Source organism: Pelodiscus sinensis, chromosome 30 (assembly GCF_049634645.1).
Source record: "Pelodiscus sinensis isolate JC-2024 chromosome 30, ASM4963464v1, whole genome shotgun sequence".
Taxonomy (NCBI): domain Eukaryota; kingdom Metazoa; phylum Chordata; order Testudines; family Trionychidae; genus Pelodiscus; species Pelodiscus sinensis.
Genome location: NC_134740.1, coordinates 10994867 through 11065168, shown reverse-complemented (window position 1 = coordinate 11065168; position 70302 = coordinate 10994867). Strand labels below are relative to the sequence as shown.

General features: G+C 49.7%; 6 protein-coding genes across 6 annotated transcripts; 2 read left to right on the top strand and 4 right to left on the bottom strand.

Annotated features, from left to right (window-relative positions):
* Positions 1 to 9620: 9620 nt before the first annotated feature.
* Positions 9621 to 10556, bottom strand: LOC142821212 (olfactory receptor 14C36-like). Its single transcript, XM_075912058.1, has one exon. The coding sequence runs from the start codon at positions 10554 to 10556 to the stop codon at positions 9621 to 9623; it is 936 nt and encodes a 311-aa protein (XP_075768173.1).
* A 15203-nt stretch (positions 10557 to 25759) lies between these two features.
* LOC142821297 (olfactory receptor 14A16-like) lies at positions 25760 to 26716 on the top strand. Its single transcript, XM_075912151.1, has one exon. The coding sequence runs from the start codon at positions 25760 to 25762 to the stop codon at positions 26714 to 26716; it is 957 nt and encodes a 318-aa protein (XP_075768266.1).
* Positions 26717 to 29897: 3181 nt separating this feature from the next.
* Positions 29898 to 30833, bottom strand: LOC142821222 (olfactory receptor 14J1-like). The gene has a single exon (XM_075912071.1). It carries the CDS (start codon positions 30831 to 30833, stop codon positions 29898 to 29900), a length of 936 nt encoding a protein of 311 aa, XP_075768186.1.
* Positions 30834 to 38579: 7746 nt separating this feature from the next.
* Positions 38580 to 39515, bottom strand: LOC102447243 (olfactory receptor 14C36-like). The gene has a single exon (XM_075912041.1). It carries the CDS (start codon positions 39513 to 39515, stop codon positions 38580 to 38582), a length of 936 nt encoding a protein of 311 aa, XP_075768156.1.
* Positions 39516 to 47659: 8144 nt separating this feature from the next.
* On the bottom strand, positions 47660 to 48595 carry LOC106731756 (olfactory receptor 14A16-like). Its single transcript, XM_014571883.2, has one exon. It carries the CDS (start codon positions 48593 to 48595, stop codon positions 47660 to 47662), a length of 936 nt encoding a protein of 311 aa, XP_014427369.2.
* A 15375-nt stretch (positions 48596 to 63970) lies between these two features.
* LOC102444633 (olfactory receptor 14J1-like) lies at positions 63971 to 64906 on the top strand. The gene has a single exon (XM_075912217.1). It carries the CDS (start codon positions 63971 to 63973, stop codon positions 64904 to 64906), a length of 936 nt encoding a protein of 311 aa, XP_075768332.1.
* Positions 64907 to 70302: the final 5396 nt, after the last annotated feature.

The following is a 70302-nucleotide window of genomic DNA, read 5'->3' as shown; positions in this document are numbered from 1 at the left end:
TATCATGTCCCCCCTTAATCTTCTTTTTTCCAAACTAAACAAGCCCAGTTCATGAAGCCTGGCTTCATAGGTCATGTTCTCTAGACCTTTAATTATTCTTGTTGCTTTAATCATTCTAGACGCAGCCCGAATGTTTTGAAGCAGATAATACAGGTCCTTTTAAAGAAGTAGAAGCATTTAAAACAAAGGTGTCAGAGCTCATAAATCTGAAATCTCCTGCTTGATCTCCCCCTGCAATCTTCTCCATATATCCAACTTTCTGGTCTCCTCAGCCTCTGACTTATGATGTGCCCACAGAAGCTGTGTCTACATGCCAACAGAGGCATGTAAAATAGGCTACCTGACATGGTCAATAAAGTGGGAATTTAAATATCCCCGGCTTCATTAAAATAAAAATGGCCACCGTGCTGTGCCGGATCAGCTGATGGTTGGCACAGCGCATGAGTCAAAGCGCGGATCAGTCGACAAGGGAAGTCTTTGTCGACCGCTCCTGTCAACCTCGTTTCATGAGGCATAAGGGAGTAGTTGACAAAGACTTCCCTTGTCAACTGTTACCCCTCCCACCACGTACAAAGGGCTGTCTCCCTACCCCAACGTCCCCCCCGAGAAAGGAACAAGAGCATGGTGTGGAAGGGGTGCTACCAAAGAAGGGATACCACCGATTTAATTATGTTTGCTAAAAGAAGGAAGGGCGAAGAGAGAGCTCTGGCAGAATGCAAAGGATGCTGCACCCCAGCTGACAATAGCCTTCAAGTCTCAGGCTACGTCTACACTCCAAAAAAGAAGTCGGAAAAAGATATGCAAATTGCCAACTGCAATTTGCATATCTTTTTCAGCTTTTCTTTCGAGCCATCTCTTCTTCCCCCTAAAACAAAGTTTACAGGGACGGGAAGAGAACTTGCCCACTCTCCATCTTTTTTTCCCATGGATACTGGATGTATCCCAGAAAACAGCTGGTCTGTGTCTAGACTGGCCAGTTTTTCCGGAAAATCAGCCACTTTTCCAGAAAAACTTGCCAGCTGTCTACACTGGCCGCTTGAATTTCCACAAAAGCACTGACTTCCTACTGTAAGAAATCAGTGCTTCTTGCAGAAATACTATGCTGCTCCCGTTCAGGCAAAAGTAGAGATTTCTTTTCCGCAAAAAAGCCCCGATCGCGAAAATGGTGATCGGGGCTTTTTTGTGGAAAAGCGCGTCTAGATTGGCCACGGACACATTTCCGCAAAAATTGCTTTTGTGGGAAAGCGCCCTGCCAATCTAGACGCTCTTCCGAAAATGCTTTTAACTGAAAACTTTTCTGTTAAAAGCATTTCCGGAAAATCATGCCAGTCTAGATGTAGCCCTGCAGTCTAGAAGTAGCCACACAATAAACAGAGCTTTGACTTGCCCTGGCAGAATCCCTGTTGACTATTCCTGATGACTTTCCTCTCTTCCATGTGATTCAAAATGAATTCCTTGTGGAACCTCTCCATGATTTTTCCAGATACTGAGGTGAGGCTGGCTGATCTCTAGTGCCCTGGATTCTTCTTTCCTTTTTTAAAGTTGGGCACTACATTTGCCTTTTTCCAATCGTCCGGGACCTCCCCCGATGGGTATGAGTTGTCAAAGGTGGTAGCTAATGGCTCTGCAGTGACATCTGCCAACTCCCTCAGAACCCTCAGAGGCATTAAATCCTGCCCCATGTGTGTCTGGCTTTTCTACATTTGGTAAACTGTCTTTTAACTAGTTACCAACCCATGAAAGGACTTTGCCTCTTATCCCATGACAACTTACTTTACTTAAGAGCCTTTGGTGAGGGACCTTGTCAAAGGCTTTCTGGAAATCTAAGTACACTATATCCACTGGATCCCCTTGTGCACATGTTTGTTGACCTCCTCAAAGAACTCTAGCAGATTAGTAAAGCATGATTACCCTTTACAGAAACCATGATGACTTTCCCCCAACAAATTATGTTAATCTATGTGTCTGACAATTTTATTCTTTACTATAGTTTCAACTAATTTGTCTGGAACTGACATTAGACTTACCGGTCTGTAATAGCCAGGAATACCTCTAGAGCTCTTTTTAAATATTAGTGTCACATTAGCTATCTTCCAGTCATTAGGTACAGAAGCCAATTTAAAGGGTAGGTTACAAAGCACGGTTAATAGGTCCACAATTTCCCATTTGAGTTCTTTCAGAACTCTTGGGTGAATATCATCTGGTCCAGGTGACTTGTTACTATTAAGTTTATCAATTTGTTCCAAAACTTCCTGTAATGACACCTCAGTCTGGGACAATTCCTCAGATTTGTCACCTAAAAAGAATGGTTCAGGTTTGGGAATATCCCCAATATCCTCAGCGATGAAGACGGAATCAAATAATTAATTTAGTTTCTCTGCAATGACTTTATCATCTTTGAGTGCTCCTTTAGCATCTCGATCATCCATGGGCCTCACTGGTTGTTTAGCTGGCTTCCTGCTTCTGATGTACTTAAAAACACATTTTGCTATTCCTTTTCAAGTTTGTGGCTAGCTACTCTTCAAACTCTTCTTTTGGCTTTCCTTATTACATTTTTACACTTATTTTGACAAAGTTTATGGTCTTTCCTCTATTCTGCACTAAGATTTGACATCGACTTTTTAAAAGATGCCTTTTTATCTCTCACTTCTTCTTTTACTTCATTGCTAAGCCATGGGGGCACTTTTATGGTTCTCTTACTGTGTTTTTTAATTTGGAGTATACATTTAAGTTGGGCCTCTATTATGGTGTCGTTGAAAAGTTTCCATGCAGCTTGCAGAGCTTTTACTTTTCTCACTGTACCTTTAATTACTGTTTAACTAAATTCCTGAATTTTGTGTAGTTTCCCTTTCTGAAATTAAATGCTACAGTGTTGGGCTGCTGCGGTGTTTTTCCTACCACAGGGATGTTAAATTTTATTGCATTTTGGTCACTATCTCTAAGTTATATTTACCTCTTGAATCAGATCCTGTGCTTCATTTAGGACTAAATCAGGAATATCCTCTCCTGCCGTGGGTTCCAGAATCAGCTGCTCCAAGAAGCAGTCATTTAAGGTACCAAGAAATGTTATTTCTGCATCTGGTCCTGAGGTGACATGTACCCAGTCAATATGGGGATAGTTGAAATCCCCCACTAATATCGAGTTTTTTATTTTGATTGCCTCTCTAATCCCCCTTAGCATTCCTTAGTCACTGTCACTGTCCTGATCAGTATATCTGTCCTCATAATATATCCCTACTGCTATATACCTATTATATGACCATAGGGATTCTATGGAACATTTTGGCTCATTTAAGTTTTTTACTTCATTTGAGTCTACATTTTCTTTCACGTACAGTGCCTGTCCCCCACCAGCACGACCTGTTCTGTCCTTCCGATAGATTGTGTACCCTGGTATGACTGTGTCCCATTGATTGTCCTCATTCCACCAAGTTTCTGTGATGCCTATTATATCAATATCCTCTTTTAAAATGAGGTGCTCAAGTTCACCCATTTTATTATTTAGATTTCTAGCATTTGTGTATAAGCACTTTAATAATTTGTCACTATTTATCTGTCTGCTGTTTCCTGATGTGTTAGACTCTTTTGCATTTGATTGTGTCTCATCTGATCTGACCCGTAGTTCCATCCTCTCCTCCTGACTAGAACATAGAGCATCTCTATGAATAGACCCTCCTTTAAGAGATGTCTCTGTCCGATCCATGTGCTCCTCCGCACCCAGCTTTCCCCCCAGCCCTTCGTTAAAAAACTGCTCTACTTCTAAGCTTCCTTTTTGAGTTTAAGCTCACCAAGGATTTCACTGTCAAGCCAAGCTGGACACCTGCCATATTTGCTTTTCTTACTGCACACCATGATGATTTGTTCCTGTGCTTTCAACAAGGCTTCTTCAAACTATAGCCAGCTCTCCTGGACTCCTTTCCCTTTCATGTTAGCGCCCTTGTTTTAGACTCATAGACTCATAGAATACTAGGACTGGAAGGGACCTCGAGAGGTCATCGAGTCCAGTCCCCTGCCCCCATTGCAGGACCAAATACTGTCTAGACCATCCCTGATAGACATTTATCTAACCTACTCTTAAATATCTTCACAGATGGGGATTCCACAACCTCCCTGGGCAATTTATTCCAGTGTTTCGCCACCCTGACAGTTAGGAACTTTTTCCTAACGTCCAACCGAAACCTCCCTTGCTGCAGTTTAAGCCCATTTTGATTCCTTCTATGATACATTCAAGAGACCACACGACCAAATGAGAGTCAAGATTATTGAGTAGGACCCAGGCATACTACAGGACAAGAAAAAGCGAGTGGGTCACTCAATAATTACGTGTTCACTTCACTTTATTCACGTCACTCCCTCTGAAGCGCCTTGTACCTGCCAAAGCTGGAGGAGAGGAGACTGCCCTAGAAGCACTTTGGGTCTGACTCACGATGGCTGTTTCTATGGGCTAAATCTGAGAGCTACTCACTGCTCTCCCATAGGCATGTTTTGCTATAACCCATCTGTGATGGGTCCCCCCAGGGTTCTCCCTGCAACTGGGGCTTCACTGAGTCCTCCAGCCCCCCAGACTGGGCTCCCTCTCACACCGGGCTGCTGGGGCCGGTCCCATTCACATGGGCAGGGACACACCTAGTTCTGGTGACATGGGAGCTCTTTGACTGAGCAGCACTAGAGAAGAGACAGTCCAGATCCCCACCGGCTCTCCAGCCTAGAATGCCAGTGGAGCAGAGGGGACAGCAGCCATGCATACTGGGACGTGGCTTGCTTTTCTTCCTGTTCCATTAACGATAAGTGAGCGAGTGGAAATACTTGGATTTCTTGCCTGCCTCCCACTCCTGGCTGGTGAAGGGATGGGGTGGAGGAGAAATTCATAGAATACTTTCCTCTTTCTCCCTGATAGTCAGGGGAGTGGAAGGACAAACAAGACATGTCCCGATACAGACGGATGCTGCCTCCCCCGCTCTACTGAAATGGCAGCCATGTAAGAACCCACAGGAGTAGCATCCCGCCCTGGTCCAAACAACCACTAGGTGTTTGCTTCCCAATCTGACTCTCCCAGTCTGAATGTGGAGGAAAATATGCTCATCTCTGGTTCCCCGGCTGAGAGATTTTCCTGCATAGAGTTCACTTAGTGTCACCCTGGTTAAAGTCAAACTGCACTTTTATTAACTACAGAGGTAGCTGGTAAGAGACAAGAGATAGCAAACCGGCCAAAGCCGCTCATCTAGCAAGCAAGCAAACACACACATGAAGCCACAAGCAAGCAAACACGCTGGTCAGACTGGCTGTGAATGAGTCACATCTCACCTGCACTGATGACACCAGCCCTCCGGTAGATTCTCAAGGCACACGCTGCATTTACTTTGGAGCTTGCATTTCCCAGGCTCAATTACAAAGGCTGGAAATCCCGTTAGCCCCGATCCAGCACTTCCCTCAGGTCTGTCTTTGATCCCCGGGTCTTTCTAGGAGCTCTCTTCTGTGGTGAATGAAGAGAACCGATGAGCTCGCTCTCTGCTATATGGAGAGTCAGTTGGGGCAGGAACCCTTTGTTTCAAAAGTTAATTCCCAGATTAGTTAGCAGACAAATAAAAACTTTCTTTGAGGGAGTCTAGAGTCATGTGGCTTGGACACTCTCCCCTCCCTTTATAGAGTCCTAGCAAGCGTGACTGACGGGGTCTCTGGAGAGGTTGCAGAATGGCTCAGCAGTTGAGAGATGAGGTTCCCCTAATGTTTATCGGTTTCCTAATGCCTAATTACCCCGACAGGCCCATCCCAACCTCCTACCTAGATTGGCAGCATGTTTCCTGATGGGCATTACACAAGTGTAACTATGTTTCAAAAACAGACACAGAGTCGATATTCATAACTTCAGAAACAAAACCAAATCAGAATGGCATATTCCACCAATTACAAGCTATCCACAAATATGCCTAGTAATCCATCATGCCCAAAATCCTTTTTGCTATTCACGCTAATAACATTACTATGGAGAATGTCGTTCCCTCTCCTGGATTGAATAAGCAACCCTATTGTCTCAGATATGGGGGTGAGCAATCTGATTTCATTTCTAAATCAAATTATTGCATTTTCACTGTGAGGCATCACTATACATACTATAGCCAGCCACTAGGTACCCTGGAGGGGATGGACCGAAGACAATGACCAAGCCATTTGTCTCATGCATCCATCTCCAGCCTTCCACGAACAGAGGCCAGGGACACCATTTCTACCCCCTGGCTAATACCACTCCATGGACCCAACCTCCATGACTTTATCAAACTTCTCTTTAAACTCTGTTCTAGTTCTAGCCTTCACAGCCTCCTGCAGCAAGGAGTTCCACAGGTTGACTATTTGCTTTGTGAAGAAGAACTTTCTGTTGTTAGTTTGAAGCCTGCTACCCATTCATTTCATTTGGTGTCCTTTAGTCCTTCTATTATGGGAACTAATGAAGAACTTTTCTTTATGCACCCTCTCCACATCACTCATGCTTTTATAGACCTCTATCATATCCCCCCTCCGTCTCCTCTTTTCTAAGCTGAACAGTCCCAGTCTCTTTAGCCTCTCTTCATTTGGGACCTGTTCCCAACCCCTGATCATTTTAGTTGCCCTCCCCTCTCCCAGCCTCTGTCTTCCCCTCTCCCACCTCCTTTTCAATAAAGACAGTTCCTATTTTTGAACACACGTGTCCTTTATTTTGTACATCAGGAAGTGGGGCTAGGGAGGGGTAAGTGGAAGGAGGTGAGGGAGGAATGGGGTACGAGCCCCCGATGGGGAGGACTGGGCTGGCTCTGTGGGCTCCTCGGGGTGGAAGCTCTCCTGAAGCCCCTTGATTGACTCCCCCCCGGATGGCAGCCTGCGGCAAGTGCAGCCGGGCTGATGGCCGAGTGCTGTGATGTGCCCAGTGTGGGCACTCAGGGCTCTCCAAGCCAGGACTGCTTTGCAAGAGGGGCACCCCTGAGAACTGTCTGTCCAGGGTGGGGGTTGGGTCCCTTTAAGCACAGCCCTCAGCTAGCCTGAGACAGCAGCTCCACGCTCTAAGTCCTAACCTGATGCCCTGCCGGCACTGCTTCCGGCCATCCTTAACCTCGTTTCAGGGTCCACTCAATGTGGACATGCTAGTTCGAATTAGCAAAACGCTAATTCGAACTAGTTTTTAGGTCTAGATGCTCTAGTTCGAATTAGCTTAGTTCGCATTAACTAATGCGAACTAAGTTAGTTCGAATTAGCGCGGTAGTGTAGACGTACCCTAAGTTAGTTCGAATTAGCGCTGTAGTGTAGACGTACCCTAAGTTAGTTCGAATTAGCGCTGTAGTGTAGACGTACCCTAAGTTAGTTCGAATTAGCGCTGTAGTGTAGACGTACCCTAAGTTAGTTCGAATTAGCGCTGTAGTGTAGACGTACCCTAAGTTAGTTCGAATTAGCGCTGTAGTGTAGACATACCCTCCATGACTGTGCCACTTGCTCTTCACCACAGAAAGGTTCCCCAGGAATCCACAGGGTTCCTGTGGATTTGAGGTTCTGTACGAGAGAAGAGTGAGGGGACCCCGGACTTGCTAAGAGCTGAGAGGGAGGAGAAGGCCTCCCCCGTGGGGAATTGGTGGTGGACTATGTCCTGGCTTCCTAAGAAAAATTTGCTGAGCTCCTAGGCCTTGGGGACCAGAGTTGCCCCTTGTTGGAACGTATTCCCCTGAGCAGCTAACACCAGCCCAGGACAGGGAGTTCAGAGAGGTACTGCATTCCCACTCACCTAGCACTCAAGCAGAGGGATGGGAGCCCATCCCGCTCTGGCTCCACCCTGAGCCCTCGCCCTGAACCCACCCCCAGACCTCGTGCCAGGGCCCGGAAGAAGGCCCGGCCTTGGCCACAGCTGGACCTCATGCTGGGATCGGGGAAAGTATCCATCACCCTCCCCCGCCAAAGATAGGTGGTGAAACCAGGAGCTGTGGCCTGACCAACCCCCACCCCACACAGGACAGGGAGAGGGTCCAGGAACTACGCCTTGGTCTGGCCACCCTCCCAGGACAATTGGGGGGGGGCACCGGGAGCCATGGCCTGCCCCCTCTTAGGACAGAAGGTGGACTGAGTGTCACAGCCCTTCCTGCTCCCCCTGTTGGACCGGCTCCACATGGAACATTGGCGGGACCACGAATCATGGCTCCCCACCCCCAAAGCACATGCCAGGGTCTGGCTCAGTGCCCCTCCCCCCAAAGAAGACCCCCGCAGGACTAGGAATTGCAGATCCACCCTTCCTGGGGAAGATGTCAGGAATAGGAACGGTGCCACGGCCTAACCCCCTCCCACACATGGAGGAGACAACCGGCCCAGAGAAGACTTCAAGGCTGAGCACTTCAGCCTGGCCCTCTCCCTGGACCAGTGACATCTTGGCCACCCCAGGAAGCCATGGTGGCGCCCCCCCCATGGCTCCCTGCCTCCTGCCCTGAGCCTCCTGCCCAGATCCCCCATCCTTGCCCTAAGGCTCATCTCATACCAACCAAAAAACAGGACAATGTAGCACTTGAAAGACTAACAAGATGGTTTATTAGGTGATGAGCTTTCGTGGGCCAGACCCACTTCCTCAGATCAAATAGTGGAAGAAAATTGTCACAACCATATATACCAAAGGATACAATTTAAAAAACGAACACATATGAAACGGACAAATCACATTTCAGAACAGAAGGGAGATTGGGGCGGGGGCTGGTGGCCGAGTGCTGTGATGTGCCGAGTTCAGGCACTCAGGGTACTCCAAGCCAGGACTGCTTTGCTGTCCCTCATCGAGTGAGACAAGCGAGCGGGGAACTCCTGAGAGCTTTCTGGCCAGTGTAGGGGTTGGGTCCCTTTAAGCACAGCCCTTGGCTAGCCTGAGACAGCAGCTCCATGCTCCAAGTCCTCATCTGATGCCCTGCCGGCACTGCTTCCGGCCAGCCTTAACCTCGGTTCAGGGTCCACTCAATGTGGACATGCTGGTTCAAATTAGCAAAACGCTAATTTTCTAGGTATTTGTCTGGCTCTTTCAATTTATTTTTTTATTTCTAAAGGTGAAACCTCAACTACCCACCTCAGGCAGCAGCCACGCACACTAAGAATTAAACTGATGCCCTGTCAGCACTGGTTTCATCCAGCCTTAACTTCGGTTCAGGGTCCACTCAGTGTGGACGCACTATTTCAAAATAGCAAAATGCTATAGTTTTTGTGTGTAGATGCGCTATTTCAAATTAAGTTAATTCGAAATAGCAGTGTAGTGTAGACATACCTCAAAGGGCGTGACAAGGAGGAGGGAGAAACATTATTCTTCCTGGCCTCTGAGGATAGAACAAGAAGCAATGGGCTTAAACTGCATCTATGGAGGATTCGGTTGGACATCAGGAAAAGCTTCCTCCCTGTCTGGGTGGTTAAACACTGGAAAATTGCCTAAGGTGGTTGTGGAATCTCCATCTTGAAAGATATTTAAGAGCAGATTAGACAGACCTCTATCAGGAATGATCTAGAAGGTGCTTGGTCCTGCCATGAGGGCAGGAGACCGGACTCGGTGACCTCTCGAGGGCCCTTCCAGTCCTAGCATTGTATGACTCTATGATTCAATAAAGAAGCCAAGGATGCAATCACAAGCACTGAAGGACATTTCAATTCTTGGAAAATAACCTCCACCCAGTCAAGTTTTTCATTGCAGCTTTAATCTCCTTGTTCCTCAGGCTGTAGATGACCGGATTCATTATGGGAGGCACCACGGCGTAGAGAACACCCACCACCAGATCCAGACTTGATGCTGAGCTGGAGGTGGGTTTCAAGTACGCAAATAAAGCAGTGCAAAGTAACAAGGAGATCACAGCTAGGTGGGGGAGGCAGGTGGAGAAGGCTTTGTGCCGGCCCTGCTCCGAGGGGATTCTCAGCACCGCTCTGAAGATCTGAACATACGACACAATGATGAAAACAAAACAGTTTAAAGCTAGAATCACACCACAGGCAAGAAGTCCAACCTCACTCAGGTAGGAGTCGGAGCAGGCCAGTTTGAGGAGCTGGGGGATTTCACAGAAGAACTGGTCGATGACGTTGGACTGGCAGAAGGGTAAAGTGAAGGTGTTCCCGGTGTGCAGGGCAGAGTAGACAATACCTGCAAACCAGGCACTAGCTGCCATTTGGACACAAGCTCCCTTGTTCATCACTCTCTCGTAGTGCAGCGGGAGGCAGATGGCGACGTGTCGGTCGTAGGCCATGACAATGAGTAAGGCAAAATCAGTTGTAGCGAAAAAAAAAAAGAGAAAGACTTGGGCGACACAGGCAGGGTAGGAAATCGACCTAGAGTTCAGGAGGGAGTTGGCCATGGATTTGGGGACAGTGACGGAGATGGAGCCGAGGTCTAGGAGAGACAGGTTTCCCAGGAAGAAGTACAAGGGGGTGTGCAGACGGTGGTCACAGACTATGGCTATGATGATGAGAAGATTCCCCACCAAGGCAGCCAGGTAAAGCACCAGAAACACCACAAAGTGCAAAACCTGCAGCTCCCGGATGTCTGAGAACCTCTGGAGCAGGAACTCGGTCACGGTGGTTTGGTTGGGCATTTCCTTCTCTGTGATATCTGTGGAGGGAAGGACAAAGACAGTGGTGAGGTTCAGAGAGGCCAAGTGCTTCCCCTTGGTACTGACTGACCCAGAGCCCCTCGTCTCTCGTCAGCTGCATTCACCATGAGCGGTGAGTTATCCCGGGCCCATTGGCTTGACTCCTGTACCGTCCAGGGATCTGCATCTGAAGATCAGGCGCAGAACGGGGCTGGGTCTAATGCTGTGTGAAGGCTGGAACAAAGCACAATCCCAGGGCAGCAGCTCTGGCCGAGATGGCTCCCTGCTTGCTACAAACAGCAGGCCCTGAGCTGGGTCATGAAACTAAAATGCTGACACTTTCTGCAGCAATCTGACTCACTCAGGAGCTTGCACGCCCGCTCCAATGGAATGGTTCTGCTCTAACGCCGCGGGGATGTCCGGCTCCCGGCTTACGCACTAATCATAGAATCAGAGAATCCTAGGACTGGAAGGGACCTCGAGAGTCATCGAGTCCAATCCCCTGCCCCCATGGCAGGACCAAATACTGTCTAGACCATCCCCGATAGACATTATCTAACCAACTCTTCAATATCTCCAGAGATGGGGATTCCACAACCTCCCTGGGCAATTCATTCCAGTGTTTGACCACCCTAAGTGAGCAGACAGGATCCCATCTCCATCTCGGTGCACTCTTGGGCTCGTAATAGTGTGAGCATATTTCCCTAGGCTGAATATAGGACACCTGGTCAAATGACTCATCCTAAAGTTCAACGGCAACCGATCGTACAAACATTCAAATGGACATCGAGTGGACTGACCGGTTGAAGCGAAAAGCCGTGTAGCTGGAGGCTTTGTATTGACTTTCTGATCTTTGAGGTTTTAGGGATCAAACACGGAGACGTGATGCCCCCCCACACACCTGCACCCCTCTCTCCCAGGGGAGGTAACTGGCTGACCCAACCCTGCCTTCTGCCTGCCTGCCTGCCCCCTCCGCCCTCCACGCCTGGCTGGGCTGCCTGGACGGACCCATTTTTCCTGGTACCTGCCATAGCGTCATCTTGGGGCAACATGTGGGGGTGCGTGTGTGTGTGTGGGGGGGGGGAGGGGACAGCTCATGCCCCCTCATCAGATTCCTGCCATGGGTGTCCCCAGAATGCGGCTGGCAGCAGTGTTTTGGGCCCTGTGTGGGGGGAAGGGATGGGACCTGCTTCCAGCCACAGGAGGGGAGTGGAAAGGAGAGGAGGAGAAAGGATGATCAGGCAGAGCTCATCTCTTCTCTTCCTCTCCCTGCCACCGCACCCCTGTGGCTGGAGGCCCCTTGGCCCTTCCTGTCCGGACAATGTTTAAAGGCAGCTCAGACCTCCAGGCTCCTGCTGGCCACCAAGATAACCCAGCTGCCTCCTCTCCCCTGGCTCCAGTGCGGGGAGGACGGGGTTAAGCCCTAAGGATGCCTTGGGTACCAGGGATCAGGGAGGTGGCTCAGCAGGGCAGGGAGCCCAGGGAACGGAGCATGACCCCTGGAGTGAGGTAGAAGGGGTGAGGAGGGTGCTGGGTGCCTGCTCCAGGGGCTGCCGTGGAGCCTGCAGGTTCAGGATGAGAACAAGCAGGAAATTGCTCCCCTCATTCCTGCTGTGCCAGAGCTTAGCTGGGGGGCGGAGATGCTGCCAGGCCTGTGCGGGGAGCATGGACAGGGATCAGCTCCTCCTGGCGAGCACCCAGGGCCAGAAGGTCCTGGGCTTTCCCGGGGCACTGGGGCAAGGGAGGAGCCGGCCAGCTGGGCTGTCGGTGAGCTCAGTGCTTGGGGCTGGTTTCCCACACAGTGCTGGGAACAGGATGTGCCCTGGCTGGGGGGCTATGGAGGAGCAGTGGGGCAGGGGGTGAAGGGGCACAGCAGGGAGAAGACAGTGAAAGGGGAAGCAGGTAAAGGGCCAATGGATGGAGAGCAGAGGTGACACATAACCAGCTATCTATCTATCTATCTATCTATCTATCTATCTATCTATCTATCTATCTATCTATCTATCTATCTATCTATCTATCTATCCCCATACACCCCCTCTATCTATCTATCTATCTATCTATCTATCTATCTATCTATCTATCTATCTATCTATCTATCTATCTATCTATCTATCTATCTATCTATCCCCATACACCCCCTCTATCTATCTATCTATCTATCTATCTATCTATCTATCTATCTATCTATCTATCTATCTATCTATCTACGCCAATACACTCTTTCTACCTATGTCTCATAGGCTTTGTCTAGACTGCAGAGTTAAATTGGAAAAAGATACGCATTTGCTTTATGCAAATTACGTATATTTTTCTAATTTACTTTTGAAAGAGGCTTTTCTGAAATTTTGCGCTTCTACATTGTACCAGATTTTAGAAAAAAGTGCTCTTTCAACATATCCCTCATGCCTCACAGAATGAGATTTACAGGGAGAGTGAAAGAGCGCATCTGCATTTTTGAAAAATGTTTTTTTGAAAGTGGACACATTCCTTGGACACAACATTGCTTCTCCAGCATATGTCTGGTATCCCGGAAAAGCGCTGCACTCTAGATGTAGTCTCTAAAGTGCCACAGGACAACTCGTTATTTTGAAACACAAGACAGTTCTTGGAAAATTCAAAACATTTTTTTCTTCAATTCAATTAAAATTTTTCAGGATTCCTCCACAGCATCCACTGGCAAGGAGTTCCACAGGTTGAACAACAACTTTCTTTTCTTAGTTTTAAACCTGCTACCCATTAATTTCCTTTGGTGTCCTCTAGTTCTTATATTATGGGAACAAGTAAATTACTTTTCTTTATTCACCCTCTCCACACCACTCATGATTTTATAGACATCTATCAGTCTCCTCTTTTCTAAACTGAAAAGTCCCAGTATCTTTAGTATCTCCTCATATGGGACCTGTTCCAACCCCCTCATCATTTTAGTTGCCCTTTTCTGAACCTTTTCTAATGCCTAAATATATTTTATGAGGTGCAGAGACCACATCTGCACTCAGTATTCAACATGTGGGCGTATCATAGTTTATACAGGGGCAGTAAGATATTCTTCGTCTTATTTTCCTTCCCTTTTTTAATAATTCCTAACATCCTATTTGCCTTTTTGACCGCCGCTGCACTCTGTGTGGATGTTTTCAGAGAACTATCCACGATAACTCCAAGATCTCTTTCCTGATTAGTGGTAGCTAAATTAGCCCCCATCGCATTATATGTATAGTTGGGGTTATTATTTCCTATGTGCATTATTTTACACTTATCCACATTAAATTTCATTTGCCATTTTGTTGCCCAATCACTCAGTTTGGTGAGATCTTTCTGAAGTTCTTTACAGTCTGCTTTTGTCTTTACTATCCTGAACAATTAAGTATCGTCCACAAACTTTGCCACCTCACTGCTTCTCCCTTTCTCTAGATCATTTATGAATAAGTTGAGTAGGATTGGTCCTAGGGCTGACCCTTGGGGGACACCACCAGTTACCCCTCTCCATTCTGAAAATTTACCATTTACTCCATCCCTTTGTTTCCTGTCTTTTAACCAGTTCTCAGTCCACGAAAAGACCTTCCCTCATATACCATGACAAACCGATTTACACAAGATCCTTTGGTGAGTAACCTTGTCAAGGGCTTCCTGGAAATCTAAGTACACTATATCTAGTGGATCCCCCTGTCCGCATGTTTGTTAACCCCTTCAAAGAACTCTAATTGATTAGTAAGACAGGATTTCCCTTTACAGAAACCATGTTGACATTATGTTCTTCTACGTGTCTGACAATTAGATTCTTTATTATTGTTTTAATTAATTTGCCTGGTACTGACGTTAGACTTACCGGTCTGTCATCTCAGAGCTCTTTTTAAATATTGGCGTTCTGTTAGCTGTCTTCCAGTCCTTGGGTACAGAAGCTGATTTAAAGGAGAGGTTACAGACCTCAGTTAATCATCCTGCAATTTCACATTTGAGTTCTTTCAGAACTCTTGGGTGAATGCCATTTGGTCCTGATGATTTGTTACTGTTAAGTTTTCAATTTGTTCCAAAACCTTCTCTAATGACACTTCAATGACAGTTCTTCAGATTCATCACCGACAAAGGACGGTGCAGGTTTGGGAATCTCCCTCACATCCTCAGCCGTGAAGACCGAAGCAAAGAAATTATTTAGTCTCTTCGCAATGGCTTTATCGTCCTTGATTGCTCCTTTTGTAGTTCGATCATCCAGGGTCCCCACTGGTTTTTTAGCAGGCTTCCTGCTTCTAATGTACTTAAAATACATTTTGCTATTTCTTTTTGAGTTTTTGGCTAGCTGTTCCTCAAAATCTTTTTTTGGCTTTTCTTATGACATTTTTACACTTAATTTGGCAGTGTTTATGTTCCTTTCTATTTACCTCACAAGGACTGGACTTCCACTTTTTAAAAGATGCCTTTTTATCTCTCACTGCTTCTTCTACACTGATAAACTAGGCAAATATAACTTAGATAGGGCCACGATAAGGTGGGTGCATAATTGGCTGGATAACCGTAGTCAGAGAGTTGTTGTTAACGGTTCTAAATCCTGCTGAAAAGGGATAACAAGTGGAGTTCCGCAAGGGTCTGTTTTGGGACCCGTACTGTTCAATATCTTCATCAATGATGTAGATATTGGGATAGAGAGTACGCTTATTAAGTTTGCAGATGACACCAAACTGGGTGGGGTTGCGACTTCTTTGGAGGATAGGGACATAATTCAAAATGACCTTAGCAAGTTAGAGAAATAGTCAGAGGTAAACAGGATGAGGTTTAATAAAGAGAAATGCAAAGTGCTCCACTTAGGAAGGAACAATCAGTTCCATACATACAAGATGGGAAGCGACTGTCTAGGAAGGAGCGTGGCGGAAAGGGATCTAGGGGTCATAGTGGACCACAAGTTGAATATGAGTCAACAGTGTGACGCTGTTGCAAAAAAAGCAAATATGATTCTAGGTTGTATCAACAGGTGTTTTGTAAGCAAAACTCGTGAAGTCATTCTGCCGCTCTACTCTGCACTAGTTAGGCCTCAGCTGGAGTACTGTGTCCAGTTCTGGGCGCCACATTTCAAGAAAGATGTGGAGAAATTGGAAAGGGTACAGAGAAGAGCGACAAGAATGATTAAAGGTTTAGAGAACATGACCTATGAAGCCAGGCTTCATGAACTGGGCTTGTTTAGTTTGGAAAAAAGAAGATTAAGGGGGGACATGATAGCGGTTTTCAAATATCTAAAAGGGTGTCACAAGGAGGAAGGAGAAAATTTGTTCCTCTTGGTTTCTGAGGACAGGACAAGGAGTAATGGGCTTAAAGTGCAGCAGGGGAGGTTTAGATTGGACATTAGGAAAAAATTCCTAACTGTTAGGGTGGTCAAATATTGGAATAAATTGCCCAGGGAGGTGGTGGAATCTCCCTCTCTGGAGATATTTAAGAACAGGTTAGATAGACATCTGTCAGGGATGGTGTAGACGGAGCTTGGTCCTGCCTTGAGGGCGGGGGGCTGGATTCGATGGCCTCTCGAGGTCCCTTCCAGTCCTATGATTCTATGACTCTATGATTCTACGTGATTATTAAGCCACAGTGGCTCTTTTTTAAGTCTATTTTTTTAATTTGGGGTATACATTTAAGTTGGGCCTCTATTATGGTGTCTTTCAAAAGTTTCCATGCAGTTTGCAAGGATTTTACTTTAGCTACTGTACCTTTTAATTTCTGTTTAACTATTCTCCTCATTTTTGAGTATTTCCCCTTTTTGAAATTAAATGCCAGAGTGTTGGACAGCTGAGGTGCTCTTCCCACCACAGGAATGTTAAAAGTTATTATATTATGGTCACTATTCCCAAGCTGTCCTGTAATAGGTACCTCGTGGACCAGATTCTGCGCTCCACTCAGGACTAAATGGAGAATTGCCTCTCCTCTTGTGAATTCCTGTACCAGCTGGAAGATGTCCCCAAATAAAAAATTTGGGTTTCACTAAATTTCTGTAAAATGGCCCCTTGTTTTCTCCTGGGGGAAGGAAAATAAAAACCTCTGAGCAGCTCTAAGGTTGATTCAATGATGTGAAAAGTCTGGCTGAGTTCCCACGGTAACTAACTTGCAGCTCTAGTGTTAATTTTCCCCAATACACCAACCCCTAAGTACGTTTAATTGAAGTAACGAACTCACCGTGCTGGACTTTGCCGGATGGTTCCCCGCTTGGGATGTATTTCACCACCAGGATTTTCAGTCATCGCTTAGCCATGGACCTGCCAGAAATGCCCCATCGCTGTCTTATCCTGCTGCTTTCTCCATGCCCTTCCATACAGTTCATAGCACACAGGGACCCGCTCCTCAGATGGCTGCTCCCGGCTTCCCCTCGGGCAGGCTGGGCTGAGCGGCGAAGGAGCACAGAGGACGGGGGCAGAAATCCCCTCCCTGCTCTGAAACTGCTCCCAGCCAGCGCACGCAGCAAACAGGGGCCCAGCTTGTACTGGGGCTAAATAGACAACTCCGGTCTCCATGGCACCTCTCAATCCCTGAGGGGAACCACCCCACGTGCCATGTGATGACAGTGGCCCTGGAAGGACCCCTGGCTACAGACAGAGCTCAGCTGAAGTCATAAGGGCGGTAAAGGAGATTGCAGAATCAACTCTCCATTGGTGGCACAGATGGGACCTACGATAGCCCAAAGCCCGGTGGCCCTACAGCCTCGGCTGGCTTGGAGCAGCCTGGTCCCTCATGAACCCCACAGACTCCGCTCTGGCAGAGCAGAGACGTTTGGTCTCCTGCGTTCCTGGAATTCCAGGGCTGGCCGAGACCTCAGGAGTCATTGGGTATGTCTACACTACCCCCCTAGTTCGAACTAGGGGGGTAATGTATGCATACCGAACTTGCTAATGAAGCCCGGGATTTGAATTTCCCGGGCTTCATTAGCATAAAGCCGGCGCCGCCATTTTTAAAAGCCGGCTACTGCGAACCCCGTGCCGCGCGGCTACACGCGGCATGGACTAGATAGTTCGGATTAGGCTTTGCCAAGCCAGGACTTCAATCCTTCCTCTGGGGGTTGCACCACATCTCTTGGGATGCAGCCCTCAAAGGCCCCCATGGCTTTGGCCACCCCGGGTGTTTGATGTGGGTTAGGAAGAAGCACCCAGAGACAAATGCTGCATCCTAAACTGGTGGAAGTTGATACAAAGTTGGTTTGTGGCTCCCTTCTCAGCTGGATGGAGACACCCATCCACCTGCTTGGCCCAGCTTCCCAGGAGGTTGGCAGCCAGGCAGAGGCATCACGGAGGGATTGTAGAGGATCACGTGGCCCTCTGACCACTCCCCCGCACTGCCCATCCACATGGACCCCAATGACACTGCGAGGAATGACCCTGAGCAGATCAGGAGTGACTGCCAGGCTCTGGACGGGAGAGTGAAGGAGCTGTGGGCACAGGTGGGGTTGTCGTCCATCCTCCCAGGCCAGGGTAGGGTCCAGGCAAAGACCAACACATCCCTGAGGTGAATACGTGGGGTGGAATCACACAATTCTCCCTCTCAAGGGGTCTTGGGTGACAGCAATTTGCCTGCCAATGATGATGTCTCCTGTCATGTTTTGTACCTGCGGTTCTTTCCACAGCAGCTGTGACCTGCAGTAGCTGGAGTGAGTAACCGGTTTGCCGGCCTCCTCCAAAAAAAAAGGGACAATTTACTGACCAGGGTAGGAACACAGAGAAAACATGAGCAATTAAATCCCCCCCCCCCCCCGTAATTTTGTTGAATAATCATTTGATTTTGCTAGCCAGGCTCATTTTGCCCTTAGGACACATTACAACAGTAGACCATTAGAAGAGTATTGTATTCATCCGCTCATTCGTCTGTCCATGTATTAATACCAAAATATACAAAATGATAGAAGGACCCATTTGCTCTAATCTATTGATCTATCTATCCCAGTCGGCTCCGGAAGGGGCTTCTCCCCCTCTGGGTCAATGGGCTGCCTCTCCGTCCCACTACACACTAGCTCTGTTTCTCTGGAGGGAATTAGAGCAGAGGGGGCTTTCCGACAGGGGTAAACCTCATTCTACAAGGAAGAAGCCTTTTTCCGAAGGAGCCCTTTCAGAAAAAGGCATGTGTGGATGGGGAAAAGGTTTTTTTTCTTCTTCAAGAAAAGAGGCCTCCAGGAAAATGCACAGGTGCCCTGGTGTCCACTCTGTCCGCAGCCATTAGAATTTAAATGTGAGATAGCGTCCCATCCATGTGGATGCTCTCTTTCAAAAGAAGTCTTTTTGGAAGATCTCTTCCAGAAAAACCTCTTCCGAAAGAAGCCTGCAGTCTAGACATAGCCTCAAAAAAACCATTCAAAGAGATTCTGACATTGACACCTTGAATAGATGACAAAATCAACTGATGCCCCCACTTAATTCTACATACTCTTTAAAATACAGTGTAGCTTTCGTGGAATGAGGAGTAATGGTAGTTCGAACTAGGAAGCCTAGTTCGAACTACCTAGTTCGTGCCCCGTGGAGCCGCGCGGCACGGGGTTCGAACCAGCGGGGTTTTAAAAATGGCGGCGCCCCGCTTATGCAAATGAAGCCCGGGAAATTCAAATCCCGGGCTTCATTTGCAAGTGCGGTATGCCTACATTACCCCTCTAGTTCGAACTACCCTCAGGGTATGTCTACACTGCAGAGTTTTTCCAGAAAAATGTCCGTTTTTCCAGAAAAACTACACTTACGTCCACACTGCAATCGTATTCTTGCTACAATAAGTCGAAAGAACAGTTAAATTTTGTTGTAGACTCGGCATATGTGTCTGGTATAGTACAGCGTTCGGAGAGCTCCTTTCTTAAGGAGGTCAATAATCGCCTCCTCTTTCAGCTCCTTTTGCAGTTGTCACGCCTTTTATTGGCTCGGACACACCTGTACTTTGTGGTCCATATTCGTTCACATACCACTTTACCGGGACCCATCACGGAGGGTAATGCTGTGGCTGATGCCCTGTCTACGCCAGTTGTCCGGCCCAATGTGTTACAACAAGCACGACTTTCACATGATTTTTTTCACCAGAATGCTAGATCATTAGCTCAGCAATTTTCCCTTACTAAACAGCGGGCACAAGATATAGTTCGCACCTGTCCGGATTGCCAGCGTCTATCCGCCATACCGGTACCTAGCGGTGTTAACCCGCGAGGCCTACGGGCCAATGAACTTTGGCAGTCTGATGTGACCCAGTTTTCCGAATTTGGCAGATTGCGCTATGTACATGTTACTGTTGATACCTTTTCCCACCTTTTTGTTGCTACTGCCCATGCGGGAGAAAAGGCTCGTGCTGTTGTTCGGCATTGGTTACATTGTTTTGCTGTTATGGGTGTTCCAGTTTCTGTTAAAACTGATAATGGTCCTGCTTATATCTCCCACAAAGTTCAGTCCTTTTTGCAGGATTGGGGTGTAAGCTACACCACAGGCATTCCACACTCCCCCACGGGCCAGGCGATTGTTGAACGCACGCACCGCACTCTCAAGACCCTTCTTGATAAACAAAAAAGGGGGAATCCAGTGGGAATGACCCCCCAGGAGCGTTTGGAGAAAGCTATGTATGTGTTAAACTTTTAAAATCTTTCTGATTTGTCTTTCACGGCAGCACAGCGCCACTTTGGGCGAGACTCTGCGTGGCCGGAGTGGCCACAGGTTTACTACAGTCACCTGGAATCCGGACAGTGGCAAGGTCCCGTTCCATTAATCACGTGGGGACGTGGGTATGCCTGTGTTTCTCTTCCCTCAGGTCCCTACTGGCTTCCTGTGCGATTTGTTAAGCCAGCCAGGATTGGTACGCCATCGGCGCAAGAGATTCAACTCGAGAATGAAGGGACCGCTGCTGATCCGTAGCGACAAATCCATGATGGTCACCGCTGCATTTTTGTGGTTCCTGTGGAGCGGTTTCTGTGTGCATACTGCGACAGCACATTTGTATTGGGCGCACATCATTGATCCCCCCGTATTCAGGCCTGTGACGTGGTGGGATCCCTCACCGCCCATCAGTAACAATGGTACCGATTGGGTGGGAGGGGTGTGGATACCCCTACAGCGGAACAGGAAACCGAGGTCGTTAATGTTACCAATGTCACCTTTGTCACTGACCTCCCACCGCTTTGCTTTTCTACCCTTTATGACTCAGGTTGTGTGCCCGTGCAGCCACAGTTGCACCTAGTGGCGTGGGAGCACGACGGAAGGGTTAACTATACCTTACTGAGCATTCCCGGGATGCACGGAAGCGGTAATGACTCTTGGGAGCCATACGCCCCTGATTTGCCCCGCTGCATGATAAAGAGGATATCAGCGGACGCGGCACCGGTTTGGCAGGCATGTCGTAGACGCAGCCCCCTGATACTCCGGGGCGAATTCGGCACGGTTGTGGATTGGGGCCCTCACGGTATGCTGTGGGATAAAGTGGACAATCGCACTGTCCCCTTCGGCCGGTATAATCATAGCCTTTCGTGGCATGGGGGAGGCTCTGCCGGTCCTGTGTTACAATTTATCAATACTGGGGATAACGCCACGGCCTCCACGTTACATAAGGGGGTGTGGCGGATAGGGTTAGCATTTATGGGTTATAGTTTAGGGAGTTTGATTTTAGAGAATTATACATCTAACTATATTAAGCAGCAAGATAATAGTGTTATGGTTTGTACTTCGCATTCATATGTTTTTGCCTTGGCACACGATGCAAGTTTTAGGAGATGTAAATTTTCCCATTCTTGTTATTCTGTTATGTTGTCTGAGGTGCGATATAAGACCTGCATTTCCATGAGTGAGAATGTAACCTTTGTGTTCCCGCTTCGACGACGCCCTGAGTTATGGATTCCCGTTAATCTCACTCGAGACTGGGAAGGAGATAGTGGTTTTGGCCATCTTACAAGGTTGCTGCAGGAGGAGATTACTAACACTCGTAGACGTACGAAGCGATTTTTGGGGTGGCTGATTTTTGCTCTCGTGTCGGCAATTATTATTCTTGCTTCTGCCACTGCTGCTATTGCCTCTTTAACTCAGTCGGTTAAGACTGCAAAAATGGTAGGGGAAGCTCTAATAAACGTTACACGGGAGTTCCAAACGCAGGAGACCATTGACGAAGAGATATTGGCATGGCTTGAGGCCCTAGAAGCCGCAGTCATCTGGCTTGGTGATAGGCACGCAGCCTTAAAGACTAGGTTGTCTCTGCATTGTGATTGGGAGCACACTGCGGGAGGTCTCTGTGTGACATCCCTCCCCTGGAATTCATCAGTTCATGATTGGAACCTTGTTAAACACCATTTACAGGGTGCCTTTGATGTTTCTTTACGTTCTCATGTTAATTCTTTGCATGTTCAATTAAAGAACCAAATTCAGCAATTGCAAGAATTAACCACACAAAAGGTTTTTGCTACTTTGCAATCTGACTTATTTTGGCTTAATCCTACTACATGGTTTTCTGGATTAAATTTGCGCATGTGGGTGTTTAGTGGACTTGCTAGTGGGCTTCTTATTGTGCTTTTTATAATTCTTTCTTTACTTTTTTCTTGTATTCGTTCTGCTCGGAAAGTTGAGGCTCGTGTAATGACAATGTTACTTATAAATGGTATTGCTTTGTATAAAAGAGGGGGAGATGTAGAGAATCAACAAGTATAGTGCTTTGGCTGCGTGACAGAGCATCCCAAGGACAAAACCAAGAAAAGCTGCAGACCATGGAGGACGATCTGAGAGTCAGCGGGAACGCGTGTAATCAAGAGTCCTGAGCCAACAATAACAACATCTGCCTGAGTCAACGACCTTCGAGAATGCTGTGTTGGGGACTGTGAAAAAGCACAGTTTGTGAAAAGCAGGATGTGGACTTTTGGGAAGTTGAGAGGGTATAAAGATAGTTGTAATCTTGCAATAAAAGGATTTTGTACTTGCCTTCATACACCACAGGTTTAGAACAAAGAAAAGGTAGTTTTTCTTCACACAGCGCACAGTCAACCTGTGGAACTCCTTGCCAGAGGATGTTGTGAAGACCAGGTGTATAACAGGGTTCAAAAAAGAGCTAGATAGATCCATGAAAGTTAGGTCCATCAATGGCAATTTGCAAGGATGGCCAGGAATGGTGTCCCTGGCCTCTGTTTCTCCGGAGGTGGGTGACAGGGCAGGGATCACGTGAGGATTCCCTGTTGTGCCCCCTCCCTCTGGGGCATCTGGTATTGGTCACTGTCGGCAGACAGGACACTGGGCCGATGAACCTTTGGTCTGTCCCAGTCTGGCCGTTCTTATGTTCTTGGACCAGCATCCCCCGGCTGAGGAAAGGAATCCCTCCTAGGCACAGAGCCAGGCATTCCCCTCCAGATTGTGTCAGTCTCTGCCTGGACCCTACCCTTGAGTGGGAGGCTGGACGACAGCCCCACCTGTGCCCACAGCTCCTTCCCCCTCCCGTGCAGAGCCCCCAGGCCCAAGTCCAGCTCTAGCCTGGAGAGAGGCCAAACAATTCCCCTCTGGAGCATCCCTGGGGCGTTGCTTTTGAACCCCACCCAGAGTTCATTCAGCAATCTCCTTCCCTCCCCTTTGGGCTTCAGCCCGGCTCTGCATGGACCAGGGCCGCTGCCATCGCGGGGCACGTGGGGTGGTTCCCCTCAGGAGTTGAGAGGCAGCAGGATCAGGCTGTCAGGGCGGTTTGCTGCTGGGTGAGATCTCCCCTCCCTGGAGACGGGACTCGGCTATTTAGCCCCAGAACAAGCTGGGGCCATGTCGGCAGCGAGCGCCGGCCGGGAGCAGTTCAGAGCAGCGAGGGGGTTTCTCCTCTTTACTCCATCGCCTGTCGGAGAAGCCTGCCCGAGGTGGGGAGTCAGGAGCGGCCGGCTGAGGAGCAGGACCCTGCCTGCCAGGAACTGCAGAGACCCAGCGCTCACAAGACATGCTGGAGGGGCAAAGTGACCACAATGGGGCATCGCTGGCCGGTCCATGGCTAGACAGTGACTGAGAATCCTGGCGGTGAAATAGATCCCAGGCTACAGCACGGTGAGTGTGTTACTCCAATTCAATGTACTTGGGGCGGCTAGCTGGGGGCCATTTCATACTAGACGCGAGTTACGAAGGGAACTCTTCACAGCGCTCACTCATCAGTTTAGAGCTTCATGGGGGGGGGGGGGATTTTTCATTCCCCAGCAGAGAACAATGGGCCTTGTCACAGCAATTGTGTGAAACCCAAAATTTTTTATTTGGGAACATCTCCATGTCACCCTTCCGCCAGTCCAAAGGCACCAGCCAGTTTTAGTTCAGCGAGAACCGGCCCAGGGCAGATAAATTGTGGAACCCTGAAAAATGAACTGAGGTCAAAAATGTTTTGAATTTTCCAAGACACATCTTGTGTTTTAAAACAGCGAGTAATCCTGTGGCAGATAGATAGATAGATAGATAGATAGATAGATAGATAGATAGATAGATAGATAGATAGATAGATAGATAGATAGATAGATTCCCATTTCATCTAAGGAAGTCGGCTTTGACGAAGAAAATTCATGATTCTCTAGCTATATATTTGTTAGTTTCTTAAGTGCCACAGGACAACATGTTTTTTCTAAAGTTACAGAGGAACACGACTGCCCCTCTGAAACTTTTGTTTCAAGAGTAACGTGTTTCCCAGGGAAATGTCTTCAGTTGGAACCCAAGAACTCCTCTGAAATAATGTGAACATGATCCCCCAAACTGGGAAGTTAGGGTGAAGCCAGGGAGGAAACGTTCATCCTGTCCAATAGTTCTGAAATCGGAACTTGTCGCTCTATGAAACTGAGAGTATTGCCCTTTCCAAGGGACGCCCATTGGATGGTAAAACTGAGCAAGCAGCAAAGTGGGCAGCTCACAGCGCAGGTGTTACACATCCTGGTGTGTTGACTGAAGAAGAGTGAAAGGAAACCCCTGGCCACCGCCCGTCTCTCTTAGCCAGGACCACACACATGGCGGAGCTCAGCAGGTTTAGAATCGACATCTCTTGCTTTAGCCCCATCTCCTTTGTTCCACCCTGCCGCTGGCTCCACACACCCGCTGTGAATGGGGCACTGAACAGACACATAGAAACAGGCAACGCGTGGTTCCGTGGCACCTCAGAGACTAACCAAAATACAGAGATGGAGTCATGAGTTTTCGGGGGCAAATCCCACTTCCTCAGGTGAATGAGAGTGGAAATAACAATACCCAAGAGTCCCTGTCCATGGTAGGACCCCTGTTAATGAGGCTAATTAAGTGGGTTGGATGTGTCCCATACATGGCTTTTGATGTGGAAATGCGGTTGTTAAAGGCAGGAGATATTGGCTTTGTAACGCCTGTCGGTTAATGTCTTTGTTCAAGCCCAGGGTAACGGTGTCACATCGGTAGATGAATTCAGGTTCAGCAGACCCTCTCTGTAACTGGCTGCTGACATGCCTTTGCAGAGGAATGGCTACTTATAAATCCACGAGTGACCAGGCAAGTTAAAATGTTCCCCTACAGGTTTATTTGTGTTCCCGTTCCCGACGTCTGATTTGTGTCTATTTCTTTTTGTCTGTGCGGTTTGGCCAATACGGCAGAGGGGCCTTGCCGGCACTTGATGGCCTAGATCATTAGAAGATGGGCAGCTGTCTGAGGCTGTGATAGAATCACAGATCATAGAACATTAGAACTAGAAGGGACCTCGAAAAGTCATTCTGTCCAGTCTCCTGTTGTCACGGCAGGACCAAGCTCCATCTAGACCATCCCTGACAGGTGTCTGTCTAACCTGCTCTGAAATATCTCCCGAGATGGAGATTCCACAACCTCCCTGGGCAATTTATTCCAGTGTTTCACCACCCTGACAGGTAGGAAGGTTTTCCTAATGTCCAACCTCAACCTCCCTTGCTGCAATTTAGGCTCATTGTTTCTTTTCCTATCCACAGTCCCACTGAGTGTAAGGGAGTGATACCGTTCACACTAGTGCAGTAACGCACCCGAGAAGTTCCCATGTAAGCGGTGGTTGGAGTCCTGGCAGAAGGAGAGGTTGGCTGGTGGTGTTAACGCTTGTCTCTCTCACGTACGTAACAGGTGCTACTTCTCCCGCTTTGACTCGCCAAAGTCTGATTGTCCGAGCTCAGAGGCACCCGCCCCTTCTTGTGCACATTTGACATTGGGACATGAGAGTTTAGTGAGCCGGGAATCAGGGTTGCTTCCTCTCACATTCAAAGCCTGACTCTGCCCATCTCCTTCCCTCCTCAGCCCTCACAGGATGTTCTGAGGAAGAAAATGTCCAACGGAAGCACCGTGACCGAGTTCCTGCTCCTGGGCTTCTCTGACGTCCGGGAGCTGCAGATTTTGCACTTTGTGCTGTTTCTAGTGATATATCTGATGGGCTTGGTGGGGAACCTTCTCATCATCACCGTCGTAGCCCTCGACCACCGTCTTCACACCCCCATGTACTTCTTCCTGGGGAACCTGTCCATCCTAGACCTCGGCTTCATCTCCGTCACCGTCCCCAAGTCCATGGTTAACTCCCTCCTGGAAACCAGGTCAATTTCCTACCCTGCCTGTGTCGCCCAAGTGTTTCTATTCATGTTCTTTGGTTCATCTGATATTGGCATCTTGACCGTCATGGCCTACGACCGGTACGTGGCCATCTGCCACCCACTGCACTATGAACGAACAATGAACCGGAGAGCCTGTGTCCTCATGGCTGCCAGCGTCTGGGTCAGTAGTTTGCTGTACTCTGCCCTGCACACCGGGAGCACGTTTGCCGTCTCCTTCTGTGGTGGCCACATGGTGGATCAGTTCTTCTGTGACATCCCCCAGATGCTCATGCTGGCCTGCCCTGACTCTGACCGTGGTGAAAACGGGGTTATAGTCTTTAGTGCCTGCTTAGTCTTCAGCTGCTTGGTCTTCATCATTGTGTCGTATGTTCAGATCTTCAGAGCGGTGCTGAGAATCCCCTCGGAACAGGGCCGGCACAAAGCCTTCTCCACCTGCCTCCCCCACCTCACTGTCGTCTCTTTGTTTATTTTAACTGGTACCTTTGCTCACCTGAAACCCACCTCCAGCTCCACATCCCGCCTGGACCTCGTGCTGGACATTTTCTATTCCGTGGTGCCTCCCGTGCTGAACCCCGTCATCTACAGCATGAGGAACAAGGAGATCAAAGCTGCCCTGCGGAAATTGACTGGGTGGAGATTATCCATGGCACAGAAAATGTCCCTCTTACGCCTCTGATTTAAATTCCATCCTGTGTTTCTTTTTGAATAAATGAAATGATGAGAGTAATGTCTGCATGAGAGCAGTGTTTGCCATCTTGCTATGCACAAAGGTGTATTTGCAGTGGCAAAATGGAAACACCAATCAAGTCAAAGGAGCAACTGTAAATTTATACCACTGTAAATAATAACAATATCTATCTATCTATCTATCTATCTATCTATCTATCTATCTATCTATCTATCTATCTATCTATCTATCTATCTATCTATCTATCTATCTACTTCAGGATACTATAATGCATCCCAATCCCATGCTATCTGAGAGCCTTGGATAGGAAATCGGTATCCGTAACAAGGTCTTAGTAGACCTCCTGGATCTTGCAGTAAATAAATGCAGTATCTGTGCAGTAGCTAGTTGTTTTTTTGCTTCTCCTTCATATTTCAGTGGGAAATTTATTTAACGAGTAGGTTGGTGGGTGGGTTTGTTGCTTCCATCCGTGTGTTTTCAAGGTGGGGTTGTATGGGAGACAGTCAGGGTATGTCTACACTACAAAGTTAGTTCGAACTAGGTAATCCTTATTCCACGAGTATTAAGCCTAGTTCGAACTTGCTAGCCCCTTAATTCGAACTAGTGGGAGGCTAGCCCTCCCCAGGTTTCCCTGGTGGCCACTCTGGCCAACACCAGGGAAACTCTATTGTGCCCCTCCCGGCCCCGGACCTCTTAAAGCGGCACGGGCTGGCTATGATGCCCGTGCCAGGTGCAAGCCTGCCAGCACCCAGCCGGATCGAGCCACCCGATGCCTCCCAACCCTCCCCCTCTTCCCAGGACCAGGCTGGCGGCTCCTGGGAGCTTGCCCAGGACTGCAAGAGGCGGGCACCCGCCTGGGCTAGTGTGGACATCCACGAGCTCCGCACTAGTCACAGGAAAGTGGCCGGCAAGGGCAGGAGAGCTGCCAGCCTGGCCACCCAGGAGCAGGTGTGCATGCGAATCAAGGGGGTCCACTGAGACCCCTGACCCTGAGCCCTGAGCTTACAATGGCCGTACTGGGTCAGACCAAAGGTCCATCTAGCCCAGTAGCCTGTCTGCCAACAGCGGCCAACACTAGGGACCCTGGAGGGGATGGACCGAAGACAGTGACCAAGCCTTTGTCTCGTGCCATCCCTCTCCAGCCTTCCACAAACCTTGGGCAGGGACACCACTCCTACCCTCTGGCTAATAGGACTCCATGGACCCAACCTCCATGACTTGATCTCACTTCCCTTTAAACTCTGTTCTAGTTCTAGCCTTCACAGTCTCCTGCAGCAAAGAGTTCCACAGGTTGACTCTTTGCTTTGTGAAGAAGAACTTTCTGTTGTTAGTTTGAAGCCTGCTACCCATTCCTTTCCTTTGGTGTCCTCTAGTCCTTCTTTATGGGAACTAATGAAGAACTTTTCTGAATGCACCCTCTCCACCCAACTCCTGCTTTTAGAGACCTCTATCCTGTCCCCCCTCCGTCTCCTCTTTTCTAAGCTGAGCAGTCCCAGTCTCTTTAGCCTCTCTTCATATGGGACCTGTTCCCAACCCCTGATCATTTTAGTTGCCCTCCCCTCTCCCACCTCCTTTACCCAGTCTCTCCCAGTTTTGTTCAATAAAGACAGATTCCATTTTTGAACACAATTGTCCTTTATTTTGTACATCAAGAAAAGGGGCTAGGGAGGGGTTAGTGGAAGGAGGTGAGGGAGGAATGGGGTACGAGCCCCCGATGGGGAGGACTGGGCTGGCTCTGCGGGCTTCTGGGGGTGGAAGCTCTCCTGCAGCCCCCCAATTGCCCCCTCTCCCCAGATGGCAGCCTGCGGCAAGTGCAGCTGGGCTGATAGCCGAGTGCTGTGATGTGCCCAGTGTCTGTCCGGGGTGGGGGTCTGGACCCTTTAAGCGCAGCCTGAGACAGCATCTCCAGCTCTAAGTCCTCCTCTGATGCCCTGCCGGCACTGCTTCCGGCCATCCTTAAGCCCGGTTCAGGGTCCACTCAATGTGGATGCGCTAGTTCAAATTTGCAAAACGCTAATTCGAACTAGTTTTTTAGTCTGGATCCGTTAGTTCGAATTAACGTTGTAGTTACCCTGGGAGGTTGGGGGTCTTACTAGGGTCACCTGTGGCAATGAGGCTGGCGCTGCTCTGGCGGCTGTTCCCTGTGGAGGGGCAGGGCTGGTGGTCCAGCCTCTACCTTTGGCTTCTCCCGGGGTGGGGACTGGAGCTGCACTGCCCTGCTGGTGGCGCGCCCTGTGGGGCCACAGTGTGGGGATGGCACTGCCCAGAGGCGAGACAGCACCAAGACCATGCAGCTGTGGCCTCTGGAAGGAGCTGTCTCCAGAACAGCACAAACCTCCCCACCACAGCCAGCCCCGGTAAGCCTGGGGAAAGGAAAACCTCCCGTCTCTCAGAGGTATCTTGGATAGATGACAAAATAAACTGATACCCCCCAATTCTTACCCCAGAAATCTCATTGGAACAAAGAAACAAGTCAGCGAAGGGACATACAGCAAGAAGAAAAGGTAAATACAGACACAAAACCTCTCATACTTCAACCACAATGTTATTCCAAAAAAGGAGAAGAGGCCGAGATTTCATGAAAACAACTAGGGTATGTCTACACTACCCCGCTAGTTCGAACTAGCGGGGTAATGTAGGCATACTGAACGTGCAAATGAAGCCCGGGATTTGAATTTCCAGGGCTTTATTTGCATAAGCCGGCCGGCGCCATTTTTAAATGCCGGCTTGTTCGAACCCCGTGCAGCGCGGCTACACGCGGCACGGGCTAGATAGTTCGAACTAGCTAGCCATTCCGAACTATCTGTACACCTCGTTCCACGTCCTTTCTATAGTGGGGGCCCCTGAACTGGATACAATTCTCCAGATGTGGCCTACCCAGCGCCAAATAAAGGGGAATCCTCACTTCTCTAGATCTGCTGGCCATGCTCCTCCTAATGCACCCCAATAGGCCGTTGGACTTACTGACCACAAGAGCGCCCTGTTGACTCTGTTATGCAACTGTGCTATTAAATCCCTGTGAGAGAGGGACAGGTGTGAGGTGTATGAGAAGCACATTCTACTCCCATTTACACTGGTCTAATGCTAAATTAACCCATGGAAGTTCAGCAGAGCTAGTCCACATTGAATAAAGAAGCTGAGGCTGCAATCACAAGCACTGAAGGACATTTCACTTCGTTGATATTAACCTCCACCCCATCAGTTTCTTCAGGGCTGCTTTGATCTCCTTGTTCCTCAGGCTGTAGATGACCGGATTCAGCATGGGCGGCAGCACGGCGTAGAGAACACCCACCACGAGATCCAGATTAGATGCTGAGCTGGAGGGGGGCTTCAGGTAGGCAAACACACCGGTGAAAAGTAACAAGGAGACCACAGCGAGGTGGGGGAGGCAGGTGGAGAAGGCTTTGTGCCGGCCCTGCTCCGAGGGGATTCTCAGCACCGCTCTGAAGATCTGAACGTAAGACACAAGGATGAAAACAAAGCAGTGTAAACCTAAAAGCACACTGAAGGCAATAAGCCCAACGTCACTGAGGTCCGAGTCGGAGCAGGCCAGCTTGAGGAGCTGGGGGATATCACAGAAGAACTGGTCGATGACGTTGGACTGGCAGAAGGGTAACCGGAAGGTGTTCCCGGTGTGCACGGCGGAGTTGACAATACCAGCGATCCAGGCTCCAGCGGCCATGTGGACACAGGCTCTCCTGTTCATCACCCGTTCGTAGTGCAGGGGCTGGCAGATGGCGACGTGTCGGTCGTAGGCCATGACGGTGAGTAAGGCAAGATCAGTTGAAGTGAAGACTAAAAAGAGAAAGAGTTGGGTGACACATCCAGCATAGGAAATCACCCTGCTGTCCAGGAGGGAGTTGGCCATGGACTTGGGGACGGTGGCGGAGATGGAGCCGAGGTCCAGGACAGACAGATTCACCAGGAAGAAGTACATGGGGGAGTGCAGACGGTGGTCAAGGACGATGGCGGAGATGATGAGAAGGTTCCCCACCAGGGCCACCAAGTAAATCACTAGAAAGATCACAGCGTGCAAAATCTGCAGCTCCCGGACGTCAGAGAATCCCAGGAGAAGGAACTCAGTCACGGTGCTTCTGTTGGACATTTTCTTTTCAGCACATCGTGTAATGGCTGCGGAGAGAAGGGCAGAGTCGGGGTAGGGATGAGAGCTGGAGACTGAGTGTGAGTCCCAGAGGCACACGGCACTCCTCTCTAGCAGTCACCAGGAGTGGTGAGTTGCCACAGGGCTGTCAATTGGCCTGGCTCTACGACAATGTGCCGAGAAGGTCTGGGCGCAGACCCAGCCACAGAGGAAGAGTGGCGGGGGGAGGAAGGGATAATCGGGCTCATCTCTCCTCCACCCGCCACCTCTGCCCTGTGGTTGGACTCCTCTTGTCCCTTCCTGCCCGCACAGTGTTGAAGGCAGCTCACACCTCCAGGTTGCTGCTGGCCACCGAGATAACCCAGCCGCCTCCTCTCCCCTTGCGCCAGCATGGGCAGGACGGGGTTAAGCCCTAAGGATGCCTTGGGCACCAGGACGTCTGGTCACATGAGCTAGTAACACTCGGCGACCTCTCTGCTGCGTCACTTACTTCAGTATCTGAGGACAGGCTTGAGGAGGGACAGAACAGAGCATCTCTGGTCATCCCCGACAGCGCCCCCAGCTCAAACCCCTCCAGTGCATCACTGACAATCTGCAACCTGACCTTGAATACCAGTCCCCTCCCCGACAGGCCTTGGGGACAGGCCTGTCCTCGCCTGCAGACACTCCCCACCTGAAACAAATTCTGTCCAGAAACCACACGGCACACCCCCATCCTACTCACCCAGGAACCCAGCCTGTCAATAAACCCCATTGCCAACTCTGCCCACACATCTACACAAGCGACCCCATCACGGCTCCTCACCACGTCAGCTACCACATCAGGGGCTCAGGCAACTGCACATCCCCCAATGTGATCTATGCCAGCAAGTGCCAGCAATGCCCCTAGGCCGTGTGCATTGGCCAAACCAGTCTCTCCATCAAAGGAGCAATAGAAACACATCTGACGTCAGGAATAGGAACGCACAAAAACCTGTAGGGGAACATTTTAACCTGCCTGGGCACTCAGTCCTGGATTTAAAAGTCGCCTATTCTACAAAGGAAAGTCACCAGCCAAGTACAGAAAGGAGCTACAGAACTGAAATATATTCACAGTTTTGACACCACTACCTGGTCAGGACATGACCTAGTCAGTGCATTAGAGTCCTGCCTTTAACAACCACATTTCCACATCAAAAGCCAAGTCTAAGACACATCCAGCCCACTTAAATAGCCACAGTAACACGGGTCCTACAATGGACAGGGACTGCTTCTGTTGTTCTATAGATCTCTTGTCTTCTGTTATTTCCACTCCCATTCACCTGAGGAAGTGGGCTTTGCCCACGAAATTTCATGACCCCATCTCTATATTTTGGTTAGTCGTTAAGGGTGTGTCTAGACTACAGGCTTACTCCAGATACTGTCAACAAAGACTCTATTGACAAAGAGCATCTAGACAACATCCAAGCCATTTTGTCGACATAAGAGTGTAGACGCAAAGGACGGTGTAGATGCAATAACGCCTTCTGTTGACAGAACTCTGTCAACAAAACACATTATTCCTCGTAGAATGAGGTTTACCGGCGTCTACAAAACTGCAGAGTTCTGTCGACATTATGTCAACAGAATTCGGCGGCAGTGTAGACTCAGGTACAGTTTTGTAGACACACCCTTTGGTGCCACGGAACCACTCTTTGACTCTTAGTATGTGCATGATCAGTGCCCGATTAACAGCGTGTGTGTGTAGCCAGCAGCAGGGTGGAACAAATGAGATGGGGTAACGCAAGAGATGTCGATGCTAAACCCACCGAGCTACGCTGTGTCCACAGGCTGGGCTAAGAGATACAGATTGTGGCCAGGGGCTTCTATTCCCCCTTTTCCAGTCAACACACCTGGATGTTAATTACCTGTGCAGTGAGCTGCCCACTTTGCTACTTGTCAGTTTTACCATCCAACGGGTGTCCCTTTGAAAGGGCATTACCCTTGGTTGTATAGCTTGATGGGTTCCGATTTCAATATTATTGGACAATATGAACATTTCCACCCTGTCTTTTCTTCCTGACTTCTCCCTCACTTTCCAGTTTGGGGGATCGTGTCCATATTATTTCAGAGGAGTTCTCAGGTTTTAGCCGAAGACATTTCCCTGGGAAACGCCTGATTCTTGAAACACAAGTTTCCGAGGGGCAGTCGTGTTCCTCTGTAACTTTAGAAACAACGTGTTGTCCTGAGGCACCTAAGGCTACGTCTACATTGCAAGCCTATTTCCAAAATGAGCATCTAGACTACAACCAGTACTTTCAAAAAAGCAAGCCACGTTTTTTGAAAGAGAGCACCCAGGCAGTCTGGATGCTCTCTTTTGAAAAAGCACAATTTGCATTACAAAGCGCCTTTTTTCGAAAGAGCATTCTTCCTCATAAAACAAGGTTTTCCGTGGCCGAAAAAACTGCAATGTTCTTTCCATTTTTTTTGGAAGGAACCAGCAGCAATCTAGATGCAGGGGAAGTTTTTTCGAAAAAAGACCACTTTTTTTTTTCAAAAAAACCCTGTAGTGTGGACACACCAGAGACAAACAAATATATAGATATAGAATCGTGAACTTTCTTAGGCTAAAAACACCTCCTCAGATGAAACAGTTTAGACGCTCAAGATTCATTCTCTCTCTCTCTCTCTCTCTCTTTCAATCCCCCCACAACCTATCTATCTATCTATCTATCTATCTATCTATCTATCTATCTATCTATCTATCTATCTATCTATCTATCTATCTATCTATCTACCTTAGTCTCTAAGGTGCCACAGAACTACTCGTTTTGAAACACAAGACATGTCTTTGAAAATTATAAACATTTAAACATTTTTTTCCTCGGTTCAATTAAAATTATTCAGGGTTCCACAATTTATCTGCCCTGTTCCGGTTCTCGCTGAACTAAAACTGGCTGGTGTCTTTGGACTAGTAGAAGGGTGACATGAAGATGTTCCCAAATCAAAAAGTTTCACACAATTGCTGTGGCAAGGTCTCCTGTTCTCTACTGGGGGAAGAAAAATAACCCCTCCTACAAAGCTCGAAATGTTTTCATTTGTGAAGTGACCAGTCCTGCAGCGTTCCCTTTGCAGTCGAGTCCAGTATGAAATCGCCCCGAGCTAACCACCCCTCAGCGGGGTTAGCGGAAGTCACACACTCACCGTGTGGTCCCCAGCCTGGGATCTATTTCACTGCCGGGATTCTCAGTCACTCCTAGCCATGGACTGACCAGCGATGCCCCATCACGGTTGCTTTGTCTCTCCAGCATGTCTGTGAGTTGCTGGGTCTCTGCAGTTCCTGGCAGGCAGGGACCCACCCCACAGTCGGCCGCTCCCGGCTCCTCCTCGGGCAGGCTTCTCCGAGAGGTGACGGAGTAAAGAGGAGAAATCCCCCCTGCTCTGAAACGGTTCCCATCTGGCGCTCACTGTAAACAGGGGCCCAGCTTGTTCTGGGGCTAAATAGCCAACTCTCATCTCCAGGGTGGAGAGATCTCACCCCCACAGCAAACTGCCTGTGACGCTGCTCCTGCCGCCCCTCAACCCCCGAGGGGAACAGCCCCATGTGCCCCACGATGGCAGAGGCCCTGGGAGGAGCCTGGCTGCAGACAGAGCCGGGCTGAAGCCCAAAGGGGATGAAGGAGATTGCAGAATGAACTCTGTGTGGGGAGCAGAGATGTGACCTGCTGCAGCTCAGAGCCCGGTGGCCCGACAGCCCCAGCTGGCCTGGAGCAGCCTGGGCCTCCCTGAGCCCCACAGAACCCACTCTGGGGGAGCAGAGACGTTTGGTCTCCTGTGTTCCTGGAATCCCAGGGCTGGCAGAGACCTCAGGAGTCACCGAGTCCAGCCCCCGGCCCAAGGCAGGACCAACCACAGCTCAATCATCCCAGCCAGGGCCTGGTCAAGCCGGTACAAAAATCCTTCCTCTTGGGGCTGCACCAGATGCTCATGGGATGCAGCCCCCAGAGGACCCCACAGGCTGGCCAATGTTTTGACGATGGCCACTAAGAAGCAGCTGGAGAAAAACTCCACGTCCTAAACTGGTGTCAACTGATCCAGTCCCATTGAGTTCTGGGCAAGCTGCAGGTTCCTCCTTGGTTGTCAATGGAGCTGCTTGGATTTCCGTTACCTGGGGATCTGGCCCTAAACCTCCCCAAAGACCTGACACTGAATCATAGATCCCAGGGCCGGCAGAGACCTCAGGAGTCACCGACTCCATCCCCCTGCCCAAAGGGAAACCGAACCTCACCGGAGTGGCTGCTGATTTGCACCACCTCTGGTTCTTGACCTTCTACGCAAATGGAGCTATGGCTGGGTCTCATTAATGATAATTCCAATCTATTTTATCTGCCTGTTCATTGGAGCCAAAGAGTAGGCAGCCGGTTGACGTTGGGATGTTGGGTGAACTTGGTTGGGCCGTGGGGATGGTCTACATTTGTGTCGGGGAGGAGAGGAAGTTGAGGAGATCACCAAGGAGAGACGACATGTCCACCAGGTGTCTCTCTGCTGATCTAGTCAGTGATCTGCCAAAAGTTTGAGAGCCTGCCCTCGAAAGGCATTCCCAGGAAGGCAGAAATCTACAGAGGGCAGGGAGGGGCAAATTTCAAGATTGGGGCCTAAAAGGGGAGAAAGAAATTTCCGTCATGGGCTGATCCCCAAGTCTGCTTTGACGTCTTCTCACAATTTTGGTTGGGTTCCTCAGAAATTTCCTCCGACATTGTGAAAATGGGCCTGACCCTTCCTTTTGGGCACCCAGCTCTCGTCATTATTTACCGGTCCCCCAACTTTTCTGTCATGCACAAACATTATTGGGCATGATTCCTTTCTTCTCTTTTTATCTTTCTTCCAGATTATCAATAAAAGGTTAAGCAGAAAATGGCTAAGTTCTTATTCCTCAGGGACCCCACTAGAGAAACGCCCATTCTGTGAAGAGCCCTTTTAGTGACCGCTCTGTGTGTCAGCTTTTGAGCCAGTTACTGGGTGCCATGTGCATTTTACATCTTTCGAGTCTTTTTTTTATCAGCTTATCATGTGACAGCCAGACAAAGGCCTTGTAGAAGTCTATTGCCTTTATCAACCAAACTTGGAATCTCTTTAAAAATGGCAGGATCCATTTTCCACTAATTCCTGTTGATCAGTATTAATTATAGTATCTTCCTTTATTAATCGAGGCCTGTATCAGCCTCTACCCTTGCCTTGCCTTGTCCGGTGTCAATGTCAGACTGACGGAGTTAAAATGACCCTCGTCAGTCTATTTAACCCTTGTAAGGATTGACCCAACATCAGCTTTCTTCTCTTCTGGAACATCTCTGGTGTTCAAAATGTATTAAAAATAAATGTTAACTCTGCTCATTTAATTATGAGCTCCCCAGTCAGCTCTCTTCAAACACTTGGACGCAACTTACCCTGCCATACTTATCGACACTATTTCAGTACTTGTTTTTAACATATACTTGGCATACTACAGAAATGAGGAGCATACCACATAATATGCCTACGTCAAACGGTCCCTGCCAAAAGAGAACAGAAATATTTATTCTATAGCTCTACCTTTTCTGCATTATCACTAATCATTTTGTGATTTCCACCTAGTAATGGACCTATGGTGTTCTTAGGATCCTCTTCGGTCCTAATACACTTTAATAATGTCTTCTCATTGACTTTATTTCAGCTGAAAATACATTTCTATTTATTTCTTGGTTCTTCCAGATCCACTTGAATAACTCCTAACTTCTGAATATTAATTACTATGAACTTCCCTTTTTCATTATTATTATACCTCTACTGAAGTCCACATTATAATACACATTTTTCTGACACTGTTTGTGTAATGTTTTCTTTTGAGCTGATTCAGCTTAAAAATCTTTTCCACTCTGGGAATCAAGCCCTTTTAAAGACACAAGCATGTACCCACGGCTCTGCTTGTACATTGCTCATGTGATGAGCCAGGTTGAAATACCTGTCTAATGGGAAACAGCAACAGTAGTGGTTTGGGTCAGCCAAACACAACCCCACCTTGACCTCATGGAGATGTGCTACTCGAAAATCCCATCTACATCCCCAATCAAAAGCAAAAAGCTTGAGGATTAATTTAATTTAGTCATCGATTGGGCTTCTCTCCTGTTTAAAGTTAATCACAGTTGGGAAACCCTTGCCCACTCCTGTTCCCCACTGTCATACAAGTGGGGAATGCTTTGCATGAAGTACGAAATTTCAGGTGTCATTCTACAAGCCTGTCCTGGGTTGCCATTCCTCTCTTGTTGGGTTGCGTGAGCCATCGTGGTATGAACAGGTTGGGACAGGGCCATCCGTAGGATGTACGGGGCTCTACACAGTATGAAACTGGTGTCCCACGGGGGTGGATACGATGGTTTTTTAGGGCTGGGATTTTATAATCTTCAGCAATGCAGTGATGAACTATTTGAAAGCACCTTTGAATCTATGGTCCTGTTGATGCACCCAGTCAATTCAGAACCTGAGAGGGGTTGGCAAAAGCTGGATAACCACTGGAACAGTCAGATGCTTGTGTGGTTCGGACACTGTTGGCCAAATCCAAATCAACCCATGCAAGTGAATGGTTGAATCCCAGTTGTTGGGGTTACCGGGTTACAGCTGCACTTCAGACCCATCTCTGGGCCCTCAGCCTGGAACCGGCCCCTCTATTAGTGTGGAATCGCCGGGTTGCCTCCCTCTATAGTGGGGTCCTTTCCTACCACACCAACTGTGACCATCAACAGGGATTTCTCCCCAGGCCCTTCCATGTGTGGTCCCTGCAGCTCCTCCCTCAGCCGTAGGTCGAGTGCCCAGCCGGTCTCCCCCTTGGTTTTCTGGTACAATTTGGTGGCCTCACAGAAAACCAAACGCAACATCTGAGAAAATTGGAGACAACAACAGTCTGGTGGGACAAACATTCGGCTTTAGTACCCGGCCTCAAAATGTCTGAAGGAGACATCCCCAGAACTTCCTTTTCCTACAGGTCTCCAGCAGAGCAATGTTTATGCATTAATATATGTGGCTCCTGCTACCCTCCCACATCTGCAATAGTGCGTCACAGTCCCATCCTCATTCACAGAAATGTGTATGTGTGTGGGGAGGGGAGACTAGGAACTTCCCAACCACACACAGAGACTTTTTTCCAATTCATCCTCACTGGGGAAAAGAAAACTTCACGTCCATCAGAAAATCCCATCCAAGAAAGGAAAAGATGGCACCTCAAATAAATGGTCAATTGACACCATCATTCGGATCAAGCGTATTCCAACGTCCCGAACTCTGACCCTCTGTAAAGCCACCTGGAAGAAATCAGCAAATGAACCAAGCAATAAACAAACTGAAACAGAACAAGGAAGACATGTCTAAGGCAACACAAGCCAAACCTCCCATTCCGCAGGCACCAGTTTTCCACCAAAACAGGAGCAGACAGAGACGTCATGATGTTCACTAGGATGTAGTGTTGGCTGTTGAGATTCAGTGCATTGGGCTCAGGTAGGATCTAGGGTCTGCAAGTGTAAATTTATGAAATGATACTTAGATGTGTGGAAGGATCTATGAAAACACACATAGACTCTGATCTCATTCACACCAGCGAGATCTCTCTCTAACTAGCTAGGATTTCATTCAATGGGATTAGTCTGGATCTTTCTACCTCATGAATGGATTGCACCTTGCGGTCTCCTTGGTGGTATTTGGTGACCAGCTGATTAGAAATAATCACAGAGGGGAAATCACAGTCAAGGACCAATGAAGGACGTTTCAATTCTTGGAGAATAACCTCCCCACAAAGAGTTTCTTCAGGGCAGCTTTGAGCTCCTTGTTCCTCAGGCTGTAGATGACCGGATTAATCATGGGAGGCACCACGGCGTAGAGAACACCCACCACCAGATCCAGGCCTGACGGAGCAGTGGAGGGGGGCTTCAGGTAGCCAAAGAACGCAGTGCAAAGGAACAAGGAGACCACAGCGAGGTGGGGAAGGCAGGTGGAGAAGGCTTTGTGCCGGCCCTGCTCCGAGGGGATTCTCAGCACCGCTCTGAAGATCTGAACATAAGACACAATAATAAAAACAAAGCAGTTTAAACCTAAAAACACACTGAAGGCGATGACCCCAACTTCACTGGAATAGGAGTCGGAGCAGGCCAGCTTGAGGAGCTGGGGGATTTCACAGAAGAACTGGTTGACAACGTTGGCCTGGCAGAAGGGTAACGTGAAGGTGTTCCCGGTGTGCAGGGCAGAGTAGACAATACCAGCGAGCCAGGCACTGGCGGCCATGTGGACACAGGCTCTCCTGTTCATCACTCGCTCGTAGTGCAGTGGCTGGCAGATGGCGACATGTCGGTCGTAGGCCATGACGGTGAGAAGGGCAAGATCAGTTGATGTGAAGACAACAAAGAGAAAGACTTGGGCGACACAGGCAGGATAGGAAATCACTCTGGTGTCCAGGAGGGAGTTGACCAGGGATTTGGGGACGGTGACGGAGATGGAGCCGAGGTCCAGGATGGACAGGTTTGCCAGGAAGAAGTACATGGGGGTGTGAAGATGATGGTCAAGGATGACGGCTGAGATGATGAGAAGGTTCCCCATTAGGGCTGCCAGGTACATCACTAGAAACACCACAAAGTGCAACACCTGCATCTCCCGGACGTCAGAGAACCCCTGGAGCAGGAACTCGGTCACGGTGGTTTTGTTCGGCATTTTCTTCTTCAGCAGGCGGTGTGACGGCTGCAGAGGGTAGGACACAGATATGGGTGGGGATTAGGTTGATACATGGAACGGCCCTAATTCCCCTTGGCCACCTCTCGTGCTGTGGGTGTCCACCATGCCCAGTCCCTGTCCCTGCTACTCACTGAGGGTGGGGAGTGACCACACGGGTGTCTATTGGCCTGGCTCCCCTACAGTCCATGGTGCTGCCTCTGTTTGCCCCTGTGCAGATCGGGGGCTGGCTCAGGACGAGGCTGGATTTAATGCTGTTGGGGCAAGGAGCCAAGTCAAATCCCAACACAACAGCTCTGGCGGAGACAAACCCCCTCTGGGCTCGACCCGCCGGCTGTGACCTTGGACGTGAAACACGGAGCTGCTGTGTGAATGTGGGCCAGTCACTACCCCGCCCTCTGCCTCAGTTTCCCCTCTTCCCTTGCTCCGCCTTGTGTTTAGTCTGGCAAGCCCTGTGGGGATGGGCTTTGCCTCATCGTGTGTCCGCAATGTGCCCCTGCCGGCAGCGGGTGCGTCTCTGGCAGCAGGGAGGCACAGAGGACACCGACATGGAAGAGGAGGTCTAGGTGCTAACAGCGTTGGCCTTCTCCGTGTTCTCGGGCAGAGTCAAGACGCACAGTCCTTGGCTGGGGGGTTTCAACCCCTGTGCCCGGCTGGAAAGGTCTGAGGTGGCTGATACATCCGCGGTGGGACCGCAACTTAGCTGCACGCTCCAAGATCGAGCAGCCTGACAGGGTTGCTTTGAAACAGAAGCAAACAGAATGGGCTCAACACGGCGCCATTGGTGGACAATAGTCATGTGCCCTCACGGGCTTCAAGTGAAATGTCCTAGAGCCGGAGGGGCCTGTATCGTCCTCCTGAAATTACTTCAAAGGAAAGGGGCTTTCCTGTGGCCCGTTTTCCAGGAAGGCGTCTGTTCCGTTAGGAACACGCTAGTGACATCGGGAAAGGGAAGACATCGGGTCGTACGTTTCAGCCACGTTTTTCCTGAGCGTTCTGCACTTTTCCGCGGACGCCGGCAGCGTTTCAAGGCAGGAGACCAAAGGCGACCGGGTTTCACAACATCTGTGGAAAGCCCGGTTGTTTCCCAGCGGGGTAACAGAACTATCCGCCCTGCCCCGGGGGTGAGATGGCACGGCCGTTCCTCCATGTTCCCAGCATCTTAACCCGCCCACCCATCTCATCGCCAAACTCACCGAGCCGGTCGTGGGGAGGTGTCCCGGCGTGGGAGACATTTACCAGTCCTGGTTCCTCACTCCTGGCCCTTCTCCGTGTCCGTCTGTCCTGCCCCGTCTCTGCTTTGACAATCGGCCTTGTCTCCCGGCGTGGCTGGGTCTCTGGCAGTCCCTGGCAGACAGGGACCCTTTGCCCCTGCAGGCAGGCTGGGTCGGAGGGGACAGTCACAGGGATGCAGGAAGGAAAACTCTTCCCGGCTCTGGAGCTGGTCCCGACCTGTCCTGGCCTCAGACCCCGTCCCTGGCTGGGCTGGATTCAACGGATAATCCCTGCCTGGAGCAGCCTGGTGCTTCGTTAACACTGCCTAATTATCTCGGAGTGAGCAGCCGCCCCCTCCACCCTTCCGCGTTGCATCAGCAGCTCTGTGGAGCAGCCACCAAAGGCACCACCACGGGGCCGGCTCGGGGCTGGTCCCTGTGACGTAGGAACTGGAGGCGACAGGCTGGCAGCTCAGGGCAGGGTCCCAAGCGGGGTCGACCCAGACAGCACCACGGAGCCTGTGTCCAGAGTGGTTCATCACCAGAGAGACACGTTTAATGGCCAAGGACGGACACTCTCCCCTGCAGACAGCGCTGTGGGGAGAGCCGGGTGCCGAGAGATTTGGGGTCTGATTTTCAACTTCTGCTGAGGGAATAACACGAATCCCTTTCTTTCTTTCTTTCTCTCTCTCTCTCTCTCTCTCTCTCTCTCTCTCTCTCCCCCTTCCTTCCTTCCTTCCTTCCTTCTCCACTTTGCAACCCGCTGCCTCTCTCCCTGGTTCACTGACCCTGCAATATTTGTCCGCACTGAAACACCCTCCACAGGAGAGAGGGGGGACGATCAGATAGAAACACAAGGAATCCCGGCCTGCAGCCCAGCGCAGCCTGAGACACGATGGGATCTGGGTGGGTTACAGATCATTGGCCAGATACCTGCCCGCGGCCCTGGCTGGCGAACTCCCCACCCCTCTGGGTGCTCTAGGGCTGGCTGCTCTTCCCACCACCTCTTTGGGAGGGGGGAGGCACCGCTCAGGGCCCCGTTCCATAACGTCCCCTCTCTCTGCATCTCATGGAAAAGGGGGAACACGCCCCCCCCGCCGTGTGTCATCTCCAAGTGGGATCTCCGTATTCCCTTATCTATCTACTTCAGGATACTACAATGCATCCCAATGCTAGCTGAGAACCTTGGATAGAAAATCGGTATCCGTAACAAGGTCTTAGTGGACCGCCTGGATCTTGAAGTAAATAAATGCAGTATCTGTGCAGTAGCTATTTGGTTTTTTGCTTCTCCTTCATATTTCAGTGGGAAATTTTTTTAACGAGTAGGCTGGTGGGTGGGTCTGTTGCTTCCATCCGTGTGTTTTCGAGGTGGGGTTGTATGGGAGACGGTCAGTGTTCACTCAGCTTCATTTTGCTTGGACAATCTAAGGGTATGTCTACACTACAGCACTAATTCGAACTAAGCTAATTCGAACTAACACATCCAGACTAAAAAACGAGTTCGAATTAGTGTTTTGCTAATTCGAACTAGCATGTCCACACTGAGTGGACCCTGAACCGGGGTTAAGGATGGCCGGAAGCAGTGCCGGCAGGGCATCAGATGAGGACTTAGAGCGTGGAGCTGTTGTCTCAGGCAAGCTGAGGGCTGTGCTTAAAGGGACCCGACCCCCATCCCGGACAGACAGTTCTCAGGGGTGCCCCGCTTGCAAAGCAGTCCTGGCTTGGATTGCCCTGAGTGCCCACACTGGGCACATCACAGCACTCGGCCATCAGCCCGGCTGCACTTGCCGCAGGCTGCCATCTGGGCAGAGGGGGCAATTGGGGGGCTGTAGGAGAGCTTCCACCCCAAGAAGCCCACAGAGCCAGCCCAGTCCTCCCCATCGGGGGCTCGTACCCAATTCCTCCCTCACCTCCTTCCACTTACCCTTCCCTAGCCCCTCTTCTTGATGTACAAAATAAAGGAAAATTGTGTTCAAAAATAGAATCTGTCTTTATTGAACAAAACTGGGGGAGACTGGGAAAAGGAGGTGGGAGAGGGGAAGACAGAGGCTGGGAGAGGGGAGGGCAACTACAATGATCAGGGATTGGGAACAGGTCCCATATGAAGAGAGGCTAAAGAGACTGGGACTTTTCAGCTTAGAAAAGAGGAGATGGAGGGGGGATATGATAGAGGTCTATAAAAGCACAAGTGTGGTGGAGAGGGTGCATACAGAAAAGTTCTTCATCATTTCCCATAATAGAAGGACTAGAGGACACCAAAGGAAAGGAATGGGTAGCAGGCTTCAAACTAACAGAAAGTTGTTCTTCACAAAGCAAATAGTCAACCTGTGGAACTCCTTGCTGCAGGAGGCTGTGAAGGCTACAACTAGAACAGAGTTTAAAGGGAAGTGAGATCAAGTCATGGAGGTTGGGTCCATGGAGTGGTATTAGCCAGGGGTTAGGAGTGGTGTCCCTGCCCAAAGTTTGTGGAAGGCTGGAGAGGGATGGCACGAGACAAATGGCTTGGTCACTATCTTTGGTCCATCCCCTCCAGGGTCCCTAGGGTTGGCCGCTGTTGGCAGACAGGCTACTGGGCTAGATGGACCTTTGGTCTGACCCAGTACAGCCACTGTAAGCTCAGGGCTCAGGGTCAGGGGTCTCAGTGGACCACCTTTATTTTCATGCAAACCTGCTCCTGGGTGGCCAGGCTGGAAGCTCTCCTGCCCTAGATGACCGCTTTCCTGTGCCTAGTGCAGAGGTCGTGGATGAGGTCCACGATGTCTGCACTGGACCAGGCGGGTGCCCGCCTTTTGCGGTCCTGGGCAACTCCCAGGAGCCGCCAGCCTGATCCCGGGAAGAGGGGGAGGGCTGGGGGGCATCGGGTGGCTGTCTCGATCTGTGCCAGGTGCAGGGTCTGCTGGCTGGGTACTGGCAGGCTTGCACCTGGCACGGGCACCGTAGCCAGCCCGTGTCCCTTTACGGGGTCCGGGGCCAGGAGGGGGGCAATAGAGTTTCCCTGGTGTTGTCCCGAGTGGCCACCAGGGAAAGCTGGGGAGGGCTCGCCTCCCACTAGTTCGAATTAAGGGGCTATACACCCCTTAATTCGGACTATCTAGTTCGAACTAGGCTTAATCCTCGTGGAATGAGGATTAACTAGTTCGAACTAAGCGCTCCGCTAGTTCGAATTAAATTCGAACTAGCGGAGCGCTAGTGTAGCGCCTATTAAAGTTAGTTCGAACTAACTTTGTAGTGTAGACATACCCCTAGTGACTTAGCTGCGGCTGGTGATCTATTGTGAAAAATTGGAGATTCTTAGAATTCTAGGGTAGGAGGAGACCTCAGGAGTCATCAAGCCCAAAGCAGGACCAACCCCAACTCAATCATCCCAGCCAGGGCTTTGTCAAGCTGGGACTTAAACACCTCTAGGGACGGAGATTCCACCATATCGCTAAGTAACCCATCACAGTGCTTCCCCACCCTCCCAAGGAAATAGTTTATCCTACTATCCCTATGGCAGAAAGGGATCTAGGGGTTATAGTGGGCCACAACTTGAATATGAGTCAGCAGTGTGATGCTCTTGCAAAAAAAGCAAACGTGATCCTGGGATGCATTAACAGGAGTGTTGTGAGCAAGACACAAGAAGTCATTCTTTCGCTCTACTCTGCGCTGGTTAGGCCTCAGTTGGAGTACTGTGTCCAGTTCTGGGCACCACATTTCAAGAAAGATGTGGAAAAATTGGAGAGGGTCCAGAGAAGAGCAATGAGAATGACTGAAGGTCTAGAGAACATGACCTATGAGGGAAGGCTGAAAGAACTGGGCTTGTTTAGTTTAGAAAAGAGAAGACTGAGGGGGGACATGATAGCCGTTTTCAGATATGTAAAAGGGTGTCATAAGGAGGAGGGAGAAAACTTGTTCATCTTGGCCTCTGGGGATAGAACAAGAAGCAATGGGCGTAAACTGCAGCAAGGGAGGTTTAGGTTGGACATTAGGAAAAAGTTCCTACCTGTCAGGGTGGTCAAACACTGGAATAAATTGCCCAGGGAGGTTGTGAAATCCCCATCTCTGGAGATATTTAAGAGCAGGTTAGATAAATGTCTATCAGGGATGGTCTAGACAGTATTTGGTCCTGCCATGAGGGCAGGGGACTGGACTTGATGATTCTCGAGGTCCCTTCAGTCCTTGTATTCTATGAGTCTATGATTCTACTATCCAACCTAGACCTCCCCCACTGCAACTGGAGACCATCGCTCCTTGTTCTGCCACCTGCCCCCACTGAGAACAGCCTCTCTCCAGCCTCTTTGGAACCCCCCTTCAGGAAGTTGAAGGCTGCTCTCAAATCCCCCCTCGCTCTTCTCTTCTGCAGAGTAGACAAACCCAAGTCCCTCAGCCTCTCCTCGTGTGCTCTAGCTCCCTAATCATTTTCATTGCCCTGCACTAGACTTTCTCCAATGCATCCACATCCTTTCTGTAGTGGGGGGCCCAGAACTGGGTGCACTACTCCAGATGTGGCCTCACCAGAGCCGAATTAAGGGCAATCATCACTTCCCTTGATCTACTGGCCATGCTCCTCCTAATGCACCCTAACCTGCCATTGGGCTTCATGACTACAAGGGCACCCTGCTGATTCATGTTGTGGAAGTTTGATATTAAATTCCTGCGAGAGAGGGTGTGTATCTAAACCGAGGTGTGTGAGGAGCACATTCTACTCTCATTTACATGGGTCTAATTCTAAATTAACCCATTTAAGATCACCGGCGCTAGTCGACATTGAATAAAGAAGCTGAGGCTGCAATCACAAGCACTGAGGGGCATTTCATTTCTTGGAGATTAACCTCCACCCCATCAGCTTATTCAGGGCAGCTTTGATCTCCTGGTTCCTCAGGCTGTAGATGACAGGGTTCAGCGTGGGAGGCCACACTGCATAGAGAACAGGGGATTCTCAGCACCACTCTGAAAATCTGAACATAAGACACAAGAATGAAAATAAAGCAATTTGAACCTAAAAGTACACCGAAGGCAATAAGCCCAACTTCACTGAGATGGGAGTAGGACCAGGCCAGCTCAAGGAGCTGAGGGATTTCACAGGAGAACTGGTTGATGTCTTTGGAGTGGTAAAAGGGTAACCAGAAGATATTCCCAGCATGCAGGGCAGAGTAGACAATACCAGCGATCCATGTACCAGTGGCCATGTGGACACAAGCTCTCCTGTTCATCACTCTCTCATAGTGCAGGGGCTGGCAGATGGTGATGTATCAGTTGTAGGCCATGGTGGTGAGTAAGGCAAGATCAGTTGAAGTGAAGACTAAAAAGAGAATGACTTGGGTGACACAGGCAGGATAGGAAATGGAGTTAGTGTCCAGGAGGGAGTTGGCCATGGATTTGGGGACGGTGACGGTGGTGGAGCTGAGATCTAGGATGGACAGGTTGACCAGGAAGAAGTACATGGGGGTGTGAAGATGATGGTCGAGGACGATGGCTGAGATGATGAGAAGGTTCCCCGTCAATGCTGCCAGGTAAATCAATAGAAATACCACAACGTGCAAATCCTGCAGCTCCCGGATGTCAGAGAATCCCTGGATCAGGAACTTGGTCACGGTGCTTCGGTTGGACATTTTTTTTTCGGCACATGCTATAATGGCTGCGGAGAGAAGGGCAGAGACGGAGTAGGTATGAGGGTGGAGACTGAGTGTGAGTCCCAGAGGCACACGGCACTCCTCACTGGCAGTCACCAGGAGTGGTGAGTTGCCACGGGGGTGTCTACTGGCCTGGCTCCTCGACAATCTGACGAGCTGCACCCATCTGTCCCATCTGACGATCGGGCTCAGGAGGTGGCTGGATAAAATACAGAGTGGAGGAGGGAGCAAAGTGCTGTACTAACGCAACCGCTTGAGGTCATCGTAGGGTGACCATATTTCCCTAGGCTGAGTACGGGACGCCTGCTCAGATTGTTCAGATTCCAGTGAGCTCAAGAGCAACCAATCATACAAACATTCCAACATCCAGCTGTTCAAAAGAAAAAACAGTGTCGTTGGCTTCTTCTCATTTACTTCCTTATCTGTAAGGCGTTGGGGTTCAAACACAACCCCCCACACTTCCAAATGCCTCTCTCCCATGGGGGATGAGTGACTGACCCAGCCCTTCCTGCCTGCCCCTCTCTACCCTCTGTGCCCGGCTGGGCTCCCAGGATGGACCCACTTATCCAGGTACCTGGCATAGGGGAAAGATATGAGAGAGAGTGTAGGGCGGGTGTAGGGTCATAGGCCCCTCCCTGGATTCCTGACCGGGGTGTCACCAGAATGTGGCCAGTAGCGGCCTTTTGGACTTTTTTCCAATTCATCCTCATTGGGTAGAAGCAAAACTTCTCCTTCTTCAGAAAATCCCATCCGATAAAGCAGATCAGTGACCAATATGCACCACCTCTTGGATCACGCATGTTCCAACCTCCCAAACTCCTACCCACTGGAAAGCCACCTGGAAAAAATCAGCCAGTGAACCAATCAATAAACAAACTGAAACCAAAAAAGGAAGAAATGTTTAAGGCAACACAAGCCGAACCTCCAATTCCGCAAGTACCAATTTTCCATCAAAACAAAGGAAGAGATGGAGACTTCCTGACGTTCACTTGGCTGTAGAATTGGCTGTTAAGGTTCAGTGCGTTGGGCTCAGGTAGGATGCAGGGTCTGCAAGTGTAAATTGATAAAACAATCCACAGACGTGAGGAAGGATTTATGGAAACACACATAGACTCTGATCTCACTCACACCGGAGTGATCCCTCTCTAACTAACAAGGATTTTATTCAATGGGCTTAGTCTGGATCTTCCTGCTTCATGAACCGATGGCGCCTTGCGGCCTCATTGATGCTATTTGGTGATCCCTTCATCAGAAGGAAACACAGGGGGAAAATCACAGTCAAGGACCAATGAAGGACGTTTCAATTCTTGGAGAATAACCTCCCCACAAAGAGTTTCTTCAGGGCAGCTTTGAGTTCCTGGTTCCTCAGGCTGTAGATGACCGGATTCAGCATGGGAGGCACCACGGCGTAGAGAACACCCACAGATAGATCCAGGCCTGACGGAGAGCTGGAGGAGGGTTTCAGGTAGGCAAAGAACGCAGTGCTAAGTAACAAAGAGACCACAGCGAGGTGGGGGAGGCAGGTGGAGAAGGCTTTGTGCCGGCCCTGCTCCGAGGGGATTCTCAGCACCGCTCTGAAGATCTGGACGTACGACACAATGATGAAGAGAAAGCACGTAAAACACAATAAGAAACCAAAGCCAATAACCCCAATTTCACTGCAGTAGGAGCTGGAGCAGGCCAGCTTGAGGAGCTGGGGGATTTCACAGAAGAACTGGGTGAGGACGTTGGACTGGTGGAAGGGTAACCGGAAGGTGTTCCCGGTGTGTAGGGCAGAGTAGACAGTAGCAGTGATCCAGGCACTAGTAGCCATGTGGACACAAGCTCTCCTGTTCATCACTCTCTCGTAGTGCAGCGGGTGGCAAATGGCGACGTATCGGTCATAGGCCATGACAGTGAGTAAGGCAAGATCAGCTGCACTGAAGACTACGTAGAGAAAGACTTGGGCGACACAGGCAGAGTAGGAAATCGACCTGGTGTCCAGGAGGGAGTTGGCCATGGATTTGGGGACGCTGACGGAGACGGAGCCGAGGTCCAGGATGGACAGGTTCACCAGGAAGAAGTACATGGGGGTATGAAGATGACGGTCAAGGATGATGGCTACCATGGTGAGAAGGTTCCCCACCAGGGCTGTCAGGTACATCAATAGAAACACTATAAAGTGCAAAACCTGCAGCTCCCGGACATCAGAAAAGCCCAGAAGCAGGAACTCGGTCACGGTGCTTCCGTTGGACATTTTCTTCCTCAGTTCAGTGTGTGGTGGCTGCAGAGGACACAGAAGGGGTGGGGATCAGAGTGAGACATGGAACAGCCTGGATTCCCGCACCAGCCTCTCATGCGGTGGGTGTCCCCCATGCCAAGCACCCGTCCCAGCTCCTCCCGAGGGGCGGTGAGTTACCTCCAGGTGTCTCTGGGCCTTGCTCCTGAACAGTCCCTGGAGTTGTGTCCGACTGCCCCTACGAATATCTGGGGAAGGCTCAGGACGGGGCTGGATGAAATGCTGTTGCAGCAGGGAGTCAAGTGAAATGCCAACTCAATGGCTGTGGAAGCGAGGAACCCCTCAGGGCTCACATCTCCAGCTGTGACCATGGGCATGAATCTACCGCACCAGCACTGCCTGAAGCACCCACCTGCTGTGTTACCTTTGGCCGGACACTGACCAGCCCTGTGCCTCAGTTTCCCCTTCTCCTTTGTTCCACCTAGCGTTTAGTTCTACGAGACGTGTGAGGCTCGGCATTTCCTTTGCCGGCGTGTGCGCTGTGCCCCTGCCGGCAGCAGGTGCAGGGAGACACAGAGGGCACCAAGCTAGGAGAGCAGATCCAGGCTCTAGCAGCGTTGGCTTCCCTGTGTTCTCAGGTGGAAGCACAATGGATATTCAGCTTTGGGGCTCAGACTATCCTTTCTGCTAGAAGGGGATACGGCTGTGGAGGCGACCTGCTTAGCTCCATTGTCTAAGATTTAGCATCAGACAGTGTCCCTTTGGGACAGAACTAAACACCACGGGAACGGTGTGAATGGGTTCCACATTGCGCCCTCCCTGAAGAATCTCAGTGTGACCGGGCGGGCTTCCAGCGCAACGTCTCCGGGTGGGGTGGCCAATATCGCCCCACTTAAATTCCTTCAATGGAAAGGCGGTTTCCTGGGGACCCATGTATCCAGGAGTTGTCTGCCACGTAAGGGAACACGGCACAGACACGGGAGAGGGGGAAACGTTTTGGCCGCAGGTTTCTGCAGCTTTTTTCATAAGACCAGAAGAAGAGAAGAAGAGCAGAATGGCCATACTGGGTCAGACCAATGGTCTATCTACCCAGTCGCCTGCCTGCCAACAGTGGCCAGCCCCAAATGTCCCAGAGGTGGTAGAGACAAGGATCAAGCAATTTGTCTCCTGGCATCCTTCTCCAGCCTTTGGCAAACAGAGGCCAGGGCACCACTCCTTTCCCCCTGGCTAATAGCCTTTTATGGACCTAACCTCCATGAATGTATGTAGCTTCTCTTTAAATTCTGTTATAGCCCTAGCCTTCACAGACTCCTCCAGAAGGGAGTTCCACAGGTTGACTGTGCGCTGTGTGAAGAAAAACTTTATTACAATTAAACCTGCTACCCATTAATTTCATTTGGTGTCCTCTAGTTCTTTTATTGTGGGAACAAGTGAATAACTTTTCTTCACTTACCTTTTCCATAGCACTCAAGATTTTATAGGCCTCTATCATATCACCCCTGAGTCTCCTCTTTTCTAAATGGAAAAGTCCCAGTCTCTTTAGCCTCTCCTCATATGGGACCCATTCCAAACCCCTCATCATTTTAGTTGCTCTTTTCTGAACCTTTTCTAATGCCTAAATATCTTTTTTGAGGTGAGGAGACTCTGTACGTAGTGGGCATACCGTCATTTTATATAGGGGCAGTGAGAACTATCCATGATAACTCCCAGATCGCTTTCCTGATTAGTTGTAGCTCAATTAGCCCCCATTATATTGTATGTATAGTTGGGTTATTTATTCCAATGTGCATTACTTTAGTCTTACCCACATTAAATTTAATTTGCCATTTTGTTGCCCAAATACTCAGTTTGGTGGGATCTTTTTGAAGTTCTTCACAGTCTGCTTTGGTCTTGACTATCTTGAACAGTTTAGTATCGTCTGCAAACTTTGCCACCTCACTGTTCATCCCTTTCTCTAGATCGTTTAGGAGTAAGTTGAATAGGACTGGTCTTAGGACTGACCCTTGGGGGACACCACTAGTTACCTCTCTCCATTATGAAAAAGTGTCATTTATTTCTGCCCTTTGTTTCCTGTCTTTTAACCAGTTTCCAATCCATGAAAGGACCTTCCTTTGTATCCCATGACAACCTAATTTACACAAGAGCCTTTGGTGAGGGACTTTGTCAAAGGCTTTCTGAAAATCTAAGTATACTGTATCTACTGCATCCCCCTTGTCCGCATATTTGTTGACCCCTTCAAAGATCTCTAATAGCTTAGTAAGACATGATTTCCCTTTACAGAAACCATGTTGACTTGGCCCAACAAATTATGTTCTTCTACGTGTCTGACAATTTCATTCTTTACTATTGTTTCAACTAATTTGCCCGGTACTGACGTTAGACTTACTGGCCTGTACTTGCCAGGGTCGCCTCTAGAGCCGTTTTAAAATTTTGGCGTTATGTTAGCTGTATTGCAGTCCTTGGGTACAGAAACTGATTTAAAGGACAGTTAATAGTTTCGTAATTTCTCATTTGAGTACTTTCACAACCCTTGGGTGAATGCCATCCGGTCCCGATGATTTGTTAGTTAAGATTCTACATTATCTTTCACATACAGTGCCACTCCGCCACCCGCACGACCTGGTCTGTGCTTCCGATGTATTTTATAACCCAGTATGATTGTGTCCCACACTGATTGTCCTGATTCCACCTGGTTTCTGTGATGCCTATTGTGTCAAACTCCTCCTTTAATACGAGGTACTCGAGTTCACCCATTTTATTATTTAGACTTCTAGCATTTGTGCTGAAGCACTTTAAATTGCCACTGTTTATCTGTCTGCCCTTCCCCGATGTATTAGATTCTTGTATATGTGATTGTTTCTTGTCTGATCTGGCTCATACTTTATCATCTCCCCTCCTCTATTTCCGACTAACACCTAGAGAATCTCCATCAATGGACTCTCCTCTAAGAGACGTCTCTGTCCGATCCACATGCTCCTCCACACCAAGCAGCTTTCTCCCATCTCTTATTTTAAAACTACTCTACGATCTTCTGAATGTTTAGTGCCAGCAGTCTGGATCCACCTTGGTTTAGGTGGACCCGTCCTTCCTGTGTAGGCTGCCCCTGTCCCAAAACTGTCCCCAGTTTCTAATAAATCTGAGTGTTCCGCACTTGTCGGCTGACGCCGGCGGCGTTTCACAGAATGAGACCGAGTGCGATCGGTTCCATGATTTCCACGAAAAGCCCATTTTGCCCTGGGTGGGGAAGAGGACACCCCGCGCTGTGCCGGGTGTGCGATCGCAGGTCACCCCGAGCTCCCCTTCCAGACAGAGTCACACCATGTACCCGGCATGTGAACCCTTCCCCACCAATCTCATTGCCAAACTCACCGGGCCGGTCGTGGGGAGGTGTCCGGGCGTGGGAGGCATTTACAAGTCCAGCGTCCTCAGCCCTGGTCCCTCGCTGCTTTGTGCATCTTCCGTGTCTCCTGGCATGGCTGGGTTTCTGGCAGCCCCTGGCAGACGGGGACCTGCTCCTGAGACGGGCTCCCTGCACCCCCGCGGACAGGCTGGGCAGGAGGGGAAGTACCAGGGATGTGGGACTAAAGTCCTTCCCGGCTCTGGAGCTGATCCCGGCTTGTACGGGGAGAGGATCCTGGCTGGGCTGGATTCGATGGATAGTCACAGCCCAGCCTGGCCTAGAGCAGCCGAGGGCTCTGGTCCCTTCGCTGCCTGGAGCAGCCTGGTGCTTCGTTAACGCTGCCTAATTATCTCGGAGTGAGCAGCTACATCTCCCCCACCCCATCTCCGCGTTGCATCAGCAGCTCTGGGGAGCAGCCACCAGAGGCCCCACCACGGGGCTGGCTCGGGGCTGGTCCCTGTGATGTAGGGGCGGGAGGCCACAGGCTGACAGATCAGGGCCGTGCCCCAAGTGGGGTCGATCCTGATAGCACCATGGAGCCTTTGTTCAGAGGGGACTGGAGGCCTCTGGGACCCACGGGGGGCGACATTGATCCCCCTCAGCCGGGAACGAGCCTGGGAAGGAGTTTCCAGCCTGTGGTCTGTGCCTGGGAGTCGGAGCCAGAGAGAAATGTTCCTCCCCCGCCTGCCCCCTCTGAGCAACTTCCCCAGGACTTTCAATGGCTAAACACGGATCCACTCCCCTGCAGACAGAGCTTTGGGGAGAGCCGGGTGCTGAGAGATTTGGGGTCTGATTTTCAACTTCTGCTGAGTGAAAGATACGACTCCCTTTCTTTCTTTCTTTCTTTCTTTCTTTCTTTCTTTCTTTCTTTCTTTCTTTCTTTCTTTCTTTCTTTCTTTCTTTCTTTCTTTCTTTCTTTCTTTCTTTCTTTCTTTCTTTCTTTCTTTCTTTCTTTCTTTCTTTCTTTCTTTAACTCTTCCATTTTGAATTTTCTTGAGTCATTTAAAATTCATTCAGGTGTTTAACCACCTGACAATTAAGAATTTTTCCTAATGTCCAACCTCAACCTCCTTTGATGCAGTTTAACCCCATTGCTGCAGTTTAAGACCATTGCTGCTTATCCTGTCCTCAGAGGCCAAAGAGAACAATTTTCCTCCCTCTTTCTTGCAACGCCCCTTTAGGAACTTGAAAGCTGCTCTCATGTCCCCTTATTAACAATAATTCAATTTTCTCTGACTGTGAATTGGAGTAAAACAGGAGGCGGCTGGTTGACTTTGGGATGTTGGGTGAACTTGGACGGGCCAAGGGGATGGTCTACATTTGTGCCAGGCCGGAGAGGAAGTTGAGGAGATCTCTACAGAGAGACGACATGTCTACCAGGTATTTCTCTGCTTGTACTCTGACAAGAGTGTGAGAGCCTTCCCTCGAAAGGCATTCCCAGGGGCGTAGATATCTACAAAGGGAGGAGAAGGGCCTATTTCGGGGTTGTAGCCTTAAAGGGGAGGAGGAAATTGCCATCCCTGAGCTGAGCACAAGCCCTTCTTTGATGTCATCTCACAATTTGGTTTTACTCGTCAGATATTTCGGATTCATGGAAGCCTGGAGCGTGTGCGGGACAGGGTCGGATTTGATCACGAATGGATATTTTTAGCAGGTTCATATTCCTTATCAGATGCCCACTTGACATTGCTCATTTGAAAAACAATAATGTCTGTGCCTTTGAAATGTCAGTTAATTGACATTAAAGAAAAGGTAGGAACACAGCAAGATCAAAATCTTAGCTCTGCGGCGGGGAGCTCAGGTGGCCTGCTAGGATCAGCTGGACATGTCCTGGCTGGTCAATCTCCTCTCATTTGCGGTCTTGGACTCTGGTGCGACTGAGTTTCCTTTGGTCAATCTCAGTGGCCGACCACAATTTTTTCCCTGAGCCTAGACGGCAAAGTATTTCAATATCATTAAAAGTTTCACAAAATAGGAAATTCCTTTTCCAACCGCTGCTACTCAGCAATAACTCACCAAGACATGCACTGCAATCACTCCAATGGGAGGTGCCAGGAATGGGACTGGTTTCCAGAACATGGAAAGGGAGGGGCAGAGAGAGGAGGGACTTGATACTCACAGTGACCACTGGGTCAGCGAGTGTGGGGCACAGCAATACTCTGGAGTGACCTCTGGGAGCAGATGCACCAGTAATGACGGACCAGTTGGGGACGGGGCTCTGCAAGGGAGAGGCTGTCTCCTCTTGCCTCAAAAAGTGCTGGGGGGAATTTCCCCCAACTCCCCGATCATTCAGCCCCGGGGTCCTGGCATCTCTTCCCCCTGCTTCCCCTGCCAGGACTCACAGGAAGAGGGATGTTCGCCCTCTTCATCTGGTGTAGCTAGGCCAGGGGAGAGGGGTTATGTACCCTGGGAAATGCAGCCCAAACAGATACGGGTGCAGCTTTCTAAGGGCCCACACCAGGGCCAGGCGTCCTTCTCTAGGGCTGCCTAGTTCTATTCCCGAAGAAGCAGCTTCTGGCTCAAGTACACGACGGGGTGTCGCGCCTCCCTTCGCAGCCCCATGTCTGCAGTGTCCATGAACACCAGAAAAGGCTTCTCAAAGCCTGGGTGGACCAGCAATGGGGCTCTGACCAGGGCCTCTTTCAGTAAAGGGGTAAAACCCTCCATCCCAATGCAGACCTGGGCCTTCTTTTGATCTCATGAGGTCTTCTTCTGGACCTCCTTAGGTCTATTCCAGCTCTATGATTCTATGATTCTTCTTGGTCTGGGGAACCAGCCAATCTCTGAAGGTCTCCACCTTGGCTGGCTCAGGCTATAATAGAGGACAAGGAACTCATAGAGTTCCAGAGGGGTAATACATGCTGGTTTCAGCCTGTCATCAGGGGGCAACGGCACCTGCCAATGGCCCTTTTGGGGAGATCCATGGTGGTGAGGTAGCGAGCTTCCCCCAGCTTGTCTAGGGGCTTGCCAGGCCTCGGCATGGCGGAGGTGTCGGATACGGTGATGGTGTTGAGCTTCCGATAATCCTCGCAGAACCGGACTGACCCGTCCTTTTGGGGGACCTGCCCTCTTCATTTAATTAATCTTGCGAATGAAGTTAAGTTCCAATCCTTCTCTGTGTATTTGGCTTGTGGAATTGGTCTGAAACAAAATGGTGACTTCAAGATCCATTGATGAGTGTCTAGGAAGATTAAAGTGTTCTCCAACAGGTTTTTGTCTATTAAACTGGACAATCTCTACGGGAAAGAATTAATGGACACAAATCAGATATCCAAAAAGGCACCTCAGAAACTTGTTGGAGAACACGTTAATCTTCCTGGACACTAATTAATGGATCTCCAAGTCACCATTTTCTGCATTATCATTAATATTATTATCATTTGCCATTTACTAGTAACGGATCAATGGCATTTGTGGGTTATTTTTGGTGCTAATAAACTTGAACAACTTCTTCTCATTGTCCTTAATTCAGTTGGCCATGAATTCTATTTGTTTCCCTTTCTTCCCTTATCCATTTTCTACAATTCTTAACTTCTGCATTATATTAAATATGAGAAACTTCCCCTTTTCTACAATAATAATAATAACAACATAATAACCCCTCCATGGCAAGATTGTGAATTTTAGAGCATCTACTGAACTCCCCATTATAATATACAATTTTCTGATAATTTTCTTCTAATGTTCTTCTTCCCAGCTGATTCATCTCATAATTCTTTTCCACATTGGGAATCGAGCCCTTTTAAAGCAGCCAACATGTAACCACGGGTCTGTTTGTACATTGCCTGCGTGATGAACCTATTTGAAATACTCGTCTAACCATGAACAGAATTGGCAGTGGTTTGAATGAGGCAAATAGAACCCCGCTCTGACCCCAGGGAGATGTGACAGTTGAAAAACCTCTGTTCACCACTGTCATCAAAGTGAGGAATGTTTTGCATAAAGTATGAATTTTCAAGTTCCATTCTACAAGCCTGGCACAGCTTGGCATTCCTCTCTTGTTGGGTGGCATGAGCCATCGTGGTAAGAACAGGTTGGTACAGGACCGTCCGTAGGATGTTCGGGGCCCTACGCAGTATGGAACTGTATCAGAGTGGTAGCCGTGTTAGTCTGAATCTGCAAAAGCGACGAGGAGTCCTGTGGCACCTTATAGACTAACTGAAGTGTAGGAGCATAAGCTTTCGTGGGCAAAGACCCACTTCGTCAGATGCATGTAGTGGAAATTTCCAGAGGCAGGAATAAATATGCAGGCCAGGATCAGGCTGGAGATGATGAGGTGATCCAATCAAGGGGGATGAGGCCCACTTCTAGCAGCTGATCTGGAGGTGTGAATTCCAAGGGAACAGAAGCTGCTTTTGTAGTTAGCAAGCCATTCACAGTCTTTGTTTAATCCAGAGTTGATTGTGTCAAACTTAAAGATGAACTGTAGCTCAGCAGTTTCTCTTTGAAGTCTGGTCCTGAAGTTTTTTTGCTGCAGGATGGCTACTTTTAGATCTGCAATTATGTGTCCAGGAAGATTGAAGTGTTCCCCTACAGGTTTTTGTATGTTGCCATTCCTAATATCAGATTTGTGTCCATTGATTCTTTTACGTGGGGACTGTCCTGTTTGGCCGATGTATATAGCAGTGGGGCATTGTTGGCACATGATGGCATATATCACGTTGGTGGATGTGCAGGAGAATGTACCAGTGACAGTATGGCTGATCTGGTTAGGTCCTGTGATGGTGTTGCTGGTGTAAATATGTGGGCAGAGTTGGCACCGAGGTTTGTTGCAAGGATTGGTTCCTGAGTTCGAGTTATTATGGTGCGGTGTGTAGTTGCTGGTGAGAATATGCTTCAGGTTGGCGGGTTGTCTGTGGGCAAGAACCGGCCTACCTCCCAAGGCCTGTGAAAGTGAGGGATCATTGTCCAGGATGGGTTGAAGATCACTAATGATGCGTTGGAGAGGTTTTAGCTGGGGACTGTAGGGTGATGGCCAGTGGTGTTCTGTTGGTTTCTTTCTTGGGCTTGTCCCGTAGCAGGAGGCTTCTGGGTACACGTCTGGCTCTCTCAATCTGTCTCCTCACTTCCTCGTGTGGGTATCGCAGTTTACAGAATGCTTGTTGAAGATCTTGTAGGTGTAGGTCTCTGTCTGAGGGGTTGGAGCATATGCGGTTGTACCTCAGTGCTTGGCTGTAAACAATGGATCGTGTGGTGTGTCCGGGATGGAAACTGGAGGCATGCAGGTAAGTATAGCGGTCGGTAGGTTTTCGGTATAGGGTGGTATTGTTATGACCGTCACTTAATTGTATCGTGGTGTCCAGGAAATGGACCTCCCGTGTAGATTGGTCCATGCTGAGGTTGATGATGGGGTGGAAGCTGTTGAAATCATGGTGAAATTCTTCCAGAGTCTCCTTCCCATGGGTCCAGATGATGAAGATGTCATCGATGTAGCGTAGGTAGAGAAGGGGTGTAAGTGGACGAGAACTGAGGAAGCGTTGTTCCAGGTCAGCCATAAAAATGTTGGCGTATTGTGGGGCCATGCGGGTGCCCATAGCAGTGCCACTGGTCTGGAGGTATATGTTGTCTCCAAATCTGAAATAGTTGTGTGTGAGGATAAATTCACAGAGTTCAGCCACCAGTTGTGCTGTGGCATCATCAGGAATACTGTTCCTGACAGCTTGTACTCCATCTGCATGTGGGATGTTTGTGTAGAGAGCCTCTACATCCATGGTGGCTAGGATGGTGTTTTCTGGAAGATCACCTATGCATTGTAGTTTTCTCAGGAAATCCGTAGTGTCACGAAGGTAACTGGGAGTGCTGGTGGCGTAGGGTCTGAGCAGAGAGTCCACATAGCCAGACAGTCCTTCAGTAAGAGTGCCAATGCCCGAGATGATGGGGCGTCCGGGATTTCCAGGTTTGTGGATCTTGGGTAATAGATAGAACAACCCTGGTCGGGGCTCTAAAGGTGTGTCGATTTGTTCCTGTGTTTGTTTAGGGAGTGTCCTGAGCAGATGGTGCAATTTCTTAGTGTATTCCTTAGTGGGATCTGAGGAAAGTGGCCTGTAGAAGTTGGTATTGGAGAGTTGTCTGGCAGCCTCCTTTAGGTAGTCAGGCCTGTTCATGATGACAACAGCACCTCCTTTGTCAGCCTCTTTGATTATAATGTCAGAGTTGTTCCGGAGGCTGTGGATGGCATTGCGTTCTGCACGACTGAGGTTACCAGGCAAGCGATGCTGTTTTTCCACAATTTCTGCCTGTGCACGTCGGCGGAAGCATTCTATGTAGAGGTCCAGACTGCCATTTCGGCCGTCAGGAGGAGTCCATGTGGAGTTCTTCTTCTTGTGCTGTTGGTGGGAAGGTATCTGTGTGTCAGTGCACTGTTCAGTGTCGTGTTGGAAGTATTCCTTGAGACGGAGACGGCGAAAGTAGGCTTCCAGATCACCGCAGAACTGAATCATGTTAGTGGGGGTGGCGGGGCAAAAAGAGAGTCCCCGAGATAGAACAGATTCTTCTGCCGAGCTGAGTGTGTAGTTGGAGAGATTGACGATATTGCTGGGTGAGTTAGGGGTACCATTGTTGTGGCCCCATGTGGCAGGTAGGATTTTAGACAGCTTACAGTCCTTTTTCCTCTGTAGAGAAGTGAAGTGTGTAATGTAGATCTCCTGTCTTATTTTAGTAAAGTCCACTTGTGCAGAAGGTTGGTGTTTTATGAGAGACTCCAGATTTGAGAGCTCTTTTTTGATGTTTTCCTGTTTGCTGTACAGGATGCTGATCAGGTGGTTCCTCAGTTTTTTGGATAGTATATGGCATAATCTCTCACTGTAGTCTGTGCAGTATGTTGATTGCAATGGATTTTTCACCTTCAGTCCATTTGGTATAATGTCCATCCGTTTGCATTTGGAGAGAAAGATGATATCTGTTTGTACTTGTGCAAGTTTCTTCATGAGGTTGATAGATTTCCACTCCATACGGCTAAATGCAGTGCCTTGCATGGTGTCAAGTATCAGAGGGGTAGCCGTGTTAGTCTGAATCTGCAAAAGCGACGAGGAGTCCTGTGGCACCTTATAGACTAACTGAAGTGTAGGAGCATAAGATTTCGTGGGCAAAGACCCACTTCGTCAGATGCATGTAGTGGAAATTTCCAGAGGCAGGAATAAATATGCAGGCCAGGATCAGGCTGGAGAAGATGAGGTGATCCAATCAAGGGGGATGAGGCCCACTTCTAGCAGCTGATCTGGAGGTGTGAATTCCAAGGGAACAGAAGCTGCTTTTGTAGTTAGCAAGCCATTCACAGTCTTTGTTTAATCCAGAGTTGATTGTGTCAAACTTAAAGATGAACTGTAGCTCAGCAGTTTCTCTTTGAAGTCTGGTCCTGAAGTTTTTTTGCTGCAGGATGGCTACTTTTAGATCTGCAATTGTGTGTCCAGGAAGATTGAAGTGTTCCCCTACAGGTTTTTGTATGTTGCCATTCCTAATATCAGATTTGTGTCCATTGATTCTTTTACGTAGGGACTGTCCTGTTTGGCCGATGTATATAGCAGTGGGGCATTGTTGGCACATGATGGCATATATCACGTTGGTGGATGTGCAGGAGAATGTACCAGTGACAGTATGGCTGATCTGGTTAGGTCCTGTGATGGTGTTGCTGGTGTAAATATGTGGGCAGAGTTGGCACCGAGGTTTGTTGCAAGGATTGGTTCCTGAGTTCGAGTTATTATGGTGCGGTGTGTAGTTGCTGGTGAGAATATGCTTCAGGTTGGCGAGTATGGAACTGGTGTCCCATGGGGGTGAGACCTCTAGAGGTCATTGAGTCCAGTCCCCTGCCCCCATGGCAGGACCAAATACTGTCTAGACCATTCCTGATAGACATTTATCTAACCTACTCTTAAATATCTCCAGAAATGGGGATTCCACAACCTCCCTGGGCAATTTATTCCAGTGTTTGACCACCCAGACTGTTAGGAACTTTTTCCTAATGTCCGACCTAAACCTCCCTTACTGCAATTTAAGCCCATTGCTTCTTGTGCTACCCTCAGAGGCCTAGATGAACAAGTTTTCTCCCTTTTCCTTATGACACCTTTTTATATACCTGAAAAGGCTATCATATCCCCCCTTAGTCTTCTCTTTTTAAACTAAACAAGCCCAATTCTTTCAGCCTTCTTTCATAGGTCACGTTCTCTAGACCTTTCATCATTCTCCTTGCTCTTCTCTGGACCCTCTCCAATTTCTCCACATCTTTCTTGAAATTCGGTGCCCAGAACTGGTCACAATACTCCAACTGAGGCCTAACCAGTGCAGAGTAGAGCGGAAGAACGACTTCTCGTATCTTGCTCACAACACACCTGTTAATGCATCCCAGAATCATGTTTCCTTTTTTTGCAAGAGCATCACACTGCTGATTCATATTCAGCTTGTGGTCCACTATAACGCCTAGATCCCTTTCTGCCGTACTCCTTCCTAGACAGTCGCTTCCCATTCTGTATGTGTGAAACTGATTGTTCCTTCCTAAGTGGAGCACTTTGCATTTGTCTTTATTAAACTTCATCCTGTTTACCTCAGACCATGGTCCCTGCAGCTCTTCCCCCAGAAGTAAGTTGAGACACCAACCGGTCTCCCCCATATCCAGTCCAAATTTGGTGGCCACCAGGAAAACCTAACACAACATCTGAGAAAACTGGAGACAGAAATTGGAGACACAACAACAGTTTGGTGGGATAAACATTCGGTTTTATTAGACAGTCTCAGTGTGTCTGAAGGAGACGTAGCCGGAGCTTTCTCTTCCTAAAGGACTTTCCACCATAGCAAGAGTGACAGGGTGTTTATTCATTCATAGATGTGGCTGTCGCTAACCCCACACATCTGAAATAGCGAAGGGCAGTCCCTTCCGCATTCACATAACCGCGGGAATAGGGACTAGGAACTTCCCACCCTCACACAGAGACTTTTATCCAATTCATCTTCTCTGCGGAAAGCAAAACTTCTCGTCCTTCAGACAATCCAAGAAAGGAGCAGATGGCACCTCGAATACATGATCGATGGACGCCCCGCTTGGATCAAGCATATTCCAACCTCCCAAATTCTGACCCCTGCAGAAAGCCACCCGTTCCTAGCTCCTTCTGCAGTCTCCCTCAGTCCCCTTTGGGCGAGAGCCTGTCTGTCTCTCTGGAGCCAGGGGTCCTTCCAGGGCCGCTGCCATCACGGGGCACGTGATGCTGCTCCCCTCAGGGATTGAAGGGCGGTGGAAGCAGCCTGGCAGGTGGTTTGCTGCTGGGGTGAGATCTCCCCACCCTGGAGACGGGAGTCGGCTATTTAGCCCCAGGACAAGCTGGGCCCCCGTTTGCAGCGTGCGCCGGCCGGGACCAGTTACAGATGGTGGGGAGGGGATTTCTGCCCCAAACCTCTGTGCTCCTTCGCCACTTGGCCCAGCCTGCCAGAGGGGGCGTCTGTGCTATAGGAACCGCAGAGACACCCAGCAACTCCGGAGAGGCTGGAACGGCAGGGGAAGCGCGGCAGGACAAGCCAGAGACGGGGCGTTACGGGCAGGCCCATGGCTAGGCAGTGACTGAAGCCTACAGGCGTGAAATGCCGGGAACCACCCTGCCAGGACCAGCACGGTGAGTGTGTCACTTCCCTTACAGCTGCTGAGGGGTTCATGTAGCAGGGAAATGTAACCCTCGAGTGAGGCGTTGCCATGGGAACTCTTTAGGATTCTCACCTCATTTCATAGAGTCCTAGAGTCCCAGGATCGATAGAGTCCTCAGGACTCATCCAGTCCAGCGCCTGCCCAAAGCAGGACCCACCCCCACTCAGATCCCAACCAGGGCTGTGTCAAGCTGGGACAAGGGACGGAGATTTCACCCCCTAACTAGGGGACCCATCCCAGCGCTTCCCCACCCTCCTCGGGAAATAGCTTTTCCTAACGTCCAACCTAGACCTCCCCCACTGCAACTTGAGACCATTGCTCCTTGTTCTGCCACCTGCCCCCACTGAGAACAGCCTCTCCCCATCCCCCTTTAGGAAGTTGAAGGCTGCTGTCAAATCCCCCCTCACTCTTCTCTTCTGCAGACTAAACAGCCCCTAAATCCCTCAGCCTCTCCTCTTATTTCATGTGCTTCAGCCCCCCCAATCACATTTGTTGCCCTCCACTGGACCCTCCCCAATGCACCCACATCCTTTCTATAGTGGGGGGGCCAGAATTGGACACAACACTCCAGATGTAGCCTCACCAGAGCCGAATAAAGGGTGAGGTTTCTCAGGCTTTGTCTACACAGCGCGGCTATTTCATGATTCCTCCAGTATCCCGAAGTAACCACCCCCGCATCTTAACCAGCCACCCGTTATTTCAAAATATTTTTTGAAGTTATGGGAACACTATTTCAACATCCCTGCAATCCTTGTTCCACGAGGGTTAAGGGATGCCTTGAAGTAGCACGTTATTGTGAAATGTGCTGTGGAGATGCACCAAATTTCAAAATACGCTATTTTAAATTACAATCAAAATAAGACACGCAATTATGCAAATTGTGTATCTCATTGTGAGTGTAGGGTGCTGTGTACACACACACAAAGACACCACAGGAGCAGCTGTCGATTCTGAAGATACAGTTGGCTCCCGCACTGAATCTGGTGTTTTGACAATAACACGTTTTCCTGGGAAATTTTGTCCTGCTGGAAACTAAGAATTCCTTTGAAATAATTTGAACGCCATACCCCATATTGGAAAGTTAGAGTGAAACCAGGGTGGAGACATTAATCGTGTCCAATAGGACTGAAATCTGAACCCTGACACTCTATAGGAATTGTGTGTAATGCTGTTTCAAAGAGACAACAGTTGAGGAGAGATTAACGAGACTGGGAATTTTCAGCTTGGAAAAGAGGAGACAAAGGGGGGATATGCTAGAGGTGTATAAATTCATGAGTGGTGTGGAGAAAGTGAATAAGGAAGTTATTTACTCATTCCCATAATATAAGAACTAGGGGCCAGCAAATGAAACTAACGGGCAGCAGGTTTAAAACAAATAAAAGAAAGTTCTTCTTCACACAGTGCACAGTCAATCTGTGGAACTCCTTGCCTGAGGAGGTTGTGAAGGCTAGGACTATAATAGGGTTTAGAAGAGAACTAGATATATTCATGGAGGTTAAGTCCTTCAAGGGCTATTAGCCAGGATGGGGAAGGAACGGTGTGCCCAGCTCTGTTTGTCAGAGGGTGGAGATGGATGGCAGGAGAGAGATGGCTTGATCATTGTCGGTTCGATACACTCCCTCTGGGACATTGGCCACTGTGGGCAGACAGGACACTGGGGTGGATGGGCCTTTGGTCTGACCCCATCTGGCCGTTCTTAGGTACTTGTAAGTAAGCCCACGTCCTGGTGGTCTTAACTCTGGAATAGTGAATGGAAGTCCACGGCCACAGCCACCCTGCCCATGGACCTAGAGCAGCCTAGGGAAAATACGGTCATTTTGTTACGAGCCCATTGGTGCCCAGAGGTGGAAGTGGGATCTTGTCTCCTCACTTCATTCGTAAGCAGGCAGCCGGGTGTCCCTGCGGCGTTACAGAGGGAGCCGTCATACCAGCTCCTGAGTGGGTCTGTCGGATTTCTGCAGAAAGCAGAGACCAATGACGACTGGCCTGGTAGCAGTTCAGTTCCATGGCTGAGCCAGGGGCCGACTGTTCGTAGGAACAGGGGATCGTCTCGGCTGGAGCTATTGGGTCGGGATTGCGCTTTGCTCCATCCTTCATAGACAATAGTATCCAGCTCCATCCTGGGCCCAATCCTCAGACAGTGCAAACACAAGCACCTCCATGGACTGCACGGGATCCAGGCAAATTAACACCCGTGTGATCACTCACCGCCCCTAGGGAGTAGCTGGGACGGGCGCTGCGCATGCTGGACACCCACCGCATGAGAGGTCACTGCAGGAAACCAGGGTCATTCTGTGTCTCACTCTGATCCCCACCAACGTCTGTGCCCTTCCCTCCGCAGCCACCACACTGGGAACTGAGGAAGAAAATGTCCAACCGAAGCTCCGTGACCGAGTTCCTGCTCCTGGGCTTCTCCGATGTCCGGGCGCTGCAGGTTTTGCACTTTGTGGTGTTTTTGGTGCTCTTCCTGGCAGCCCTGGTGGGGAATCTTCTCATCATCTCAACCATCGTCCTCAACCGCTGTCTGCACACCCCCATGTACTTCTTCCTGGGGAACCTGTCCATCCTGGACCTCGGCTCCATCTCCGCCACCGTCCCCAAATCCATGGCCAACTCCCTCCTGGACACCAGGTCGATTTCTTACCCTGTCTGTGTTGCCCAAGTCTTTCTCTTTCTTGTCTTCATTTCAACAGATCTTGCCCTACTCACCATCATGGCCTACGACCGATACGTTGCCATCTGCCAGCCCCTGCACTATGAGCGAGTGATGAACAGAAGAGCTTGTGTCCACATGGCCACCAGTGCCTGGCTCGCTGGTATTGTCTACTCTGTCCTGCACACTGGGAACACCTTCCGGTTACCCTTCTGCCAGTCCAACGTCATCGACCAGTTCTTCTGTGAAATCCCCCAACTCCTCAAGCTGGCCTGCTCCGACTCCTATCGCAGTGAAGTTGGGCTTCTTGCCTTTGGTGTGTTTTTAGCTGTGAATTGCTTTGCTTTTATCCTTGTGTCGTATGTTCAGATCTTCAGAGCGGTGCTGAGAATCCCCTCGGAGCAGGGCCGGCACAAAGCCTTCTCCACCTGCCTCCCCCACCTCACTGTGGTCTCCTTGTTACTTTTTACGGCCGCGTTTGCCCACCTGAAACCCACCTCCAGTTCAGCTTCTAATCTGGACCTCATGGTGGGTGTTCTCTATGCCGTGGTGCCTCCCATGCTGAATCCGGTCATCTACAGCCTGAGGAACAAGGAGCTCAAGGCTGCCCTAAAGGATCTGATGGGGTGGAGGTTATTCTCCTCAAAGTGATGTGTCGTTCAGTGCTCGTGATTGCAGCCTGGAACCCTCCCCTCCCCTCTGCAAGATTCGCGCTAGCACCGACGGGCGGGGGAGGCGGGGAGAGGAGCAAACCCTGAAGCCAGAGGTGGCTTGCAGATAAGTGCACGCTGCTATGGGGAGGGGCAGAGGACACGGTGGTGCCCAACATGCCCCCCGAGTGGAGGAGGAGAACCCAGAGCCATGCCCACCTCGTCCCCTTCTGGAGACTCTGCTGAGGCAGGGGGGCAGGGCGCCATAGGGTGACATGCTGACATCACTCTCTTGCCCCGCCGGAAAAACGTTCTTTACTATACAGCGAGATAAGGGCGGTTGGGGTAGGAGAGGTCTGGTTTGTGTATTTGCTTTCTCCTTTTCTTGTATTTTAGCCATTCCTCATGGCAGGGGATGGGGTGCAGACGTGAAGGGGGTGTGGGAGGTAACAGGGCTCAGGGGAGGAGGTGGAAGAGTAGGGGGATGGACTCAGTTTCTGATGAAGTGGTGGAGCTCAGGGCCGAGTATGAGTATGTGTATGGGGCTAGGGTAAGGCACTGGGGCTAAAAGAGTGACTCAAGATGGGGGAATAAGGTGTCACGGTGCACACCAGGGGGTGGATGGTGCAGGACTCAGAGTAGGGGCCATCAGACATGGACCTAGGCATTTGGGGTTGCTTATAGGGCTTGACCATGGTGCAAGGGGAGCGCTGGAGGCTTTTCCCGGGGGTGGGGCTTCTCTCCCCAGATTTAGACTCCTTCTGGGGTTGAGGTCAGGTCTCCATGAACCATCCCTGCCTGCAGCTGGCCCACCCCCACCCTCTATCTGGTCGGGGGGTTGGGGCTCTGCAGGGCATCCCCAGATTCCAGCCTGTCTGGCATAAGGACCATGCCCGGCATCTTCCTGCTCTCCCCGCCCCCTTAGCCCCAGTGCTGCAGGGGTTGTCCTGGCCTGCAGCTTCTCCAGGGCTGGGCCACAATTCCCAGCCTCTCCTCGGGGGTAGGGTATCTCCTGGGGTGGGGTGCAGCCCCTGGCTCCCAGCCCCAGCATTTCCTGAGGAGGGAAGGTGGGGCCAGTGGGCAGGGTGCTCCCATCCAACTCTGTTTGGGCCACCCACTGCCCCAGAGGGGGAGGAGCCCCTCCCAGAGCTCTGGTAGCCACCACCTATCCCCAGCAGATCACCTGACCAGTAGTCAGGAGGCCGGGCAAGAACTATCAAAGACCAGCCTGAGAGGTCCATCAGCCCCCAGCCGCCAGAGGAACCAGGAGCAAGTAGGGAGCTGGACCTGAGGGAAGCTGAGGATGGTACTGGACTGCTGGGCTCACGTTGGGCTTGTCCTGGAGGATCTGCTCACCGTGCCAGAGGTTCCAGCCCTGCACAGCACAGAGGACCTACAACGGAGCCACGTACGTGCCGAGGAGGAGAACGGAAGCTGCCCAGGTATCGACGACCGTTATTCGGCTGAGCCAGAGCCGGAGTCAGCGTGTTGTGGTCCGGATCACCGCTGACCCAGCAGCAGAACCACTGTGATGCGGTGAGGGCTCTAGGATGGGACGCAGCGAAGGGGGTGGATCTGCGTCCCCCCTGTTACTCCATTCCTGGCTGGAACTGTCCCCCCTCTGGTGCTCCTGGCCGAGAGCCTGCACTTGCTAGACCCTGAGCGAGGAGAGCAGAGGGTTTGCTCCAAGATGCACTTTTAACGGTTTGTTTGTTGCCCTGCCCTGAACCTGGGTCTGAGATCTGCTTCTTCTCTTCTTTGCAGCTCCAACCTGAATGAGGGCCTGGGCCTGTAGCCCCCATTCACTATTGGTGCCTTGAGTCCGGACCAGGGCCAAGTGACATTCGGCCCTCCCTGATCATCGGTCGGAGGCCAGGACTTGTTGGTAGTGACTGGGGAGTGACGCTGTGGGGGAGGGGCCCCTTCTAGAACCCGACTGGGCTACATCTATACATCGATTAGGGCAACCAGGTCCTTGTATCATTTCATATTCTTTTGTTTAAATGAACAAACGAATGAACGAACGAACATTCCCCGTAAGGTATTTGAGGAGATAAAACTATTCACTGTTTTAAGGACAAGATGAGTCTGGCTAATAAAACTAATTTTTTTCAACAAGACTATTCCAGTCATTTCATTGCTCGTATTTTCTCTCCCGTGATGCTTTGTTCCTACATTGGTCGGTAAATTGTCTTCATAGAAGCCAGCAAACAGGGCAATCACAGAGTTTACTATTGGTCACAGCTCCTGTGGAAGGAACCGCAGGTGAAAAACGAGGCAGGAGACATCACGGTTAGAAGGGGAAGTGGTGTGGTCCAGGACCTAGTTAGAGAGGGAGAATCACATGTTCCAGCCCAAGAGAGGGACAGGCGCACAAGACGATGTCGACTCTGCACCCAGAGTCCACAGTTCTTCTTCCCTTCTGTGCTCCCTCTTCTCTCCTCTTTGTCCATGTGCCAGCCTCCCCACATTCCAGCCTTTCACCCAGGTCTCTGGAATCTGGACAGATGGGGGGAATTTCTCCCAGCCTCCGTCAAAGCCAGCCTCGCTAGCTTAGCTGGTCTGTATCCAAAGATACTGTCCCCTGCCTCGATAGATGGACCCCATTTCTGCTCAGCTGCCCTTCTTCGGGTGTGGAAAATGTGAATAAGGCAAAGTTCTTTACTTATTCCCACAGTATAAGAACTAGGGGTCACCAAAAGGTTCAGAAAAGAGAAACAAAATGATTGGGGGTCTGGAACAGGTCCCGTATGAAGAGAAATTAAAAAGACTGGGGTGTTTCCGCTTAGAAAAGAGGAGACTAAGGGGGAATATGAGAGACATCTGGAAAATCTTGACAAGTGGGGAAAAATGAATACGGATCATTTAGTTACTTGTTCCCATAACATAAGAACTAGGGGTCACCAAATGAAATTAATAGAGAGAAGGTTTAGAACAAAGAAAAGGAAGTTTTTCTTCACACAGCGCACAGTCAACCTGTGGAACTCCTCGCCAGAGGATGTTGTGAAGGCCAGGAGTATAACAGGGTTCAAAAAAGAGCTAGATAGATGCATGGAAGTTAGGTCCATCAATGGCAATTCGCAAGGAGGGCCAGGAATGGTGTCCCTGGCCTCTGTTTCTCCGGAGGTGGGTGACGGGAGGAATCACGTGAGGATTCCCTGTTGTGTCCCCTCTCTCTAGGGTATCTGGTATTGGTCACTGTCGGCAGACAGGACACTGGGCCAGTCTGGCCGCTCTGATGTTCTTATGTTCTTGGAGCAGCATCCCCAGCTGAGGAAAGGAATCCCTCCTGGCCACAGAGCCAGGCATTCCCCTCCGGATTGTGTCAGTCTCTGCCTGGACCCTACCCTTGAGTGGGAGGCTGGACGACAGCCCCACCTGTGCCCACAGCTCCTTCCCCCTCCCGTGCAGAGCCCCCAGGCCCAAGTCCAGCTCTAGCCTGGAGAGAGGCCAAACAATTCCCCTCTGGAACATCCCTGGGGCGTTGCTTTTGAACCCCACCCAGAGTTCATTCGGCGATCTCCTTCCCTCCCCTTTGGGCTTCAGCCCGGCTCTGTCTGGACCTGGGTCCTTCCAGGGCCGCTGCCATCACGGGGCACGTGGGGCGGTTCCCCTCAGGAGTTGAGAAGCAGCAGGATCAGGCTGTCAGGGCGGTTTGCTGCTGGGTGAGATCTCCCCTCCCTGGAGACGGGACTCGGGTATTTAGCCCCAGAACAAGCTGGGGCCATGTCGGCAGCGAGCGCCGGCCGGGAGCAGTTCAGAGCAGGGAGGGGGTTTCTCCTCTTTACTCCATCGCCTGTCGGAGACGCCTGCCCGAGGTGGGGAGCCAGGAGTGGCCGGCTGAGGAGCAGGACCCTGACTGCCAGGAACTGCAGAGACCCAGCACTCACAAGACATGCTGGAGGGCAAAGTGACCACAATGGGGCATCGCTGGCCGGTCCATGGCTAGACAGTGACTGAGAATCCTGGCGGTGAAATAGATCCCAGGCTACAGCACGGTGAGTGTGTTACTCCAATTCAATGTACTTGGGGCGTCTAGCTGGGGGCCATTTCATACTAGACGCGAGTTACGAAGGGAACTCTTCACAGCGCTCACTCATCAGTTTAGAGCTTCATGGGGGGGGGGGGGGATTTTTCTTTCCCCAGCAGAGAACAATGGGCCTTGTCACAGCAATTGTGTGAAACCCAAAATTTTTTATTTGGGAACATCTCCATGTCACCCTTCCGCCAGTCCAAAGGCACCAGCCAGTTTTAGTTCAGCGAGAACCGGCCCAGGGCAGATAAATTGTGGAACCCTGAAAAATGAACTGAGGTCAAAAATGTTTTGAATTTTCCAAGACACATCTTGTGTTTTAAAACAGCGAGTAATCCTGTGGCAGATAGATAGATAGATAGATAGATAGATAGATAGATAGATAGATAGATAGATAGATAGATAGATAGATAGATAGAGGGGGTGTATGGGGATAGATAGATAGATAGATAGATAGATAGATAGATAGATAGATAGATAGATAGATAGATAGATAGAGGGGGTGGGTGGGGATAGATAGATAGATAGATAGATAGATAGATAGATAGATAGATAGATAGATAGATAGATAGATAGATAGATAGAGGGGGTGGGTGGGGATAGATAGATAGATAGATAGATAGATAGATAGATAGATAGATAGATAGATAGATAGATAGATAGATAGATAGATAGATAGATTCCCATTTCATCTAAGGAAGTCGGCTTTGACGAAGAAAATTCATGATTCTCTAGCTATATATTTGTTAGTTTCTTAAGTGCCACAGGACAACATGTTGTTTCTAAAGTTACAGAGGAACACGACTGCCCCTCTGAAACTTTTGTTTCAAGAGTAACGTGTTTCCCAGGGAAATGTCTTCAGTTGGAACCCAAGAACTCCTCTGAAATAATGTGAACATGATCCCCCAAACTGGGAAGTTAGGGTGAAGCCAGGGAGGAAACGTTCATCCTGTCCAATAGTTCTGAAATCGGAACATGTCGCTCTATGCAACTGTGAGTATTGCCCTTTCCAAGGGACGCCCATTGGATGGTAAAACTGAGCAAGCAGCAAAGTGGGCAGCTCACAGCGCAGGTGTTACACATCCTGGTGTGTTGACTGAAGAAGAGTGAAAGGAATCCCCTGGCCACCGCCCGTCTCTCTTAGCCAGGACCACACACATGGTGGAGCTCAGCAGGTTTAGAATCGACATCTCTTGCTTTAGCCCCATCTCCTTTGTTCCACCCTGCCGCTGGCTCCACACACCCGCTGTGAATGGGGCACTGAACAGACACATAGAAACAGGCAACGCGTGGTTCCGTGGCACCTCAGAGACTAACCAAAATACAGAGATGGAGTCATGAGTTTTCGGGGGCAAATCCCACTT

Excerpts from the sequence above, each read along its gene's own strand:
- LOC142821212 (XM_075912058.1), bottom strand. The coding sequence starts at position 10,556 with ATGCCCAACCAAACCACCGTGACCGAGTTCCTGCTCCAGAGGTTCTCA.
- LOC102447243 (XM_075912041.1), bottom strand. The coding sequence starts at position 39,515 with ATGCCGAACAAAACCACCGTGACCGAGTTCCTGCTCCAGGGGTTCTCT.
- LOC106731756 (XM_014571883.2), bottom strand. The coding sequence starts at position 48,595 with ATGTCCAACGGAAGCACCGTGACCGAGTTCCTGCTTCTGGGCTTTTCT.
- LOC142821297 (XM_075912151.1), top strand. The coding sequence starts at position 25,760 with ATGTCCAACGGAAGCACCGTGACCGAGTTCCTGCTCCTGGGCTTCTCT.
- LOC102444633 (XM_075912217.1), top strand. The coding sequence starts at position 63,971 with ATGTCCAACCGAAGCTCCGTGACCGAGTTCCTGCTCCTGGGCTTCTCC.
- LOC142821222 (XM_075912071.1), bottom strand. The coding sequence starts at position 30,833 with ATGTCCAACAGAAGCACCGTGACTGAGTTCCTTCTCCTGGGATTCTCT.